Source organism: Camellia sinensis, chromosome 7, assembly GCF_055761805.1.
Source record: "Camellia sinensis isolate YWXY chromosome 7, ASM5576180v1, whole genome shotgun sequence".
Lineage (NCBI taxonomy): Eukaryota > Viridiplantae > Streptophyta > Magnoliopsida > Ericales > Theaceae > Camellia > Camellia sinensis.
Window position 1 is genome coordinate 29,907,854 of NC_138967.1, and position 72,089 is coordinate 29,979,942.

Here is a 72,089-nt window from a genome sequence, read left to right on the forward strand (position 1 = left end):
CTTGTCACTCATTATCCTCTTATTTACTCGGCTCCATAGTTTAGTATCTATCCGGCCTATCTATTATATTCGGCGTTATTGTGCAGGGTAGAGCCATGTAATATCTGTCTTCTATAGTACGCTTCTGATTATTCCAATTATCCGGCTCCCACAATTAACCCCCAAACACCTCGCTAGCATCAGTTAGTCGGCATGTTTGGCTAGAAAGCAAAAATTCGGCGGTTAATCCTCTTCCCGATGTGTGTCAGAAGGCATACGTGTTTTTTGGTCATTGTGACGCTTTCCCGCCTCATTCGTGCTTCTCTCGCATTTATTATGATTTGAAACTTAAGTCCCTTCGAAAACATATTTTTTCAAATATTTGAACCTCCTGGACTGCCAGTCGGTGTCTCTTCTTCGACGCGTTTTCTGCAACTCCTATCCGTTCTCTCCTTGTCTCCTTTGCCTTTCGTAAGTTTTCTTCTCTTCTCCTTGCAATCTTATTTTCTGCTTTTATTTTTGATTTAGAATATCCGTGAGTCCTTACTAGAATGGCTAAGCATTTGAAAGACCTCCTTTCCGAGGGTCGAATTTCTGGGTTCCGAAGACATTTTTCTATCCCTGAGGATGCCCATCTTTCACTGGTAACGGACAATACCCTTGATATAGAGAGGAACGACCAAAATACAATCGTCTTCCCTCTCTTGTCTATTGCGGAGGGCGGAGTTCGCTTTCCCCTACACCTATTTCTCAGGGCCGTCCTCCACTATTGGAGTTTGATTCCTTCGTAACCCAATGTGAATTTTTTCCAAATCGTAATGGGAATCGTAGAGTTGAACCGGCGTCTCAGGATCAACCTTGGCATTCCGGCGATTCGGCATTGCTATGCTTTAGCCAAATCCTCCGGTCAGCTGGGGCGCTACTTTCTCAGGGCCAAGGACACCGACCATGACTTGGTAACGATGCTTGCCAGCTCTGGCAAACGAGTTGACGATGTAATGGTCAATGTCCGAGGCAACTGGGAGTTCGGCGAAGGCGAAGATCGCCTAGACCCTATTCCCAGACGGAGGGGTGAACCAGGTTGCCATGTAACTCCTTGTTTGTTGATCTTTCTTTTATGCGGCTTTTTCTCCAAACCTTACCCTTTGTTTTTGCAGGCAATAAGTTGAAGAGAATTTTGACCTCGGCTGACGACGCAGACCTTGTGGAAATTAAGACTGCACTAAAGTACTTTGGCCATCCAAATGTACAGAAGCAAGGGAGGGCTGCCCATATTCTCCTGCAGTACGAGGCTACCTACACTACGTTCTCGGCCGCGGACGACATCCCAATCCCAACTGGCGAGCAACACCTTACGGCTCTTGTCTTCCCCAGTTTCAAGATCCTTAGGCAAATTGGTCTCGAAGTTTCTGATTCGGAGCAAGGCTTAGAGCCGGTTGTCGAGGTAGATGCCGAATTAACGAGGGAGTTTTCCGCCGAGGCTGAAGAGGTCGATGAAGCTCTGAAATCAGCGTTTGAGGCAGCCGGCCTTAACTAGCCTAACTCACCATCCACTTCGAGTCGGGCGGAGTTTTCCTTCGGAGATATTTTTACAAACTTGGGAGACCTTCCCGGCACTTTTTCAGAAGGCATGGCTGGGGAGAATCTCACGCAGATGGCGAGAAAGAGAAATGCCGAGTGAATGGCCGCTCGAAAGAAAGCCGAGGCCGCTCGTTCTGAGCCTGCCCCGATTGAAACTTTATAACCAGTTACTGGAGAAGAAACGACGCAAGTTGTTGTGGCCGAGACGGAGGGGGCTGAACAGCAGGTTACGGAAGAACGGCTGGTTTCAGAAGAGCGGGGTGAAAAATGTTCCGCCGAGGGAAAGGCCGGCTCAGAGGATAGCGCTGCTCACAAACGGCCTCGCTTAGAGGAGTCCGACGTGGTTGTCCCCTTCGTTGTTCAACCAAAGATTAAAGACGCGCCAATCTCCTCTAACGCATCTGTCATGAAGGATCCAGCCGTGGCGTTGAGCTTGGCCGCCTCGGTTTCGCTATCGGTTGACAAGGCCACCTTTCGAGAAGAGCCAGATTTGGTAGCTATAGCGTTCGCTGCCCAGTCAGCCTTTCTGGTATGTATACGATACTTTTCTTTTTTGCTCGTTTGGTTTGGTTTGCATACGATGTTGCTTGATTTGGTGATCCAAACTTGTTTTGCATACGGTTAGAAGGATAGCCGAACTAGGCCGCCGGCAATGTGATGCCATTAAAAGAATTGGCCGCTTAAAGTTTGAAGCTGAAGGTGAAAGAAGCAAGGCCAAGTTCGAGGCAATGAGGGCCGCAATGGGAAGTGCTCGAGCTGAAGCTGAAAAGGAGAGGGCTCGGACTGCTGACAAGCACAGATCCAAAGCTGAGGATAGGGCGAACGCGAGCGAGGAGTCGCTCAAGTTAGCCCAGGAGGCGCTTTCCAAGGCAGTGGCCGAGTTAGAAGAATTGAAGGCGGCCAAGGAAAAAGCCGAATCTGTAGCTTCTACAGCGCTAAAAGCTGGGAAGAGCGCCACCTTGAAGGAATACGTAGATGAGGTCCCCAAATTCGAGAATCGGGGATTCAAACATGGGTGCCTCAAAGGCCTTGCTACCGCTGGAGTTACATTGGCCTTGCCAATTCCATACAAGCAAGTGGACGTTGAGTCACTTGAGTCTAATCCCGAGGATTGATCTGGGAGACATTCTAGTTTTATTAGGTATCTTTAATTTCAATGTACATTTTTGTTTAGTGGATTCAAGGTAATTTTCATGTATAAATTAGTTACTATCTGTACTCAATTTATTAACGAAAATTTCCTTCCCGTTTCACTGTTACTTGTACGCAATTTTTGATATTAATGAAGGGTTTTGCCTTCCACTACTTTGGATAACAGTGTAATCTTGGCCATTATATTAGTTTAATTTCAATTTATCCGAACAAGTAAATTGACTCTTAGTGCCGAATAGGACTAGTAAATCGATTCATGAAGCGGCTCTCAAGCCGAATAAACTGATGAATCTGCCCTTGCCCCAGCTGGTTCATGAACATTAAACGCCGAATCACACAATATTGACGAGTCGATTCATGAAGCGGCTACGGCACTCAAGCTGAATAGATTGATGAATCTGCCCTTGCCCCAACTGGTTCATGAATTTCAAACGCCGAATCACACAATATTGATGAGTCGATTCATGAAGCGACTGCAGCACTCAAGCCGAATAGATTGATGAATCTGCCCTTGCCCCAGCTGGTTCATGAATTTTAAACGCCGAATCAGACAATATTGATGAGTCGATTCATGAAGCGGCTGCGGCACTCAAGCCGAATAGATTGATGAATCTGCCCTTGCCCCAGTTGGTTCATGAATTTGAAATGCCGAATAGTACAATATTGATGAGTGTATTCGTGAAGCAGCTGCGGCACTCAAGCCGAATAGATTGATGAATCTGCCCTTGCCCTAGCTGCTTCATGAATTTGCCCTTGTGAAAGTTAATACTGCCTAAATCAGCATTTGATGGGGGCACGACTCGGTCGGCTTCAGGCTATTGAGGTTTCGATATTAAAGAGATTGCCTTGGAGGCACTGCCCTCGTAGGGAATCAATGAATGAAGGTCCTATTTAAGTGCTCAGTGAGCAACTCAGTCCAGGTCTTTGACGAAGGATAAACAAGCGCGAATGTCGAATAGACTCTTCTTTAACAGCAAAGGGGAAGCGAGGACGCTAGCTGAGCTTGGAGGACACATGAATCGAAGTGGCGAACCTTCGCGCTCGGGAGGTAGGATTTCGAGGGATTGGGAGAGACGTCAATCTCCTCATCGTCGAAGTAGGTCGCCCAGGAGGGACAAGGAGCCACAGGGCAAATCCCCGCAACCCCGTTCTGGAAGGGAGCCCGGTGAGATCCCACGCCCATTGAGTTTTGCAGTCTTCGTGGGGAATAAGCCCATGACAAATGTGAACTCGATCATTTGAGATTCAAGTGTGGCAGTCGAATTTGCTTGACAGGTTTTTCCTCCCAAGGTCCAGTAGTCGATGGTAGGTCGATAGGACTTCGAAGTGTTTCGTGAAGGCATTCACGGTATGGTGAAGGGCCTCTATACCACCTACGAAATCGGCATGCATCCCCGTGCTTACCGCCGAAAAATAGAGAAGAGGGATGAACGCCTCCGAAGTTTGGAGGCTCGCGCGGAAGCGGCTGAACATGAGCTAAGGAAGGTCAAGGCCGTTCAGGCACAACCCGTCAGACAGGCTAACCCAATCTTGGAAGAAAGGGTCACCCAGCGGCTTATCAGTACCGCACTCGCCAATCGTGATATGGCAAGCATGTTCGCGATGGAATCCGCTAAGGGGAGGGCCTATGAAAAAGGCTTCCACGATGGTTGGAAAGTAGGGATACAAAAGACCAAGGAAAAGCTCGCCGAAGAAGTTTGTCGATGCGAAAATCGTGGATTTAAGCATGGTTAGATTAAGGCGCTTCAGGCCGACGAAGCTCTCCGAGCAGCGGGGGTCGATTCGGCATTGCCACTGTACCAACGTAACCATTTTCCGTTTTCCGCCTTTGAAGTCGAGCAGAGTGAGGATGAGGGCGACGCCGTATAAAAATATTCAATGTAACGTTCGAACGCAGATCGCGTTCATAACTATGTAATTATTGCCTGATTGAATAAAACGTTCTATCTTAAATGTTTCATTGTAATTTTCATTCGGCACACACGTGTTTGCATGCGTTTCATTGTATAAACATTGACCGGCTCGAATCGACTAGGCGTTTTAATTCCGAACGGTTATATGCCGGCTTGTCATGAGCATTCTTCACTAAATATATTTTTGGCGTGTCACGCAAGGTCAATTGCACCGATGAGGTTCCGGATTCGGAGGCTTAACCAACCCAAAGGTGTCTTGCACCAGGGGCTCCGAATCCGAAGACAGTCAGCCCATCTATAATTGATGTTTATATAATTAGGCCATTTTAGCTAAAGATTAATACATGGAGTGGTTGTGGCCAATACCGCTCGGCGTCCGTCTTTTGGAGTTCAATGTTAATGAAATCGCCTCAGGGCCACTGCAAGGATTTTAGAAATAAATCACCTCGGACTTTTCGCTCCAGTGACTTCGCTTACTGTGTTCAGACTCGATTTAAAATGATTTTGTTGCGTGGGGTTAGATAAGTCTGAATGTCGAATGAAGTTTTTCTTCAGCAGCAGAGAAGAAGCTCGGACTCTGGCTGAGCTTGACATTGCAATGAATCGTAACAGAGAACCCCCTCGCGCGGGAGGTAGGACGTTCAAAAAACGGGAAAAACGTCAGCCTCTAAGTCGTCAAAGCAGATCACCTCGAAGGGAGAAACAGCAATGGCGAAGTTCTCCGCAATCGCGACCGAAAAATGAGGCCGACGTAGCGCCGCGATCGTTGAGCATTACTGTTTTCATGGGGAATTCCTTTCTTGTCTTGGATCTTGGCCTTGACGTTGTCTATGGCGTCAAGGGTCCCTGCCTCAAAGGTGATTATATCGTCGTTGTGAATCGTGGATTCAAGCGCAGTCAGATCAAAGCATTTCAAGTTGCGGGTGCTCTCTGATCAGCGAGCGTTGATTCGGGGCTGCCGCTTGTACCAACGCGACGCCGTATGAGAATAGACATTGTAATGCTTTGAACGCAGATTGTGTTTTTTGTAATTACTGTTTGATAGAATAAAATGTTTTCATTCTAAAAGTTTATCTCATTCTGAATTTTTGTATGCTGAATTAAGCATCTTATTTTGAATGCTGGAACATTTTGTTTTGTTCATGCGGTTGTACTGGTTCAACCTACATATCCCTGCTTCGATGTGTAAATGTTTTCATTCTGGAGGGCGCTCCGAATTCGGAATATTACTCGGCCCTTGAGCGTCGCTCGATGGTACTATTTGGTCAGCCGAATTTGGAGGCTTTATCGGCCTGAAGACGTCATGCACCGATGGGTCTCTGAATCCGGAGTCTTTTTGGACCCAAAGGCGCCATGCGCCGATGGGGCTCCGAATCCGGAGACTTTATTTGGCCAATCGTGAGATCCGTGAAGGGCACTCCGAATCCGGAGGCTTTATTAGCCCAAAGACGCCATACACTGATGGGGCTCTGAATCCAGAGACTTTTTTTGGCCAATCGTGACATCCACGAAGGGCGCTCCGAATCCGGAGGCTTTATCGGCCCAAAGACGTCATGCGCCGATGGGGCTCCGAATTCGGAGACTATTTGGCCAATCGTGACATCCACGAAGGGCGCTCTGAATCCGGAGGCTTTATCGGCCCAAAGACGTCACGCGCTGATGGGGCTCTGAATTCGGAGACTATTTGGCCAATCGTGACATCCACGAAGGGCGCTCCAAATTCGGAGGCTTTGTCGGCCCAAAGACGTCATGCGCCGATGGGGCTCCGAACCCGAAGACTTTATTTGGCTAATCGTGACATCCGCGAAGGGCGCTCCCAATCCAGAGGCTTTATCAGCCCAAAGACGTCATACGCCGATGGGGCTCCGAATCCGGAGACTATTTGGCCAATCGTGACATCCACGAAGGGCGATCCAAATCCGGAGGCTTTATCGGCCCAAAGACGTCATGCGCCGATGGGGCTCCGAATCCGGAGACTTTATTTGGCCAATCGTGACATCCACGAAGGGCGCTCCGAATCCGGAGGCTTTATTGGCCCAAAGACGTCATGCGCTGATGGGGCTCCGAATCCGGAGACTATTTGGCCAATCGTGACGTCCACGAAGGGCGCTCCGAATCCGGAGATTTTATCGGCCCAAAGACATCATGCGCCGATGGGGCTCCGAATCTAGAGACTTTTTTGGCCAATCGTGACATCCACGAAGGGCACTCCGAATCCGGAGGCTTTATCGGCCCAAAGACGTCATGCGTCGATGGGGCTCCGAATCCGGAGACTTTATTTGGAATTTGAACTGGATTGCATAGCGAGTGAACAAGAATCTTTGCATTACAAAAGTGGAAAGTGTACACGGTGAGCCATTCAGAACCAAAATCATTCCCTACAGGTCGGGTTTAATGATAGAATTTGCGCAAGTGCGTTAGGAGCAAGGGTGCGTGCCTAATTTTCCATCAACTGGCCTTCTATCATCCGAGAATACCTTCAGGAGCAACTTTCCCGGCGTGTAGCGGCGCAGCTGGACGCATTGAGCATACATCTTGGGAAGCTGCTGTTGGTATCGCCTAGAGCTTCCGTGGCTTTTCGTCAGGGAGTCATTCGACATCGTCGAGACTGCCTCGATTCGACACTTCAGTGGAGTTGACTTGTGTCTCCGTCGGTGTCTTTCCAGAAAGGAGATAGCATGCTTGTGCGGATTGCCGGGAACCACAGATTTGCTCAACGCCGTGTTCGGTCGGGAAGTGTAACAGCTGATGATAGGTGCTTGGTACGGCCTGAATAGTATGCAACCAAGTTCGCCCCATAATGAGGTTATACGGCGAAGAGAACTTGACGACCAAGAATTCCACATCCACTGTTTTGGAGCCCGCCCAAACAGGTAACGTGATTTTTCCCAACGGGTACTCTGGATTTGCGTTGAAGCCGAATAATGGATGAGGAGCCGGAGACAGGCCTGATTCGTTGAAGCCGAGTTTGATGAAGGTCTCGTAATACATGACCTTCGAAGTGCTCCCTTGGTCTATGAGGATGCGTTCAACGGTAAATCGGTTCACGTGTAGTTCAATGACCAATGGATCAATATGGGGGAGCATTATGCCGATAAGATCAGAATCGTCGAAGGTAATGCTCGGAGCTTCGTGGGGCTGTTTTGTTTATGTGCGTTGCTTCTGGGGGGCTGAATGAATTGCGTGTATGATACGTGGCGTTGGAAGGCTGTATATCATATGTATAACGCCAAGGGGAGGTGACTCCTGCCTAAGGACGACAGTTTTGATTATGCTCTTCCGGACGTGTTGTTGGAGCCGACCATCTTGCACCAATTCCTCAAGGTGGTCTTTCAAGGCATAGCAATTGTCCGTATCATGACCGTGATCTTTGTGATATTCACAATGCCTGTCCCGCCTTCTCATGTCAGGAGGTCCCACCATCTTGGACGGCCATTTGAAGAACGAAAGATGTTGGATTTTGGACATAATCGAGCTGATTGGCTTTAACAGCTCCGTATATTTCTTGTCAACGCGCTTTGTGCACCTGCTATCGACCTGCAATTGCTCATTTTCTTGGTGTAAGCATTGATCGCTGGATCGGCGAGAATCCTGTCTCTTGTCTCGTTTAGCCCGCTATCATGGTTTAGGGCTTTGAGGTGGTGCAAAACTTATCGGCTGAGCGATTTCGAGAGGGGCCGTTTTGTTGGCCACGTGTCCGGCTTTAACCCGCAAGGCGTCATCTTCCACTTTGCAGTATTCCTCTACTTTCTTCATCAACCCCCAAACTGTTTTAGGGGGTATTCTAGTCAAGGAACTGCGGGAGGCACTATCTGGGTGTAATCCCATTTTGAAGGCGGTGATGGCCATGGAGTCGTTGCAAGCGTCATGAACAAGATTAAATCATTCCCAATATCGTGCCGAATATGCTCTTAGTGTTTCTCTTGGTAGGATTTGCATTGCTCAGAAAGAGTCGGCTTGCTTCGGCTGGACTTCGTTGGTGATGAATCTGGCCCTAAAGGATTTCTGTAGTTGATGGAACGTTTTGATCGAAGCCGACTCCAGTTTATAATACCACTTGACCGCCAATGGTCCCAAACTACTAGGAAATATTCGGCATATGAGGGCCTCGTCGTCTGCATGCAATGTCATGGCTTGCTTGCCGTGGCGGATGTGGTCGGTGGGGTCTGATTTACCGTCGTACAAGGTGAACGACGGTAGCGCAGCCTTTGCAATCCGTCGTACGAAGGGATCGTGTTGGTCTTCATCCGAACTGTTCTTTCTTCTCTTGTGCATTGTACGGGGACTTTCTTTGGAAGAATTGGTGGTTTCATGTCGTCCCTTCTTCCCGGGCTCTGGGGATAATGAGTCGGAGTCGCTATTAGTGTCTTGTCATGCTCGAGGTTGTCGACCACCTGCCTTCGGAGATCGTTCCAGATTTAGGCGTGCATCTTGCTTGGACTTCACCATTTCCAAGGCCAAATCTTCACAAAGACGTTCGTTTTCAGCGATCATGTTCTCCAACCTCTGTTCATTTTGCTTTGCTTGTTCCATGATCGCCTGCATTGTCTCGTGCTCCGAAGTCAAGGGTGAGGCGATAGTCTCTGTTCCAAGCAAATTTGTTAGAGTGGTTTGGTCTTGCGGTATAGGGTCGACAGTGACTGTCGGAGGATCTTCTGTCGCGCTCGCCATGGATGTGCTTGAGTATTCCCACAGACGGCGCTAATTGTGGAGATGTGGTTTGGAAATACTCTTCTGATCTTGGGGAACGCTCGAGATCCTCTGATAATCACCTGAAAATGAATAAACACTCCGGTCGGGGGTGCCAGAATTAGCACTCCGACGGACAAGTCAGTCCCTACACTCAAGAATGCTTGTATTCTAAGTTAAGGACAATAATTCTCACTTACCTTTCTTAATCTGTTGTTCCTTTAGTTATACTTGTTTCCTGGACCTCGTAGCCAGGCCCACGTGTCACTCATTATTCTCTTATTTACTCGGCTCCATAGTTCAGTATCTATTCGGCCTATCTATTATATTCGGCATCCTTATCGTGTAGGGTCGAGCCGTGTAATATCTGTCTTCTATAGTACGCTTCTGATTATTCCAATTATCCGGCTCCCACAGTGTACTTTTTTCAAATGTGACAACGTGATAGGTATGATGTGACACTTCAAAAAGAATAAAAATTTCTTAGTATACTTTTCTCAAACGTGACAACACAAAGGGTATAATGTGATACTCTAAAAAAAAATTATAAACTCCTTAGTGAGTTTTTCCCAAACGTGACATGTGACACTCCAACGTGGCGGATATGATGTGACACTCTAAAAAAATTAAAAACTCTTTAATTTAGTTTTCTCAAATGTGACTCTCTAACGTGGCAGGTATGATGTGACACTAAAAACACTTTACTGTTCTTTTTTCAAATGTGACACTCTAATGCCACCAAAAGTGACACTGGGCCTCGGGCGAGCCAAGCTTTGAGTGGACCTTGAGCTACCCACGGGCCAAAAAATTAGGCCTAGGCCCAGAGGGTATTCGAGGCCTTGGGTGCGCCAACGAGTCAGGCCTCGGGTCGGGTTGGGTCGATGGGTTTAAGCCTAGGCTCAGGCTTGGGCTGGGCTTGGGCAGAGCTTGAACATTTTTTTCCATTCCTTTCATCAAAAATTTATTTTTTTCCACCAAAAATGACAATGGGCCTCAGAACGGGCCCGGCCTCGGGCCGAGCTTTGAGTGGATTATGAGCGAGTCGGCCTAAGCGGGCTGGGCCGGGTTTCAAAATGATGGCCCCGGTCCAGGGTCGTGGGCTAGGCTTGAACACGGGCGTAATCGGGCCAGGCCTACCCCAAGCCGCAGGCCATTTTTACACTCCTACTTAGCACCACATGATCTATAAAATGTTTTTTATCTTTTAATTATTTTTTTACTTTTACAATTGTAAAATTTTGAAGTTGAAACCATCATATAATTTAATTTACACTTAGTGATATCCTTATGCAATACAACCTCTATTATTATATCACCACTCAAACGCCTCTTTTAAACTTTTATAGCCTCTGAAATCAAATTAAACACAAAAGGGCACTTGGTTATTAAATTTAGGTGTGAGCATGGTCCAGATTGGTTCGAATTGGAGTAAAACCAGGACCAATTCGATATCTACGGTTCCTAAAAAATTGAAACCAATACAATTCGTTTAAATCATGGAACCAATCCGAACCAATCTATTTAAACACGGATTGGATCGATTTAGGACCACGGATTCACATAATTAAATAACAAAATATATATATATATATAGAACATTTTAATTTCATAAAAACATAAACATGGCATCATATTAGTTCCACAATAACAACATATCTTTCCATAATAGCAACATACTATTCTAGAATTTAAACAACCATAAGAAAACTAGTTCCACAATAAGTATTTAGATCATTACAAATTAAAACTAAAAACCAACAGACAAAAGCAATAAAAGAAGAAACTAACTAAGCGGATTTAGGTTTGGGTTTAGGTTTTATATGGAATAAGAGAAGATACTATGTAGGAGGATGTATAATATAAATATAGGCTATTTGCATACGGTCCGGATCGATTCCAATCCGAAACTGTGGGGTTCAATCTGGAACTGATCCGTGGACTACGGATTTTTAGTTTTTCAATTCGAAACCGAACTACAGATTCAAAAAATTTAATCCAAACCTACAGGATTGGACTGGACCGGATCAGATTACGGATTCCACGGATTCCTTACTCAGCCCTAATTAGAGTTACCCTTAAGTAGGAAATTCTATTTTCATACATCAATTTTTTTTTTTTTTTGTGAACATCATTTGTCAAGTCACATACTTAATAAATTTGAAATATTATATTTTACTCAGTACACAACCTATCATACCAAAAGTACCTTAATCTTCTTTATCTGTCAAACTTTATCCTAACCCTAACCTTAACCACCACTTGCCTCCACTCGGACCATCGTCGCCACTACGAACCACCGTGAACCCCATGTTACCACCGCAAGCCCCCTTTCGTGAACCCCCCCACCATTGTGAACCACCTCCATCCTGAAATCTCCTCCATTATAGCCCCTTAAAACCACCATTGTCAAGAACCCCTTATTTACAAACCAACCTCCGTCACAAACTGTCGTCATAAACCTCTCATTCACGAACCACCTTCCATCGCAAACCCTTCTTGAAATCCACCACCAATTCCTCTTCCTCTCGATATGGTTCCCTTCTCTCTATATCTTTGATTGTACTTGTCATTGGCGAACATGGTAGAAAAGAGATTGTGTAACGCCCCGAAATAAATGACAATAACCCATATAATACATTAGTTAAACAACAATACATGATGAAATAATTATCTTCCATTAATCCAAATTACTTGTACAAAAAGGTAACGTATGCAGGTATACATTCACAAGTCTAACCCTAAATCTATAACATATGTTACATGATAAGGAAATTGAATGAAAGTTGAGCAAATAAGAAATGCCCTAAAGGCTTACAGTTTTCCAAAACAGTTCTTGGTTACAACAAAATGAATTTAAATCCAATACAGTTAAAGCCTTGAGCTTGCACAAAATAAATACAACAAAACAACCAAAATAAAGCTCCTGCTTCCAAGTCCTCCCAAGCTATTGCCTTGATGGAGGCATATCATCAGTACCTGATTATTTTCCTACATAGGGTGAGCCAAAACCCAGTAGAAATAATCCAACACAGTATATGAATATTAACAAAGATATAAAGTGATATGCATATGTAATGCTCGTGCCAAAATATTTATATATCACTTTCCCAAAACCATGCAATGCTAGTATTTTCACAATTCATAAATCACTTTTCTTACAATAGAAAACAGGGCAGTGAATCACGCTTAGGGAATCTCAAAACAATTCCAACCTTTTATGGAAATTTCGTCCGCGGGAAACCGTAAACCGAAAACCGGCACCCATGTAAACATACACTCTATAAGCACTACTATTGCCATTTCACGGAAGTTTTGTTCACGGGATTGACACCCATATATACGAGCGGTTTTTAGGATTTTCACCATGGAAACTCAGGCCAACTTCTTTAACGAGACAACACATACTTCCCAGATTCACTCATTTTCTCAAAACGATAAACATTTCCAATGTATAAATATGAAATAATGCTCAATGCAAATGGATGAGACAACAGTTCCAATTCTCCTAATTCTTATGTGATTTCTACAACAATCATAGCTATCCTCCACCGATAATACAAAACATATATTTCTAAACAGATAAACAATTTTCAATAAAGATAAACTTTCCAAATTTCAAGATGTGAGTGATAATTCATATCCAACTCGACCATCCTCATCAATATCAACCCAATTGCACATTTCCAACATCAATTTCATTTATCTTTTCAAAATCAACATTTGATACATTTAGGGTAAAATTTCTTTATAAACCAATTTCAAATGTAAAAATCCACTAATTCATCATAACTCAACAATAAATACATTCTCTTAATCATTTCCAACAAAGAATTTAAAAACTCCTCTTTTGAAATCAAGCCAAACCCCAGGTTTGTCAAAAATTCCTTCAAATCACAATGTTGTTTTATAAAGGCAAATATCTAAGTTAAAATCATAAGAGAGTGTGGAGAATGAATCCCTACCTCAAGCTTAGAAGATAAGAGAAAAAGTGAAGGAACTTCAACAACACATAAACCCAACTTTGTTCGGATCAAAAGGAAGCCCACGGCGTGCTCTACCTTTTTAACAAAGGTTTTTAACAAAGGACACGAGTAAAGAACTCGATGGATCTAGGTGTATTTGTAGAAAAATAATTGAGTTTTAGAGAGAGAGGGTGTATATCTAGGGTTTTTAGAATGCTTAGAGATATATATATATATATATATGAAAAAGTGACCTAAAAAGTGACTTTTACAGACTGATATAAGCGTAGACTGTTTGAGCGCAAGAAGTGTCACTCGGGCGACCAAACACAATAAGTGTGACCGCTCGAGCACACAAAGTGACCGTTAGAGCGAAGAATACAAACTCCCAGAAGTTTTACAAACAGAGAACCATCGCTCGAGCTCAAGAATGACCGCTTGAGCCAACACCTCTCGAGCTCAAGAACAACCGCTTGAGCGAAGAATGCCAACTCCCAGTAGTTTTGCAGGCCAGCAAAAGTACTGAGAGTTCTCAAAGACCGCTTGAGCGCAAGAAGTGTCACTGAAGCGAAGAAGCAAAATTCTGGACATGAACCATTTTGAAAAACTAACTCCCGACTTCTTCCAAACACAACCAAGACACTCTAATAGCCAAACTAAATGAGGAATAAAAAGAAATAAGACATGAAAAATCGTATAAGACAATAAAACTTAGATCCAGAATATCAAACGGGTCGGGTCTAAACTAAAATCACTATGGATTAAGATTGTTGTGGATGGTGGAGGGGCTGTAGCAGTTGGTGAAGATATAGGAGGGGATGATAACAGAAGGCGAGTGTGTGAGAATGGTTAGGGTGGTCGTGGAAGAAGGTCGACAATGGCAATGATGACGGCGGCCAGAGGTTAAGGGATTAGGATTTTGGAAGAGAAAATTGATGAAGAGTTAACATTGAATCAGTCTAGATTACAGCCTAGTGAGCTACAACTAGTGCAACTGTAGGCGTAGTGTAGTGAGATCAAGATTGTGGCATAACAAATAGAGCAAGTGCAGTCTCACTTCAAGAAAGCTGAACAAATGCAGACTTAGATGAAGGTGCATTCCAAGTCATGTAGCTAAGCAAAGTTAGCAAACCATTGCAGTCTTCTGTACAGTTACTTTGTTAAATAATTAGTTAGACTGTTAGATGATTGCTTAGTTTGTTAGAATAGAGAAGACTTAGTTATTAATGTATATCTAAGTAAGACAATGTAATTGCTTACAAAATAAATCAATTGAATTCATTTTTTCTTCAAAACGGTATTTTGGTAGTTCTATTTTACAACAAAATTGTAATGAAAGAAAAATTCATTAAGTGTCTGCAAAAAGAAGAAATATTGTGTGGAAATAGAAGTTTCCCACCAATGTAGACTCTAGGGTTAGGGTCTTACACTCACATACACACATATATCCAGTAACTAAAGCCTGGAATTTAGGGGGAGGGAAAGAGGGAGTCGGATAAGGTTTCTTAGAGAGGAAGTGGTCGGTGGCTAGGATGTGTTGGTGAATTGTACGGCTTTTACGACAAGCTTTCTTTCCTTGTCTTGTTTCTTTATTTTTCAAGAAATAATGCATGTATATAAGCTTTGAAATCATTATCGAATGTGTGTATAAATCTGTCCATATTTGTTTTGCTACTATTTTGATGGTCAATTGGCCTTGTTTTTTATTTATTGAAAATCAACTATGGTGTTTTGTTTATGCCTAGGGGCGTGCTATGATAGTTGTTTGATAGGTGATTTGAGTGAGTGGGTAACAACAGGTAGTTAGGAAAATTTGTTTTGTACACCTTTCTTTTTTGTGAACCTGTTGCTGAAAAAACCCTGGTGGTTTATATTAAGCTCTTTCCTATTTTTACTTGGTGTTTCAAAATGGAATTTTAAAGGATGCAAATGGATAAGTATACTCTATATAGAATTTTGTGATTTAAACACTTTGAAGATTTTCCCATAGGATGACCTTTCATGTTTCTACAACAATTATGCAAAATTTCATAAATTTGGGTTTTCTATTCTTCTTAACAAATTTTTAACTGAGCAGCTATCTAAACCAATTTTGGCTTTTTGCATATATATATATATATATATATATATATATTTATATATATATTTTTTTTATTGCCTTCGACTATTTAAATATGTAACTAGTGGTCATTATATTGGTTGAAAGAATAGTTAATACTTAATATCCTTAATAATACTTGTACTTCAATTAGTTCAAACCATTTTTAAATTGCTGCCTTTTCTTTATTTATTTATTATTATTTTTTTTTTTTGGGGGGGGGGGGGGTTGGTTATGCTCATATTCTTGGGACGAAGTGAACCAAGAATAACTATGGCCTATTAGGATAGTTTCTTTTGTTTCTTTCAGGGAAAAGATTCACTGTGGCCAATGGCCATCAATAAATTGGATATTATTAATATAAGAAAAGTTCCACGTATATTTATAATAAGATTATTCACCCTCAATCAGTGCCGAATCAAAATTTAAAATAATCTGATTTTTTGTCTCAGAATGATGTATATTTTTTCTGAGGATAAAAGATATTGAAGTAATGGATTTGACAAAGCTTGGCCAAACCAGCAACTACCTTCATTATTAGTGTGATCATTTCCATTACATTAGTTGAGCAACAAAGGCAATTTGTTTATATCACAAAATCCCAATGACAAAAGATTTTCATTTTGAAATGCTGATTAGATGATGTCAGAGCATCTAATGACAAATCTACAAACTGACATTTCATATAAGCATTTATATTCACTTCTCAATTATTCTTTATATCCATTTTATTAAAATGTACTAGCTAACTTACGTAGGGTAACTCCCCATTCTTCTGTTTCTTACTCCACCTCTTTCATGTTGATGTTTGTTACATTCTTAAATATTTGTAACAATTGTCCCTAAAAATTCTAAAACTAATACTTTTGTTGATTTTTGTAGGTGAAATTTTGGGATAAGTTTTGAAGATCACAGTTACCTCACAAGGGCGTCATTCCTGAAGATTTTGAAGGTATTTTATTGAGTTTGATGAAACAGGCTGGGAGTTCTATTTGTGTGGAACACTTTGTTTTGTTGTGTTCGAAACTTTGAGTGGTGTTTTGATTATGATTGTAATGTGAAACAAGTTCAAACCATTGGTTTTGTTGAAATATATGATATTTTGCATCTTTTATTTATTTATTTATTGTCTTGGGCTATTTAATTTTAGATATGTGAAACTTGTGGTCAATCGCTTGCTTAAAAGTATTGTCAAAAGTTAATAGTAAGTTCCGTACATTGTCCAGATAATCCAGTTGCCATATAGTCGGCAGTCTTTCTTGTATAACTCTTAGGTCTAGTTCATTTGATATTGTTTTGTAACAAGCACCAACACTGAAGAAAGTAGAGAGAGAGAGAGGGAGAGAGAGAGAGAGAGAGAAACTCCAAAGAATATTATTCATTATGTTGAATCTAATTACATCACTCAACCAGTTCACTTTATATACACATATGTATTGTTACGCTCTAACTAAGTTTGTTATAGAGTTTGTTATTAGAAGTTACAAGAATTTGTTACGAGCAAATGATCTCATATAACTAGACTACAGGCTTGTAATGTTCCCTTAGCATCAATACCAATATCGGACCTGCATAGCAGCTTTAGTAGGTCTTATTGCATTAGTTAGCTGAAAATTTAAAAATTTTTTAGATGTTGATTTGTGATTTATGTATCAATTTTAAGCAGTGTATAACAATCTCAATCAAACAATCAAGACAAATCGACACAACGATTTTACGTGAAAAAATCACAATTAGGCACCTCCAATTGTGATAAAAAAAAACCACGGGCAAAAGTCTGTAGACGTTCCCGAACGTCCGGGGAGGAAATCTCCCGTTCTGTTCGTTTGGACTCACTACAGTTCAGGACTCAATGTCACGGTCCTGTATCTAATCTCGCAGAGTGCAATGCAAGACCGATGAAATCATCAAAGAGTCCAAATCCGGCAAATCGTTTTTGAAAACAGATTTTTTTGAAAGAATTGTCAAACATGGACTGCTTTGCCAGATACAGAGTCGCCACCTAAATATTTATTTTGGAGGAATTTAGGAAACCCTGACTCATTGCCTAAGGCCACGTATCCGTCATTACCAAAGTTGCCTCGGCTCGGAAACTTGGGTACGATTGGGGAAGGTCACTTCGTGAGCACCCCCGCTCGCCCGATCAAAGATCGGCCTCTACTAACCATGATATCTAGTTTTCAAAACATTATGCATTCTTATTCTGGTTATTAGCCTAGATTTACTATTTGATGCACACAGCATACAAGTATAGATTGGATCGCCTGAATTGGAACAAAACATCTCATGTTTGTTTATTTGAAAATGGTTTGATGGTGCTACTCGTAAGTAGGCCAAGACGTGGATTTGCCACCCTCGGGTGGGCTTAGAAAAAATGATTTTGCTACTCTCAAGTGGGCTTAAAACTCGCATTTAATGAATTGTTCCAATCCAAATAACCCAACCTTCACCCACAGGCATTCAGGCAGTTATATCACATAAGCAATTAGTCTCATGGTAAGCATGCTATCATGGCAATCACTCACACACACATGCAAGGATGCTAAAGCATAAACACTTACCGAGTACTCCAAGCCAAAACAGAAGCTATGTTAGAAATTCATGCATGATCCTAACTATACAGAAATGCCTAATGTAATACATGCAAAAATGCAACTACAATAGGTTCGGCTATTCTAAACATGGCATATGATGATGCTACAGCTAACACGTATTCAATTTGGAATTGAAATACAAATGCAGTTAGTATGATGCGCCGAGCCCGGTGCATGCAATACAGATGAATGAATGCAAACATGCGAACATAAGTATGCTAATTGAAACATGCCCTAATCTAACCATCATAAGCTGGTAAATAAAAGGGAAAAAGAAGTGGGGTTGGAAGACATACATCACACACACGCACACTTATTACAACATTGCCCTCGCTCAAAGGGTCCGAAAGAATAATACCGTCCGAATAAATAATTAAATATTAAACCCTAATTAATTAACAAATTAACTCGGAAAGCGGATAAACTAGCATGCAAGCTTATGGACCGCCTCAATTCTGGTTCGAATGATGAAAGATGCATGCTTGAGTTGCCTGGTGTGGAAATCCATCGCGATGCCCCGATTCGCCTTTGTTTGTAATTAATCCCGGAATGCTATGCAAGGCTCTGGAAGGCTGTTGATTTCTGATTTGTTGTAACAGAGTGCAAGAAAGGGGCACAACAAAGTATTTTCACATATGTATGCATGACTACTCTTTAGGGAGTGTAGTCCTCGATCCTCGTGCCACCAATCATGCATCTCGATGCTTGATGGCCGAGGAGTCTAATTGCACGACTCGATATGAAATGAATGCACATGAAAACGCAACAAGACCTAAACTCCATCATAGGTAATCCGGAGTGTCGGCGACCGGGAATTGAAACACGTTTCGTCACTCAGAGTACGAAATGTCTCTCGTTTCCCGTGGTTGGGCTAACTCCTATCCCAAACACAATGCAAATGAGATGGCATACACAATGCGACTAACATACAACCTAGCATACGCAATGCTATGAAATGGCATACACAATGCTCTAACATGCGACCTAGCATACGCAATGCTACGGACTGAAATGACATACACAATGCACGATGGACTTACACCAACATGAGTGGACCTCAGCCACACTCACATCAGTGGCCATGTGATGAAAATGAGAGAATCGAAATGCATGCACACATGCACGAATGCCAAGGACCGAACCTGAGGCATGAAATACCACTCTACCAAAGCATGGCAGGGGATGAAAGATGGCATACAAACATGCAATTTACAGCTCTGAAATATAATGCTCAACAGTCCCGAATCATGTAAACATGGCACACAATACAAGCTAGGGGGTCTGGATACCGAAACTAGTGAAGTGCGTTACACTAGAGGTACCCAAAGGAATGCACCAAAGGCAAAACCAACCCCAAATAGACCCTAGGCAGGTCTGAAACAGTGGAAAATTGGCCTAAAATGATGGCTCAACAAGCATGAAAATGAAGCTCATTCAATGGTCGGTAAACAAGGCATTCAAGCCCGACTCTCAAGCACACTTAAAGAGATGAAAACATGGCAATATGGCATTCATATAGGCTCTGAAATGTGATGTAAAATGGCCTCAAAACATGAACACACCTCAATATATTCATGGAATGGACCTCAAAACTCAAAGTTAAGCATGGACCTTGAACTACAAGCATGCAAAACTAACATCATTCAACCACAAGACTGAAAAATAGAGCTAAGGCAGTCCAAAATAAGCACATTATCAGTTTAAGGCATGGCCCAAATACGCTAGAATCAATGGCCTATAAAGCATGCAAAGAAAGCTAGTGAACCATGAGTTGTTCTACAACTATATGAAACATATGAGGGCTCACCCAACCAGCCAAAAATAAAAGTATTTCATGCCAAAATATGCCCAAATAACCACTAAAACTCAGTCAACACATGCAAGAATGATGAGCCCCTTTGGAAAGCCATGCAAGGGGTTGTTCTTCACATACATGATAGACAAACAAAAGGGAAAAACCACATCTAGAAGTGAGTTATGACAGCCCTAAAACCCACCAAAAAGAGCCTGAAATTGGTCTAGGAAGCATGTAATGAAAGGTCCCATTGAAAGGCCTTGAATGGGATTGTTCTACACATGCATCAAAGACATAAAATATGGCCAAAGGGGCTCCGGACAGAGTCAAGGAAGACCTTAAAACTCACAAAATAGGGCCTAAAATGTGACTTCACAACATGCAAGATGGAGCCCCTTTGGAAGGCCAACAATGCTAGTAAAGAGAACAAGGGGTGAGAGGGTCGCCCCTCTCCGATTTTGAAGCTCAAAAATACATCTAAGCCACTGAAAATTCAATGAATTTCAGTGGCTAAAAGGCTAAACCAAGGCCAATGCAAATGCTCAAATGCAAGGCTCAAAACATAAGGAAATGAAGCATGGAAGGGGGAAGATGACCCCAAACAGAAAAGTATCCTAAACAAACATGTTTAGAAGATCAAAACAAGACTTTTTCTAGTTTATTTCGAAGTCTAAAAATGCTTGCAAATAAGGGTAAACTATGGAGCAAAATAATACAAAAATAGGGGAAATAGAGGCTTACCCTTGTAGAGCCGTCCCTCAGCAACTTCTGGACCAAGAATGTGACTCCTCAAGCTCTGCAAATGACCTCCAAGATGCTTGAATGGATGGTGGAGGTGGTGGGCTATGAGGTGTAGTGCAAATGGTGCAAGAATATTAGGGTTTGGAGCTTGGAATGGAGAGTTATGGAGAAGGGTGTATATATGCCTTAACCAAATGATTCAACCCTTGCAATGGAAGCTCAGCCCCTCCTTTATAGAGGAGAGGCTCTAAAGCTTCTTAAGGAAGCTAAAAACCAAGCTTAAACATCCTCCATACACGTGTATGGAGGATGCATTCTGAGGCTTCCAGCTGGAACAGTTGGCTTCAACTCAAAGAGACCAAAAAGCAAGAAGCAGGCCGACCAGTTAAGGTGGTCGGCCGGCCACTCCCCCTGGTCGGCCGACCAGGGGTCAAAAAGGTCAAGGAGAAATGCTGGCCGGCCACCCCAGAAAGGTGGCCTCCCAGATGAGTGCAACACAACTGCATAGTGAAAAACTAGAAAATGTGACCCAAGAGAGAGAAAAACCATCTTTTTAGCAAGGTTCAAAAGGGTCAAGAAGAATTACTGGTCGGCCTACCCATATTGGTGGCCTCCCAAATGAGCACAACACAATGGTGGTATGAAAAACCAGAAATTATGGCTCAAAAGTGAGAAAAACCAGCTTTTTGTCAGAAAAACTGGCTTTAGGAGAGAGAAAAAGAGAAAACTGGTTTCCAAGGGGAAAAGGTGGCCTCCCACCATACTACCACCTCCCTAACAATGAAAATAGGGTCCCTACCAAAAATAGACCAAGATGGATGCAAAACGAGGGTTCGAGGGCCAAAACGTGCAGTCCGAGGCCCCGAAAATAGGCTGCTAGGCACCAGAAGTGGCGTATGACCACGAAGGTGGTCTCCCGGGCCACAGTGTTCCTTTAAAGGGAGGAAATAAGGTGTGTGCCAAAAACCTGAGCAAACGGAAGTAATTAAGCGGTCCCGAACCGAGGCACACGGTCTACGGCTCCGAAAATCGAAAACTGGCCTCCAAACGGGAAAAATGGCCTACAACCACGAAACGTAGCCTATGGCTGCTAAGAGATAGTCTACGAGACCTCTCCCTTCCTTCGAGAAGAGAAACAGAAAAAACAGGACCTGGTTCGCAAACCGAGGCAAAGCATAAAAGAGTCCCAAAGTCCGGAGGCAAGGCTCGCAGCCGAGACTCTGAAACCTCAGAACGAGCACAATATGCATCATCACCGAGCGCTTAATCGGTGACGTTTGAGTCTTAAGGTCGGTCAAAAATGGGGTGTCTACAAAGTCACAAAACAATCCACTAAAAAGACATAAAGGAATTACACAGGTATACTCTCAATAACCTAGCGAATTCACGCCCGAATTGAACCAACCCATATGTGCCTCTTCCAACCACGTCTTCACCTCGGAATTGTCTTGACGATGAGCCACTCTAGAATTCACCAAAGCTTCAGGCTCGAATTCTTCAAAATCCATCAAAGAACAACTCTATCTTTTGTGTAGAACAAACAAATAATCCTTTGATGTATACTCTTCAAACCATGAGTTGAATACTCAATTAAAACACCAAAAAAAACTAGCAAAATATCCCCAGATATAAACCCTAGAACCCAAGAAGAAGATCTGGAGAAGTAATTCTAGATTTGAAGCAACTTGCGAATTTATAGAATCTGAAATCGCGAGATCCGCTCGAGCGTGAGAATTAACACTCGAGCGGGGACTCTATATGACATGTTCCGCACTAGGGTGTACGCTCGAGCGGGGATTTCGACGCTCGAGCATGAAAACACGGATCACAGTATTTTTGTAGACGCACCAAACTTCTGAAACTCACCATTCTCTGCTCGAGCGGGGAAATGTCCGCTCGAGCGAACAGGCAACTTTGAATGCATTTTTGCATTTTGCTTCGGGGGCGCTGCCCCTTGACCCCGCTTAGGCGCTGCCCCGGACCCCCCAAAGGGCGCTGCCCCCTGGACCCCCGCGAGCTGACCGGGCAACTCGATCCCCGTCATAATCATTGAAGTGGTAATCTTGAAAGAATTAACATCACAAAGCTTCTCTGCAAGGTACAATTCGGGTTGGATTCGCATCTACAAACTCATAGCCTCACTGAAATAAAAAGTGCAAAAATAAGTACAACTGAAAGGAGTTTTGTCAAACGGGATTACCAAGAATAAAAACCTAACATTAGCAACTCTATTTGCACCTGTAGGGGACCTCAATACCTTAGATTTGCTGGCATCTATTGGATCATGACTTATACCAGAGGTAGCTGTAGGATCACACTTATCAGCCCTCCTTAAGCTGAAAGGTGGAGACCAACTAAAAGCTTGGACTGTAGAAAAAGAAATCTGGAAACAAGAAGGGATTTGGTAAAGATGTCAGCCACTTGGTCGAAAGAAGCCAAATGACAAATAAGAAGTTGCTTAGCCGAGACTTTTTCAACCACAAAGTGATAATCAATTTTGATATGCTTGGTACGAGAGTGAAACACAGGGTTGGCAGCAAGAGAAAGAGTAGACAAATGATCACACCAAGGGACAGGAATTGAAGAAGGAACAATATGCATATCTTTAAGGAGCATTTGAAGACAAGCAACTTCAGCACTAGCTTGGGCCATAACCCTGTATTCAGTTTCATTAGAAAACCGAGCAACAGTAGGTTGCTTTTCAGCAGCCCATGGCACCAAGTTGGGACAAGATGCAAAAACCCAAGGTAGAACGTCTGTCACAAAGACTACCAGCCCAGTCAGCATTGGAGAAAACATAGAGATCAAATGCACCAGATGAAAAGGTCAAACCATATTGTAAAGAACCTTTAACAAACCGTAAAAGCCTCTTAACCATAGCAAAGTGAGCTTGAGTAAAACTGTGCATATATTGACAGGTTTGGTTGATGGCGAAAGCCAAATCAGGACATGTAATAGTCAAGTATTGAAGGCGGCCAACAAGACTTCTATAGAGAGTAGGATTCGAGAAAGGGGCAGAAGAAGAAGAAAATGGAGAAGCTTTAGCAGAAAGAGGAGAAGAAGGGAGCTTGCAATCAGTCATGGTAGCTCGCTTGAGAAAAGTAGAGGCATATTGAGCTTGAGACAAAAAGTTACCAGAGAAGTAGAAGTGACAGAAATGCCAAGGAAATATGAGAGATTGCCCAATTCCTTAAGGGAAAAAACTAAATGTAACTAAGAAATTAAGTGTTGCTAATGATAAAGAGAATTCCCAATAACAAGAATATCACCCACATAAACCAAAAGATAGGTTAATAAAGAAGATGAGGCTTGAACAAATAGAGAATTGTCACAATGACTATTGGCAAACCCAAGAGAAAGCAAGAAATTAGAGAAAGTTGAAAACCATGCTCTTGGAACTTATTTCAAACCATAGAGAGACTTGAAAATAGCCAAATATCCTTTATCTGATTTTGATAGTTTTGCACTTCATCTCCATACATTTTACATATAAATGTGTATGGTGTGAAATTAAATCAGCTGTGAGCGAATGAATGCTTCTAGCGACTATTACATGAGTTTATTTCTAATATTTGATTTTGGTTTAAGATGGAATACACAAATTACATATTTGTTGCTTTCTATATATATATATAGATAAAATCTGGGTGCAAGTTGACATAAGAGATTGAAATAATTCCTTGTTAATTGCTTATTTTTTTACAATGCAATTGATTCTCGTGTAATGTTCATGTTTGGGTTTGTGGTACGTAGTGTGTGTAAAGTGTGTGCAGAGACAGAGCGAGTAAAGGAGGGACGGGAAGAGGAAAGAAAAGAAGACTAGGTGGTTTACATAGTTCTAAATCGTGGTATCGGGTAATGTAATGGTATCGATCGCGGAGTATCGGTATGGGGAGTATCGACCGGTACGTATCGCGTATCGGGCGTCGCGGCTATGAAATTTTAAAAATCATTAGCAATCCCTTTAAAACTTAATTTTATGCATTATTTGACTCTTTTAGTCTTAATTTATCACATTTTAATCAAAATTTTGATATGTAGAGGCACTTTTGACTCATTTCAACTAAATGATATGTATTTATTTTAGTCTCAAGCTTTTATTTGGCATATATGTTAAACTTTAATATAAAATTGATGTGGAAATTAATATAAACTTTAATATAGATTTGACAAATTCAAAAATTTGACAGATTCAAACAAACACACTATAGGGAAATAATTATTCTAATCAACTCATTGTCATGGCTTCTAAGTTTTTCATGGATCACTAATTCTTTATGACTCAAATAAAGCACGAGAGCCTGAAATGATATCAAATTGGGTTTGGGATCATCTATATTAATTAATTTTTTTATTTATTTTATTCATCTCTTTTAATGCACTTTCAATCAATAATCAGGTGACTCTAGTCTCATCCCCCATCAAGCAAACAAAAGCTTTTAAATTTTTTTTATTTGTATTATTAATATTTTATTATATATAGTTTGGTTATTTAAAAAAATCAAGGATCCCATCAAATAAAAAAAATATTCAACACAATAATAATACTATCTAGATACACTTAAAAAGTAAAATATTTGTGAATATTTTTTTATAAAAAATTACTAATTTTTCACAAATATTTTAGGGCTTGTTTGGTCTGTATTTGAGAAACATGTTTTGAGATAAAAAATACGAAAATTTGTTTGGTTTGGTTTTTTGTCAAAAGATGTTTTGAAAAATTATTTTGAGAGAGAGTTTTAAAAAAAGTAATTGATTTGATGTGTATGAGAGAGAGATTTGTTTGAAAAACTTGTAAACTAAACAAGTTTTGAAAAAAAAATTTGGAAAAATTTGTTTTGTTTGACTACTTTTGAAAACTTATTTGTAAAGAATTTTTCGTAAAATTTTTTGAGAAACACAAACCAAACAAGGCTTTTATTTTTTAGGTACTAATACAATACAATACTAAGTTATATAAATGCTCCTAATATATATATATATATATATAAATATTTGAAGAATTATAAATACATATTAAAATATATCTCATTCCCATCCCATACCATAATATAAATTAAAAAATAACCACAGAAAAAAAAAAAAAACAAATTTTAAACAAACCAAACACAACTTACCAAGCAAAACCATCCCATACCATAATATAAATAAAAAAAAATAACCAAAGAAAAAAGAAAAAAAGAAGAAAGAAGAAAAATATATATATATATTATAAACAAACCGAACACCAAGCAAAACCAAAAACAGAGCATGAAACAAATATGTGTGAGTATATGAAACAGAGCATGAAACCAAAACCAAAAACAGACTTACTTCTTCAGCCAAAACAAAAAATAGAGCATGAAACAAATACAAACAGAGCATGAGAGAAAAACCTTCAACGAAGAAGTTTGATATTGGTGAGGGGTTTGCTCATTATTTTTTGCTTTTCCAGGTGATTTTGTTTTGCTCAATTATTTTTGCAGATGCTTTGCTCGTTTTCAGCCGAATCGGACAGTATCGGAACTATATCGCTCACGTATCGAATTCAAGCCGATACGTGTCGGGAATCGGCCGCTACGGACGCAAAATTCATTCTCACCGGTATACCGGTGAGTATCCGACTCGGCACTCCCATTTTCCGTTACGAACCGGCCGGTACCGTACCGGCCGATATTTAGAACCTTGGTGGTTTGTATATGATGTCAAAAAGGTAAGAGAGGTTTGTGTAATTTTATAAACCAAGGAAGTCTATGTAACTATCCCTTACATTTATGAAAATGGTTTTGGCTTTTATTAGTGATCTTTTTAAAATTTTGTAGTAGTTTGCCTCATTATTTCTGTTTCTTTTTCTATGTTATCACGGATAACTTGTCTTCTTGTCCTCTTTTTTATTATTTTTTCTGTTTTAATTTGTTTGGGATTTGGTTAATGTGTTATATTATTATTTTTGTTTGGAAGCTTGAAAGAATAGGTTTAGATGATATTGAATCCCCTCTAGTTTTCTTATGTTTTAGTAACAAACAAGACCAATGTCTTCGAAGGATGTCGTCCAACGAAAAGACCCAATGGGGTTATTGTTCTGGACAAGCCACCCATTGTTACACTCCCACTTCTAGAAGGGATGAAACTATTTAACATTTCAAAATTCATATATGTTAGAGTTCTAGGTCAGAGGTGGGATTGTCTACTGTGTCAAACACGTGCCAACCGGTGAGTTATATGCATTGAAAAAAATGGTATTTTTAGATAACGAAGCCGAATATTCTAGGATAATATCATAAATGACTTTAGCATCCAAAATGAAACGTGAAAACATCATTCATTTCTTAGGAATATGGTGGGGACCAGGAAAGGTTCGTATGCTGTTGGATCTCATGTATGCTAATTTATCAGGTGTTCATGAGAGTATGAAAGAGCAATTGAGAGGAATGGAATATCTTTCGTCAAACATGGTTGTCCCGGAATATAAAGCCGCCTAATCTTCTAGTGAGTTCAGATGGCGTATACAGGATTGCAGATATCAGTGTTGGAAAATGCTTGATGGACACTATTTTTGGTTCATTGATGCTTATGACTCTTGATATCATGGCATACATGAGCCCAAAAAGAATTAAGTCTCAACTCCATGTTGAGAACTTTGATACGAATGACATTTGGAGTTTCAGAATTTGCATGTTGGAGATATATTTGGGACACTTCCCTATGCAGTTTGATCGACATGATGTGATTACAATAGGAGAGCATATTACCCTTTGAATTCAAGACTGGGTTTAGTGCAAGGACTTAAGACGGCTAAAATGGGTTAAAGTAAAATTGTGTTTAGAGAGATAGAAACACACATCCAAGTTAACTCCTGCGTCTTCTTTGGCTCTCTTACTTGTGTAGGGTTGGGCAACTTTATTAATTTCCTCACCATCGACAAAAAAGTCCATCATTGGTGCCTCTAAAATGGTCGTGGTTGTTGTTGTCTTCTTACTTCGTCGCTTGTAACTTTCTTCAAATTTAACTGGATAATTTCTATGAACTAAGATGAAAAGGCAAATGATTATGGAGAGTTCGAACTCAGACATAAAGGACTTGCATGAATTTAGGATTGGGATGACATAGATAAAGAGATTGGGCAGGTAAAGAAAAAAATAAGAGAATCGAGGTCAGACATAAAGGACAAGCGCAAAAAAGTCAAACGCAATACATTTGCGCAGAGCCACCAATTTGTTACGTGGCATTGTTGCCACCCTTTATAAATAATACTCTTTTGATGTATGAAAATTAAAATTGCATGCTATAGTGACGATCACTCTAGTGAATGTATTGGGTGTGATATTTTTCTTTTTAATTATTATTATCTATTTAATAATACACACATATATATATATATATATATATATTTATATTTAAGTGTTATCTATAGGATTGCTTCTTACGAGTAGTATAAAACTCATGTTATTGAAAAGGGATTGCTTTTTGTTTGAATTATGCATGTGTTTTGACGGATTAGACACAAATTTGGCCAATGACATATTTTGTACTCAAATGTCTTATTTCAATGCTCAATCACATATGTTACCACCGGCTGCGAGTCTTCATTTGTGGCTAAGGACACGGAGCTTGATGGCAGCCCTACCACTGGCGGTGAGTCTTCATCTTTGGCTAAGGACACAGGACTTGATAGTAGCCCCCCCAGCCACCATGAGTGTCTTGCATTGCATGCATTAGTGCGAATTTGTTTGGCAAAATCTCTAGCTCTTGTTTTGTTACCTCTCTTGTCTACATGCTGAAGTGGTTGTTGCACTTCTTGATTTTGGTTAAATAGGTTGCATGTTAACTATTCAATGTTCTTTATTTTCATCCTAATGACTTAAATGTTGTTTTGCAGTTAGGTGAAATGGAAAGTAGTAAGTAGTTTTCAGAGACTTGGATCTATTGGGTGCCAGAATCTATCACTCTATTATGACAAAAGTTCTTATATTTTTTGTTAAAAAAGAAGGGGGGGGGGGGGGGAAATAAATGCTACCCTTCTTCGTGTTATATGAGAAATTCTATTTCTACACGCATACTTAGCTCAGTACAAATCATTTCTTGTTGGAACAATTCATCTTGAATTCTTCAGTTGGTGGTCTTCGAGTCTTCAAAACTTGGCGATGATCTTGTCTACGTAGAACATAAATTTGGTGTTTCAAGTCACGTTACTTAGTAACTTTCCTAGAGACAATATTTGCACCCACCAAAAGGTGCACAGGGGGTTACAACAAATTTGGCTCCAAGATACAATGAAATTTAATCTAAAGATCAAGTCTACTGCCGTCTGCATTGACGACAGTAGATTAGAATACTCTTAATATAATCAAAAAAGTCAAGACACTGATGATCAAGTCTGTATAATTTGATTACTAGTAAGAAAAGCAGAAACTTGCTTAAAACTCTTGATCGAAAACTCTGAATCAAGAAGGAGAGAGAGAGATAGAGAGAATTATAGGCATACTTTCTAGATTTTTGGATCGATTGATATGGCTGATTTCGCAGCCTATTTATAGGCCTTGATGCATCCAATCGAATGGTTATGTCCCTTAATCGTATCCGATCAGATCTGACTGTTGGATCAACGATCTATGATACAAATCATTCTCATACCGAATAGATACCTCGACTGATCATACTTGATCACGATCGGGTGCCATCTCAACCATATGATCGTGCACATCTCCAATCAACGACCATGATCAAACCGATCTAGATTGGACACGCAACTGTTCGATCAATTAGTTGACTCATCGCCAATGAACGCCACATCATTGCCACGTGGAGCTGACTGTATTCTACATCACCCATGCCACGTTGAATCCACATCATCGCTCTAACTTGTCTGATGCAAATAGAATAACGCTATCATGTCGCCTTGCGCTGATGCGTCCATGCTAAATGCAAAGTGCGCCATCAAATGCTACGTAACCCACTGTCATACCACGTGCGAGTGTGTGCGCGGATGGTGCTAGTGCATGCACACTAGTATCCATTCCACAATTTTATATTCAAAGGAATATTCTGTGTAGCACTTTATTAAGTGCTCTATATTTCCTCTCTTTCCAATGTGAGACAAAGTCTCCAAGGTTATTTCAAGCTTTCCAAAGAAAAACAATGAAGGTTTTGAAAACACCCAAAAGCTAAACAATAAATTTTGAAAACCTATTTTGAAAATTCTCTAACATTTCTCAATGCACACATTTATTAATTTAGTTTTTTATTATCCTTCTCATTCCACACACTTGATGTTTTAATTATACCCTAACTCATATCATTGTACACATACCATCTAAACCCTTATTTCACACACCTTTACCCCATTTACCCATTTCAATTTTCTCTTTCCACACACCTAGTGTATCAAAATAACCCATGAAGAAACAATGAACAAACAATGAAGAAACATTGAAAAAATAATGAAGACACAATGAAGACCCATTGACAACTCCATTAAAGACCCATTAAAATCTATCTCCATTGAAGACCTAAATAATAATCGGACAAAATTCTTCCAAGATTAAAAGGAGAAGATCCTTTCATTCTCTGAAAAGTTGGCTTGGAAGATGATAACGTGAAATCAAGGGTTGACTAAAGGTTTCTGCAGTGAAATTGGGGTTGGTAAAGGTGTTTCGAAGGTTTGGATGCACAATAACAAGAACAGTTTTGGGGAAAAAAAAAAACACCACCACCACCACAATTAACCACAACAGTCAGAATAATGCCAGTAGAGTAGTTAAGTTTGAGAACAACAACGGCGATCGTCATTATCATCATCATCATCATCAAAGTGAGAATAACAATGGAGTTCATCATCTTCATGTCTCTTTTACTAATCGGTGTCCTTCTTCAGCTCAGGCTCAGCTTGATTCAAAGAAAGAGACACTATAAGAATTTACACATTTGTCGACCACTTTTGTCAACCAAAAAAATTTTGGTCGCAAAAAAATGACATTTGTCGACCAAAAGTAAATTTCGTAGCTAAAAATTGATACTATTACCGACTAAAAATTTTGGTTGCAAATAAGTAATTTTTTGCGACCAAATTACACTAATTGTCACCAAAAATATGGGCGGGAGAATGAAATTAAAAAGGGAGCTGTGTATGCTATTTTAGCGACTAATATAATTTGGTCGCTGATACCAAAACGACGTCGTTTTGGTATGTAAATTCATTAGCCGACCATCAGTTTGGTAGGGGATAACTTTACTAATTCAAACACATATAAAAAATTCTTACACGTCTCTTTCACACCTTAGTCGAATTCGATCATAGCTCAGTCGCGCCAATCACCTCACCTTACCATCAACCTTGTCGTCCGCCGTCATTGCCTCTCCACCATCTGCGCCTCTGCCCCTCTTCGCCATTTCTGTTTCGTCTTCTCCATTTTTTATTTATCTAGGTATTTTTTTCAACTTATAATAGTTTCTCTCTGTTTATATCTTTGTGTCTCACTTTTTCTCTTTGATTTCTCATACCCGTCTTGTTCTACAATGTCTCACCCACCAAGGCCCTCACTATCGCAATTTTTCGGAGCATCTTCAACTCTCCCTAAAAATAATTTCCGGTATAAATCCTCTGTATCACTCTATGAACTCAGTCTCTGCCTGTTTCTCCCTCTCACTGTCAATGTTTGTGTTGATGTTTGCTACTGGGATATGTCGATTATAAGATTTCGTTATGTTGTTTGTGAAGTCCCCCAATCTGTGATGTTCTTGTAGTGTTTTTTTGCTCTTATTTCTTTAAGTATCCCTTTTTATATTGGGAAATATACTTAATGAGAATAAAAAAATTTTGGGTGCTTTTGTAAGTTATTTGTAATTTGATTTCTGAACAAATTAGTTGGTTAATAGGATTTATTCCTGAGATTTTTTAAGTACCCTTAAATGAGCCACAAGCTGTACAAGGACTTACCTTATATACCATCCTGTAGAAGTTGGAGTTGAATTTTTAAGAAGAGACTTAAAAATTAAAAAATAAATGAAAAAAGAGAGTGAATCTATGTACACAGAATAATTATGGGTTATATACAGGGTAGCACATCTTCCATTAATCACAAATAGCCATTTATGTTGCCTCTCAAATACCATAATAAATATGAAAGATGTCTATTAATCCCTAAACCAATTACAATATCCCAAACCAATTAAAATATAATAAATAAAATAAGTTAACACCATGACAATATCCTTTTAGGTATGCAATTATTGTTCATCTCTATGCTATTTACGTAAGGTAAACAAAAGATATATCAAATTCTTTTCTATAAGAATTGAACCTGCAAACTTCACATTATCAAGTGGTACCATACAACCACTAGACTAAAAGCCCTAATTATGCTATAGACCTTACATAAGTGGGATTCATGTGGGGTTAAGGAAAAAAAAAATAAAGTAGTAGAATTTTTAATCCAAGTTTATATGCTAGGAGAGCATCTCTCCTAATTTTTTTTTTTTTTTTTTTTTTGGATCAGTAAAGAAAATTTTTATTGATGAAGAAATCATATATTACATATGAGTTTACATCAATAAGGATGAAAAGGAAAAAAAAGAGGGAGAGGGGGGGGAACAAAGCATGATGTTGGTGATAAACCAACTCTAGCTTAAGCCAACACTTGGGGCCACCCAAAGACTAGTTTTACAATTGCTTATAACCCACAAGAGCACTTAACTTTGAATCCTCCACACTTACCACACTATTGCCAACAGAAGAGTTTTACACAATCTTGTCCTATTCTCTTGTCTCAAATTCTATATCGTACCGCACAATAAATATTTTTAACATGATTGTGTAGTGGAGAGTTAATCTAGTATAAAGACGAAGAGATGATTTGGACATAGGATTGCCATTTGTTTATTCAGCAAATCAGATGGGAAAATTTATGAAGTGTTATTTTATTCATTTATCAATTGATGCTTTTATGTAAACTTATGAAACACCAACAAAAAAAATTAATAAATCTTACTATTTTAACAAATAAATATTTAATTGAACCACCACATAAATTTGTTCAATAACTTTTCAGCACTCAAAGGTGTTAACTTCTATAGAGTTGATTAATTACTTTAGAGTTTAGGGCACCAAACCGAATAGAGATTCGGTTGTTTGTCCGTAAGGTGCACAATAGCAGACAGAGGTATGTGGAAAGAAACCTTAGTTTTTTATTTTTTGACTCAAAGGAAAGAAACCTTAGTGGCCAAGTATAAGACAAGAAGAAGAAGCAAATGAGAAGAATCCAATGAAAAGCTCTAAAATGACTAAACACCCCTCTCTTGTTATAAAGGCCCTTTCTCCATTAAGATGCAAGGAATACTCATAAGCCCTCCCCAAATGAACTTGTCTAAAACCACAAGCAATTAACCTATGTTAATAGTTTTTTAATTAACCTAATTTTAAAATAATAGATCTTTTTGTTCGCCATATTTTAATATTTTATTTTACAAAGTATATGTGTCACACATGTTTATGGATGCTTGTGGCCAGGTATTGGTCTCTTCTTTTTATTATTGTTTTTATTAGGAGTTTTGTTTTAACGAAAAGATTTATGTACCTTTAATGTGAAGTTGGGTCGAATACATGTGTGCAAGGATGGACTTGTGGAATAAATTTTTTGAGCAATAAATCAAATATTGTAGAGTAGCTCCTTTATCTTTTGGATCATCTAGTTCGTTTATTTTGCTTTTAGTTCAAATATATAGTGTTTATCTGTAAGGATGTTACCAAGTTCTAAAATTCCAAATTTTTACTTAGTGTCTTATGGATATCAAAGATCTGAATTAGCTCCAACACTTTTTATTCATTCGGTTGTCATGTACCAGTTGATTGTTTTACAAAATTTTCAATCATGAGAAGTTGATCATTTCACAATCTCTCCTTTTACACTACTGTGTGCATTTTTCCATATACGGTAGCAACTTTGATGGTGGTTTTTTTGTTTTTTTTTTTTCAATTGGCAGGTGATTATTTATATTTATGAAGATAATTATATTAAATTGAACAATCATAATTTATATATAATAGAGCAAAAATAATCTATCTTTGTCTTTGGCATAAATTGACTCCCTAACCTTGTAATTAGAAGTATGTAAAAATTGTCAACTAAGCTAGTCCACTTGATTAACTGTCATAGTGACTTAAACATGTTACTAGTCACAAGGGCATATTAGTTATTTTGAGGAAAGCAATGCCAATGGTCCATTTGGGCACACCAGGAAAAGAAGAGGTTGTGAAAGCAAATAAAGCTCAAACACTTGTGTAAAAAGAGATTGGTATCGTCATAGACTCATTTTCCAAAGGCACAACAAAGAAAATGTGTTGTTCCAAAGAAATAATTGATAGTTTGTTCTACAATGTTTCCAGCTCCTCCTTCCTCATTTTCCTCTTCTTCTACTTCACCTCCATTTTTCTTGCCAAACTCTTCCACTATTGTGGCAGTCCAATCTTCCACTATTCTGTTCTGCTGATCTGTTTTCCTTGTTGTAGTGTTCCTCTGCTATGTTGATCCAAAAAAGAAAAGAAAAAAAAACTCAAATTATTGCTGCGACTGCTACTCTGTTAAAAAGAGGGTCTGAGGGTTGAAGCTGTTAGTCCTGCTAATAGTGTTGCTGATCTGTTAGTCTGCTAATATTCTTGGAATTAGTCTTCTATTGAGTGTAGCTGGCTGCTTTTGTTGGGCTACTTGAACTAAAGACCTCCAAACATTAAAGGAGTATAGTCTAATTATATGAAATTGATGAGATATGTTGTATGTTTTCCAATTAATAGTGTAATTTATTTATTTAAAACTCAAATGTTGTTCATGTATGTAAAATCAGCTCTTTTACTCTGCTGATTTTCAACTCTTGGCTGCTTTTGTTGGTCTGATTGTGCTCAGCAGTGGCTATTGGCTGTTTTGTTTATTGGTTTTGTTGCTTCACTTTGTTTGTTGGTTTCTCACCAACTGAAGCTTGGAGCTTGTGCTAGCTCCAGGCTCCTCTTTATTGAAGGATCTTTTCATACTTTGGTTGTATTCATCAATAAAGTTTTCTGTTGCTGATCACGTAGCTAAAAAATATTTGTTACGGTATCCATGTCAGCATTGTTCTTTTGATTGCTTTGTTTCATAAGTGAAACATAAATTGTTTCATTTGGTGTGGCATTGTAGAACCCTATTTGAACAATTCTTAATGTAGCAAGCATTGCATGCTTGTAGGTTGCTTAATTTAGTTTATTTTATTTTCATTTTTATGAATCTCTCATTCCCGTTACTGCTAGGAAATTTCATTTTGTAGTTTCTAACACTTTCTATAATATTATGTAGATTAATTACTGTAATGGTTGTCTTTAACCTTTCAGATGGCCCAAATAGACAAGGGTTGGATGACAATAAAAAATAGATTAAGTAGTAGGGAGTATCAAGAAGGGGTGAATTCATTTATTGAATTTGCGATGAGAAATGTAGGCTTGGAGGATAAGCTTCGGTGTCCATGTATTGATTGCTTGAACGACAAAAAACATACAATCCACGTTGTTAGGATTCATTTGATTCAAAGAGGGATATCTTTTTCTTACAAGACCTGGGGGCACCATGGGGAACTTGTTCCCGTGGTTGAACCTCTCATACCGAATGAAGGTCACCATGACATATATAGTGAAATTGTAGGGGAAGATCAGGATGACGGGGATTATTTGCCTACTATGTTAGAAGAGGTTTGTAGGGGTTTTGCAATGGATGATGAAGGGGATGAATTACCTACTATTTTGAGAGTGTGGATGGGCGAAACTTTGATAAGTTATTTGAAGATGCTCAACGTAAACTATACCCGGAATGCACAAGGTTCACTGTGTTGTCATTTATTATTAAGATGCTTCACATTAAGGTGTACAACAAGTGAAGCAATAAGTCATTTGATTTGGTTATGAAAGTTTTCAAGGACACTCTACCTGAGTGTGATGAGACTGTTCCATGGACCAAATATGCTGCGAAAAGATTCTTACGTGACTTGGGTTTGGGCTACGTTCCCATTCATGCTTGTAGGTATAATTGTGCACTATTTTGGAAGGAGCATGCAAATCTTGATAATTGCCCCAAGTGTGAAGAGCCTAGATACAAGTTGGACAACGGAAAGGGTAAGAAGATCCCTTACAAGATATTGAGGTACTTTCCATTGACACCAAGATTGAAGAGATTGTATATGTCCAAGAAAACCACTACAGATGTGAGATGGCACAAAGAGAAACGTGTGGATGATGAAATCTTGAGACATCCAGCTGATGCTGAGGCATGGAAAGACTTTGATCGGCAACATCCTATGTTCGCCATGGATCCACGAAATGTAAGGCTAGGGCTCGCCACCGATGGTTTCAATCCATTCAGAAATATGAGCACATCATACAGTATGTGGCCTGTTATCCTAATGCCTTACAACCTCCCACCATGGAAGTGTATGAAAGAGCCTTTCTCCATGATGTCATTGCTTATTCCTAGACGATCGGCTCCTGGAAGAGATATCGATGTTTACTTACGGCCATTGACTGAGGAGTTGAAGAAGTTATGGGGGGATGGGGTGCGAACTTATGATGCGAAAAACGAAGAGTCATTTAGAATGCATGTTGCACTGATGTGGACCATCAACGACTTCCCTGCATATGGTAACATGTCCGGGTGGACTACTAAAGGTTATTTGGCTTGTCCCACTTGTAATGAGGACGCATCATCACAAAGGTTAACAAGTAAGATAGGGTACATGGGTGCTCGTCGTTAATTGCCCGAGAACCACAGATGGCGAAAGAGCAAGTTGTTTAACGGACAAAGTGAGGTTAGGTGCAGACCGTTGGAGTTATCAGGGGAGCAAATATTAGAGAAAATTTAGACTGGGACATATAAATTGTTTGGTAACATCCAAATAACAGGAAAAGACAAAGGAACGAAAATCCAGTGTTGAATTGGGCAAAGAGAAGCATTATGTTTGAATTGCCTTACTAGAAGACGCTTAAGCTTCAACACAACCTTGATGTCATGGACATAGAGAAGAACATTTGTGACAATTTGATGGGGACATTATTAAATGTGGATGGGAAGAATAAGGACACAGAAAAAGCACAGATTGATTTAGCAAATTTAAAAATTCAGAAGAAGTTACACCTACAGAGTCGTGGTGATGGGTCATTTGTGAAGCCTCCAGCTATGTACACGTTATCCACGAAAGAAAGACAAGGCTTTGGTGCTTTTTTGAAATCAATCAAGTATCCCGATGGTTATGCAGCAAACATCTCCAATTGCGTGAATACTGACAGTGGCAAAATCTCAGGCCTCAAAAGTCATGATTGTCATGTACTTGTACACCGATTACTTCCGGTTGGGATGCGGGGGTATCTTAACAATGAAATTGGTACGACTTTGTTTGAGTTAGGAAATTTCTTCCAACAACTGTGTTCAAAGATGTTGAAGGTGACAGATTTACAGAAGCTAGAGGATCAAATCATACTTGTACTTTGCAAGCTTAAGAAGATTTTTCCTCCGGCTTTCTTTGATGTCATGGTTCACTTGGTTGTTCATTTGCCGCGCGAGGCAATACTTGGAGGGCCAGTGCAATATCGATGGATGTACCCAATTGAACGGTAATTATTTATGCTCTTACCATATCACTGTCATCAACCTTTAATGGTAGTCTATATATTGGCAATGTAGTATGAACATAGTAAAAAAAATTTCTCTTGTAGGCTACTTGGAATGCTAAAAGGATTTGTTGCCAATAAAGCTCATCCTGAAGGATCAATTGCAGAGGCGTACATTTCCAAAGAGTGTACAACTTTCTGCTCGATGTATCTTGATGGATTTGAAATAGTGTTTAATCGAGAAGAAAGGAATGATGACGGTGGTGATCACGGCTTGGGGTTAGCCATCTTCTCTCAAAAAGTTCGTCCATTTGGTCTAATTAGTAGGGCACCAAATGTGCCTATACACGAACTAGAGATGGCTCAGTGGTTTGTCTTATACAATAGCTTTGACGTGGAACAATATCTAGAGTATGTTTTCAGGCCTCAAAAAAGTTAAATTCGCCATTTATGTTTTGTCTGATTATTCGTAATCATATGTCTTACTTATTTACTATTCCTTTAGGGAACACAAGAACATTTTGCAAAATAGAAGTACATGTGACACCACAGAGAGGCAACGGGATGAATTTCCTAAGTGGTTCAAAGAACGTGTAAGACATACATATCTATCCAACATTTGAGCACATTATGCTATAACCAACTTGAACAAAGTAACATAACACGTATTGCTTATGTAGATAAATCAGTTGCGGAATAAAGGGTCGTCGGAAGCAACGGATGAATTGTGGTCGTTGGCCAACGGTCCTAGTGCAATAGTCAACACATATTCGGGATGCATTTCTAATGGTGTTCGATTTCATACCATCGACCATGATAACCGTCGTAAAACTCAAAATAGTGGGCTAGTTGTAGAAGGGGAGCATGAGGGTCATTCAATGCATTTCTACGGTTACTTGAGGAAAGTGTGGGAAATGACATATTTGTTTAGACATCGAGTTGTTTTGTACCAATGTGAATGGTATAACACCGGTAGCAACAAGACTTGTCTCACGGATACACATGTCACAAGTGTCGATGTAAAAAGTCGATGGTATGAACATGACCCCTTTGTATTCCCAGCTCAAGTAGAGCAAGTATTCTACGTTAATGATACCAAATTAGGTGGGAATTGGAAAGTTGTAGAACGATTCCACCATCGAGGAATATGGAATGTGCCAGAGATGGATGGTTTACCTGATGATGCTCTAAATAGTGTGTTCCAACAAAATGAAACCACCGAGGTCGTACCAATTGTGGACGAAAACGGTATGCAAGTTGAAGGCGGTGGCGATCAAGGGGTTTGTGTAGAGATGATATTGAAGGTGAAATTATTCCAAATATAATGGTTTCACAATCTCATAGTCAAACACAAGTCGAGGGTGTTGCCGATGCTTTCATTTGTGATACCGACGAAGATGACTTCATTGAGGATGATGATGAGCAAGAAGAAGATGAATTTGACATTGTTTAACTATAAAAATCATGACATAGAACCTTGATGTATTTAATACACACTGTTTGAGGACATACTACAACACTTTTTGTTATATATGTTGCTGCTGTGATATTGTGATGTCCGTTTAGTTGGAGAGTTTGGTCTAATATTAACCTGTGAACTGCTGCTATAGTTGTTGTTCTGTTCTGGTGCATTTGATTTAGAGTGTGTTCTGTGCTGTGTGTCTGCTGCAGTGCATGTTTTGTCTGTCTGTTGTAGTGTAGATACCTGAAGGGCTGGCTGTCTGCTGTAGTGCATGTTCTGTTTTTGCTGATGTGTTGATCTGTGGTGCCTGATTTGTTTTGCTTTGCTCATTGCTGTGTATCTGTTTTGTTGCTGTGTTAGCTTAAACAATCTTGGTGCTTCGAGTGGATGTAGGGCTGCTGTAGTTCAAGGCAGTGTGTTTGGTATGATTGATGGGCTGTAGTATTTCATGGCAGTTCTGTTCTGTTTTGGATTCTCTGCCTAAAGGGCTGGTTGTCTTCTCTGCCTGTTCTGGTTTGGTGATCTGTTTTGGTGCTTGGAAGGGCTGCTATAGTGCCTCATCTGGTTTTTATTCATGGCAGTGCTGTAGTGCCTAATCTTTCTGGATTTTCTGGCTTTATTTGCTTTGTTTTCTTTGTGTGTTGGTCTCTCACCAACTAGGAGGTTGGAGCTTGTTATAGCTCTAAGCTCCTCTTTATTGATGTACGTATTCATATATTTCATCAATAAAGTCTTCTTTTTGCCGATCAAAAAAAAAATTAATATGTCATCAATATCACTTGCAAATTTATGTAGATGGATTAATATATATGTATGAAATTAAGATTTTCATGGATGTTCATTTCTTAGTTATTTTATTTGTTAATTATTACTGTTGACGTATATGTATGTGTTCACATTAAAAATTTGTACTTATCCATGTGCTCATTGTGCACTTTTCGTTTGATTATGTTAAAATGTAACAGAATGGCTCCTGCAAAGAAGATGCGCCGTTTACCACCACCGAAGAGGGCATTACTTGAACCCTACTCACCCTCGACCGATACAGGTACACTTTATCCTGAAGGTCTTGCAGCACATGGATTTGAGCCTATTGGACCATCTCTGTCTCAAATTAATGTGTTGTCAGGATCTGAGACTATTGCACCATCTCCGTCTCAAACTAATGCACCACATGGATTTGAGATTTGTGAAGCATCTCTGTCTGAAACACATGCACCATCTCCTCAAAGTCAAACAAGTGGCGCAGGTAATTAAATATGTTTCATCTACCTTCAATTTATCTATTGTTTATATTTTTACATTAGTAAATACACTAATAACATTATCAAATATGTAGGTGCATCTTCATCAAGGCGAGTGCAGGGACCAACAGTTGGAAAAGCAACAGCAAAAAGAGTTGCCAACAATAATGGAAACAAGCTCCACATTTCAATCACTGAGACATTCAATGCATTCGAAGGTGTACTAGCGACCCCAGGAGCTAATGAGATTGGCATTCAGATTAGAAGGATGTGCCCCATTCAAGGCGTTAAAAGTTGGACTGTTGCTGATCCTGCGACAAAAGGGGCTGTTGTACAAGCTATCCGGGTATGATTTAATTTCTTTCATAGTATGTGTGGATTATGGAAGAAGTGCACTTTTCATGTGCATGTAGGATGGGAATTTGTTTTCTTTGTTGGTTATGAAAGCTTGTCATACATAGTAAAACTCTGCATATCTCGTTTCACAACAGTTTTACCTATTAGATTGCTATTCTGACCCTTTGATTCATAATGGTAATCATGGTACCACCTCAAGAATCGTAGGGCAGAGAAACAACTGAATTATAGGGTGTAAAGGAATTATGAGCACTGTATTGAGTTAGTCAAAAAGTATTCCCATTTTTTGTGTTAAGGAATTATGATCTGGTGTTCCCAAAAAAATAGGAATACTTTAGAGAGCAATTTACCCAAAAATTCTGGTACGTGCAGAACATCTGAACAAGGCACTTCTGGTACGTACAATCTGATATTTTTAAATTTCACCCATTGGTTTTTGTTTTGTGTTTTTCTATATGTTTTGCATATTTGAGTAGAAGTAGTGAAGTGCTAGCTTGTGAGGTCCACTTATTGACTATAAAATAGATAGCTTGTCTTTCTGCATATGGCACTTGGCGATTATTGTCACTCAAACATCAAACCTGAATAAGTGTGGGTTATTGTTCTGTATGGTTGAAAATCCTTCCTTGCCACAGGATTAGTTATTGATTGAGTTGCTTCTAGGACAATAATGCATTTGGTAATGAAGGTTGCTTGTATCTCTGTTAGGGGAAAACCAGCTCAAAAAAAAAAAAAAACTTCGTCCAGAGAGAGAGATTACATCTTTGCGTGGGGGATCAAGCAAGTTTGATCCTGTGAGACATTTAATTGTCAAGCTTTGCCTTATGATGAGAAGTGCAAGAATCAATTTTGATTTTCTAGCGCCGGATGAGAAATATAATTCTCTCAAGTATATTTTGTTATGACAAGATCAACCTTAATCTCCTATGAATTTGTTACTCCTAATTTTAGTTTTAAGTTATGTTACTAAAATGTTTTTGCCAAGATAGTTTGGGACATGAGAGAGTAGTTCTGTTTCCTGTACATAATGAGATGGAGTTGAGGCTATTGGAAGGAGTAAACCAGGTTGACTTTTTGACTAACCTATTCGCGAGTGGGTTATTATCTTCAGGTGGGCACATTTTTTTTGGGTAAATTACTCTCTAAAGTAATCCCATTTTTTTGTGTTAAGGAATTATGATCTAGTGTTCTGTGGCTGGTTAGTCTTGTTTGAACTATCTTTTAGTCCATTTGGCTTGTTGATCTGTTCGTCTGCTATCAGTCCTTGTGTTGGTCTTGGTGCTAGTCTGGTAGGTTATGGTGATTATTAAGAGGGTGTGATTGCTGAACTAATCTATTGGTAGTCTGCTATTAGTGGCTAAAAAGCTGAACTAATCTGATAGTTGCGGATCTAATTTGTGGGTAGCTTGCTGATCTAGAGGAAACTGTTAATGTTGTTTTTGCTAAGCTCATCAGTGGCTGCATGTAGTGGTTGTGTTGTTGGTTGCTTTTCTTGTTTTTTATTTTTTTTGTTGGTCTCTCACCAACTGGAGCCTGGAGCCTGGAGCCTGGAGCTTTCTCCAAGCTCATCTTTATTGATGTACTTTATTACACTTTGTATATTTTAATCAATAAAAATTTCTTTTGCCGATCAAAAAAAAAAAAAAACAGATAAGTACAAGATTTAGATTCTGGACTATAAAATTGTCCAGAATTTTAAATTAATGGCGGACATTGAAGTTTCTTGTGGGCCACAAACCATGAATCAATTTAGACCATTGATTGCAAATTGTTGAGCAATTTTTTCTAGGTTTGCAGACTTGCTACCCCTAATATGATATAGGACATGGGTAAGGCAGTACAACCCAATTAGTCCGCCAGCCCGCCCCTAAACACAAATATTAGTACATTAGTTTTTCAAAATATGAACTCACATATCTGCTTCATGTTATCTGTGCTCTTTAATCGATGATTGAGTATCGAATTAGCACAATAGTTCTAAAATTATAAATTATACTCTATCCAACAAAAGCCTTAAAATGAATCACAACAATATTTTTAGTATTTAATATTTTAATAAATATTATTAACTTTTCTCGTGCAAATTTCCTATTTGTGCCAAGAAAGCATTAGTGAATCAACCAATAATCTTTCCATCATACGAATGGCTAGAGTTTATCCATCTATTTTCTCAAAAACCAAACAAACCAGTAGTTTTAATATTATAAGATATTAACACTTTCTATATTGATGATTGTTTAATAGTACTTACAAAAATTAAAGTTAAAATAATGTTGTCCAACCAATCAGAGACTACTAGTCCCTTCCAGATTGACCCCATATACCTAATTAGGAGGTAAACATGTCAATTTCAATGAACATAAAAATACAAAATCAATACAAAAGTAAATGATTAATATATAGTGAAAAGAAAACTAGATTTTAATATTGATCATGTGGCTTGGAAGAGACATGATTATTAGGGTTTCTTATAAAAAAAACCCAAAAGGAAGAAAATTAGACATTCATGTTTGAGAAAATTATGATCAAGAATGACTTCCAGCCTGTTATAACATGAACAACATATCCAGAGAAAACAATATACTGAGCATATATTATGTGTACCTATGTGCATATATACATCTATGATTAAATGCATAGTGTATGCAAAGCTACTTAACTAATGCATTTTCTTCTTTCTTCCTCTTCTTCTTCTTTTTCTTTTTTTTTTATTTATTTATTTTTTATAATCTTTTCCTGTCATCAAAATGAACTAGTGCATATTTAGTATGTTAATTTTGTAGGCAAGTGAAACTGATAGTCATCTCTCAACCACTCTCTCTCTGCTATCCATTCAGTATGCATATTTAGTATCCATTTTTTTTTAAATTTTAATTTAATTTTTTTTATAGATTTTTTACACAGGTATTGTGTTCTTTGTTTATCATGTTGTGACTATCATTCATAGATAAACTACCTGTCTTGCAATTTTTCCTTTACGTTATCGTATTTTTCAGGAAATATTATGAAATCTGAGATTTCTATTACTTATGGGGTCTTCATGTTTACTTTTCTCGTCTTCATGGTCAAGTTCATAGTCCATCAAAACTCATGCACTAAAAAAAAATAAAAATAAAAAATAAGTTCACAGTTATTCACACTTATTTTAAATCCTTCATACTGAAGTTGTACAAAGATACTAAAAAAAATTCTTTTCTTTGTTCCCTTTCAGATTCCCAATAAAACTATAGTAACAAACTCTCCTATACTTTTGTAAAATTTGACCTTAAAGTTCCTTCATTTGAAATCCATCTATCCAAAAAGAGTCTAAATTTGTTGTCATTGAAATGATGCCGATTTTTACCCTTTCATTGTGAAGACAGATTTGATTTCTTATGAAGAATTGAACCAACAATGTGATATGAGATCCACTAAAACTATTACCAAGCTGTTGATTAAAGACTGAAAAAGATCAAAAATATGTCTTTAGTTATTGAGTAGGAAAATTAACATGGAAAGTGTTTGTTACATTAGCAGAAGTTTGTAGCTTTCTAAAAGGTGTCAATTCTCTCTACAATGTTTTATACTGCATCTCCTCTAGATTTAGAGATGGAAGTACAACAATGACATGTAGTGCCAACATTTATACATTTAGATGTAGGCATATAGACTGACCCAACATAAATGAACAAAAAGTACACACACAGACACACACATTTTTTGTGACAAAGCAATTTCCCTTCTAACGAACCTAGAGGACTGGGAAGCCAGGTCCTAAAGTCTATATGTCCTTGCTACTGCATTTTATGGTAAAGGGAGGAAGGCTAGGGCATCCATTTCGTAGGTTCTTTGACACGCCCCTTGTCTCTTATTCGTGCTGCTCTTTACATGACCTGTTCTGGCTCTATGTTTGGTCTCATCCAGTTTCTTGCTCTTGAAGGTAACAACTAGATGCTTGCGGTCTTATTACAGAAAGAAAGGATGCTTAACACTATACTTGGTTTTTTCTTCAAGCGGTTCCAAAATACCTTGAAAGAAGATCTACTCCCAACACCACACACACAGAGCAACGGATATATGAGCTGAATAGTTCCAAATCAAGAACAAAGAAACCAAATTTGATAACACTTTTCTATGATCAATATACAAAAATATTACTCCAAAAAAAAAAAAAAAAAACAAAAAGAAGGATCATAACCAAATCTCAAACTGAGATAGGAAGAGGATCAAATATATAAATGAGATTACTTTAAAAAATAACATCATCAGAAGGACCATAATTGAAAGCTTGCGCATTGACTGCTCCATTGATCTCTTGTGTGTGTGTGTGTGTGTGTGTGTGTGTGTGAGAGAGAGAGAGAGAGAGAGAGATTGGAATTGGCAAATACAAGGGAGATGGGATGGGGATATATAAGGTTTGTTGCGAGGGGAATTCAGCAACAGATGTGTGTCAGTTTTAAGAATGGGATAAAAAAGGTAAAGAGCTATGCATCAGTGCTCTGCTTTTTTGCATGAGTGAGACACCTAAGAAAATGAAGGTTTTAGGAGTAATGGTGGCATTCAATTTGACAAGTGGCATCAGAATCATATTGTCATTTAAGGGGAAAAACATAAAAAAATTAAAAACTTATAGAACTTGAAAAGAGAAAAATCAAATCTTACATCTAATTTCAAGAAGCAAATCAAGACAATTTGATTATTCATTCAACTCCCTGAAGCATTTCTTTGTTTATTATGCCCTTCTCCGGCTGTGGGTCTAAATATTCACTATAAATCTTTCGTCGTTTTAACCGTGAGAACATCGTTTGCAAAAGTATCTTCTTAAATTTAGAATTGTTGAGTACACAATTATCGCTCTCTATGACTGCTTTAATAAAAAATTTGCAAAGGTGATATCAAATGCCACAAAAGAAGTTAATAAAATTCTCTCCAAATCTAATTAATTTTAGATAAGATTGTAACACTCAATTGGACACAAGCGTCGAAAGAGTGTATGGTATAATGCACTTAAAAATTTTAGCGATACTGATTCATAGGTTCTACTACTTTTGAATCGTAATAAAGATCACATTAGTTCATAATAAAAACACACAAAATCCTCATAACCAAAGTCAGAAAACTATGGTTCACATAACTAGATTGTCAAAAAAAGTCTCATTAATTAACAAGAACTGCCAAGGATTTCCTTTTAACTGTAATTTAAAACAATGAGAAGAGAAGCAGAGCAGACCATCCAGAGGTTTAAGAAAACAAAAAAGGGTTAAAAAAACAAAAGATTGGTATATAGATGTTTTTTGTTATAATTGAAAAAACAGAAAAGGGTAAGCTAGAAAACTATTCTTGTGGCTGTGTTATGGTTTATTTAGAAACAGAGGTATGGCAGCATCTGTAATGGCACACAACCAGATCTGGTGGAGCTGTGTGAGGACATCTAACTTAGGGTTGCTGCTCTGAATTAGCTCACTCTGTATTGGTTCTTCATGAGGATCCCAGTTCTGATGTTGTGGCCTACTGCTGTATAGAGTTAGAAATGTTGCCTACTGTTGTTCTGTTGCCTGCTGCTGTGTGTCACAGGGGAGTTTTGAAATGCCTGCTGCTGTATTGTTTTGGGGGACTGCAGCAGAGGGGTTTCTTGCTGAATTGTGTTGGTTCGGTCTTGTTTTCCTGTTGTGGATATTTTAATAGTGCAAGGGGTGATTGTTGCCATTGCTTGATCCTTAGGAATGTGTTTTGTTGTGGATGTGGGTTTTTGCAGTCCTTGGGAGGACTTGTTTAGAGATTGGTTTTTTTCTTGCCCAGGAGTTGATAAATTTTGCACCTAAGGTTTATGAAGTGATGTTCTTTCTTTTTCATTAAATTTTGCACCTAAGATTTATGAAGTGATTTTCATTTATTAAATGTGTTCTTTCTTTTATGAAGTGATGTTCTTTTTCATTAAATTTTGCACCTCGTTGTAATTAAATGTCACTGTAACTACATATTTTCAGCATTCACATTACATAATTGCAAGTTTCTTATTTGGTTTGCATTGATTATAAGATAAATTTGAAATATGGGATAATTATGAGGACAATGCACTATCCCAGCAAGTTGTGGAAAAGAAGTGTAACATGTTACATAAAGATTGGAAGTGCAGAATGAAGAAGAAATGGGAGAAGCTTATGGATGCGGGAACTAATCCCTATGCTCATCCATACAAAGGAATCAAATTAGATGATTGGAAGTATTTGATTGACGAAGTATGGTTATGTAGACGTCCCCGAACGCCCCGGGAGGGTGAGCTCCCGTTCTGTTCATTTGGGGTTCACTACAGTTCAGGACTCTAAAATTTGTCACGGTTCTAAGTCTGAACCAAAGAGTCCAAATCCGGCAAATCGTTTTGAGAAAACAGATTTTTGAAAGAAGTGCCAAACATGGACTGCTTTTCCAGATACAGAGTCGCCACCTAAATATTTTATTTTGGGAAATTTAGGAAACCCTGACTCGTTGCCTAAGGCCACGTGTCCGTCATCACCAAAGTTGCCTCGGCTCGGGAGCTTGGGTACAATTGGGGAAGGTCACTTCGTGAGCACCCCCGCTCGCCCGATCAAAGATCGGCCTCTACTAACCATGATATCAAGTTTTGAAAACATTGTGTGTTCTTATTCCGGTTATTAGCCTAGATTACTATGTGATGCGCATAGCATACAAGTATAGACTGGATCGCCTGAATTGGAACAAAACATTTCATGTTTGTTTTTGAAAGATGGTTTGCTACTCGCAAGTAGGCTTAAAATGCAGATTTTGCCACCCTCAGGTGGGCTTAGAAAAGATGGTTTTGCCACTATCTAGTGGGCTTAAAACAAACATTTGATAAATTGTCCCAATCCAACTAACCCAACCTTCACCCACAGGCATTCAGGCAGTTATATTACATAAGCACATAGCCTCATGGTAAGCATGCTATTCCTGGCAGCCACTCACACACATGCAAGGATGCTAAAGCATAAAACTCACCGAGTACTCCAAGCCAAAACAGAAACTCATTAGAAATCATGCATGATCCTAAAGTATGCAGAAATGCCTAATGCAACACATGCAAAAATGCAAACTATAGCGGGCTCGGTTATTCTAAACATGGCATATGGAATGCTACAGCTAACATGTATTCAACTTGGAATTGAAATACAAATGCAGTTAGTATGATGCGCCGAGCCCAGTGCATGCAAAACAGATGAATGAATGCAAACATGCTATCATACTGTATGCTAATTGAAATATGCCCTAATCTAACCATCATAAGCGGATAAATAAAAGGGAGAAAGACGTGGGGTTGGAAGACATACAACACACACACGCACACTTATTACAATTATACCCTCGCACAGAGGGTCCGAATAAATAATACAGTCCCAAATGAAAGAATAGTACAGTCCAAATAATACAGTCCAAATAATGTATAAATTCCTAATTAATTTACAAATTAACTAAGAAAAATAAACTGGCGTGCAAGCCAGGAACTGCCTTGACTCTGATGGATGATGCATGTCTAGGCTGCCTTGCGCGGAAATCCACTGGGATGCCCCAATTAGCCTCTGTTTTGCGATTATCCTTGGAAAGTGCGCCAAGCTCCGAAAGGTTACTATTTCTTCACTTGCTGCAACAGAGAGCAGGAAAGGGGCATAGCAATGTATTTTCACAGATATATACATGCCTCGGTCCTCGTGCCATCAATCACGCATATCAATGCATGATGGCCGAGGAGTCAAATTGCACAACTCAATATGAAATGAATGCATATGAAAACAAAACAAAAACCTAACTCCAACATGGATAATCCAGAGTGTCGGTGACTGGGGAATTGAGACACGTTCCGTCACTCGGAGTACGGAACGTACCTCGTTTCCCGTGCTCAGGCTAACTCCTACCCCAAGCACGATGCAATATGCATGATATGCATGAAATGCAACTAATATACAACCTAGCATGCACAATGCTATGGAATGGCATACACGCTGCACGAGGTAATACACAACCGAGCATACGCAATGCTATGGATCAAATGGCATACGCAATGCAATAATGGGCTTACACCAACATGAGAGAGCCTCAGCCACACTCACATAGCAGGCCATCAGATGAAAACGAGACAACTCGAAATGCGTGCACGCATGCACGCAAACCGAGGACTGACCCTCAGGCATCGAAATGCCACTCTAATGAGACATGGCAAAGACATGGAATATGATATGAAAACATGCAAAAATCAGTAGCAAAATGAGGGGCAAAACAGCCCCGAAACAAGGCGAAATGACACCCGATGCATGGAATTTCTCCCGAAATGCAAAATTAGGTACATGAAATGGCTTACAGCTATACAAAGCATGCATAATTGGTACATGGAATGAAAATACATAAGCAAGGAAACCCCAAAATAAGCATTTTTATAGTTCAAAGCATGGCCAAACAGTAAGCACAAGTGGGACTAAATTATCATACAAAAATGGCTCCGCAAGGGAGGCAATGAAGCAAGTGGTAGATGCAAAGCCCAAACAGAAAAAGACTCTTCTACAACACTGAATAGGGACCAAAAATATGACTACTTACAGTTTATGGAAACCCCCAAAACAATATACAAGTATGCTCAAAATGCCATGCAAGGTAGGGTCCAAAAGAGGTCAAAACACAAAGTATACAAAACATTCATCAAACAGCCAAAGACCCTTAATGAAACATGACAAGGGAGTCAAAATATGGCCACTTTCAGTTCGGACTAAGGTCCAAAAACAGAGACACAATAGGCTAATAAATCATGCAAAAATGGGGACCAAAGAGGGGTATAACTACAAGTGGCACATGGAGGTCCCAAACAGTAATGAGCCCTTCTTCAATGTTGAAGAAGGGCTCAAAATAAGCTCACTTACAGTTTATAACATGCCCCAAAACAGATTACACATAGGCCAAAAATAACATGCAAGATTAGGGCCTAAAGAAGAGATAAAGAAGGAAGTGCAAGATGGGGACCTAAAATGCCAAAATTCCTTAATGAAACATGAAATAGAGCTCAAATAAAGGGTACTTTCAGTTTTGGTCGGAGCTCAAAACAGTAAGCAAAATAACTAAAAAAAGATACAAAAAAAAGAGCCAAAAAGAGGGGAAAGGGTGCTTACCCTTGTAGACCAGTCTTTAACAACTTCTTGAACCAAATTTGCTGCCTCCTAGCCTCTGAGAAGACCTCCAAGCTGCTGTAAATGGAAGTGGTGGAGTGGTGCTAGGTGATGGTGTGAAAATGGGGTAGGATTTGGGTGTTTTTTTTGTAGGAAATGAGAGAGGGAGAGGGATATAATGCAAGAGGCTCTTAGGGAAATTTTTGTAACCCTTGGACCAATGCTGGAGGCCAGGTATATAGACCAAAGAGGGGGAGAAATAGAGGGAAAAAGTGGGGGGAAAATGGATCAAGTTTCCCCCAAAAGTTGTCCCCCACGGATACAGATTTTTGGGGGGAAAAAAGTATACAGCTGGAATATACACACCCTGAGGAGCAAGGCCGGCCAGTTTTTGGAGCTGCAGGTGGCCGGCCGGCCACCCCCCATGGCCGGCCGGCCAAGGGTCAAAAGGGTCAAAAAGATTTAATGGCCAGCCACCACAAATTGGTGTCCTCCCAGGTGCCCTTAACACAACCCTGTGGTTCAAAATTGTCAACTGTAAAACAGGAGAGAGAATAGGCCATTTTTAGGAAGGGTTCAAAAGGGTCAGGTGGAATTACTGGCCGGCCACCAACTTTTTGTGTCCTCCCATGTGTGTACATCACAAATATGTGGTTAAAAGTTCAAGAAAATGGCCCAAGGGTGTTCAACATTGGCTTGGAAGTGAGAAAAAACGGGCGTCGGAGGGCGACGGAGGAATATAACTGGTTGCTGAAACAATTGCTGGCCTCCCACCCTTCTACGGCCTTCCTGGTGATGAAACAGAGGTACCTGCCAAAAATGAACGACAACCGATGCAAAACGAATGTTCGGGGGCCAGAACGCGCAGTTCGGGGCCCCAAAAACTGCCTGTTAAGCACCGAAAGTGGCATTCGACCACGAAGTGGGTTTCTCAGACCTCAGTGTCCCTCAAAAGGGAGTAAATAAGATGCATGCCAAAAATCGAAGCAAATGGAGGTGGTTAAGCGGTCCCGAACCGAGGCACACGGCCAACGGCTCCGAAAAATCGGAAACCGGACTCCAAACGGGCAAAATGGCCTACGACCACAAAACGTAGCCTACGGCCACTGAGAGATGATCTACGAGACCTCTCCCTCCCTTCGCGAAGAGAAAACAGAGAAAACTGAGGCTGGTTCGCAAACCGAGGCAAAACACAAAAGAGTCCGGAAGTCCGGAGGCAAGGCTCGCAGCCGAGACTCTGAAACTTCTGAACGAGCACAATATGCAACATCACCAAGCGCTCAATCGGTGACGTCTGAGTCTTAAGGTTGGTCAAAAATGGGGTGTCTACAGGTTAGATCCTGCAAACAAGGTATGTTATGATTTAGTTATATAATAATAATGTATTATTAACAAGCTCTGTGAAATCATATAGAATGAAGGATCAAATTATCTACCTATAAATGCAAAATATGTGACCACCTTCACAAGGCTTCTTAGTACTGTTATCATTGTTTAACTATATATGTCACAAACCCTTACAATGTGGATTTTTGTATGTAACCATGAGCCAAAAAAAATGACTTAGTACTTTAACCATATATGTAATAAACCCGTACAATGTGGATTTTTGTAGCGTCGCTACAACGCCGGCAAACATAATAGGAGCAAGCTACCCTACAATCACACAAGTGGGTCACGATCTTTTCCGGCAGCGATGAGTATTGAGGTGAGATGTATTTCGTTGATTTTATTAACTTTATCCACACTTATTTCACAAAATAACCATATTAATGAAGGAGTGTTCTTTTTGGTGTTTGGTATATCACAGGTGAAGGAAAATGGTGGATTGTTGCCAGATCTCTGTAATTTCTACAAGGACACTCATCAAAACAAGAGGACAAAACAATGGATTGATCCTATATGCGGTGATTTACATGTAAGTATTCCAATCATTTGGACACTTATACATGCAACTTTTGTGTTTGTCTTGTACTAACAATATTTATATTTTACAATTATAGGAGCAAATGACAAGGGTGCGGAATGAGTCTATCGAGACTGGAACGCCGATGAGGCAAGGGGATATATCAAGAGTGGTTCTTGGTAAGAAGAAGGGATACTTAAGAGGATTTAGGGTTGGACCAAAGCCTTCTTCTTGTGATTCTGGGTTCTCGGCTGCATCACAAGCACGTGACGAACAATTGAAAAGGCTTACATCCGAGTTGGAGATACTGCGTGCGGAGCAGCAGAGCAACCGTGAGGAGCAACAAAAAAAAAAGAGGAGCAACAAATGAAAAAGGCAGAGAATACAAGACAACGTGAGGAGATGTAGCGGCAGCTTTTTGGACTTCAGAGCATGTCAGCGCAAGTTTTGGAAAATCGCAATTCACCAAATTCTCGACAATAGATAGTCATGGTAATTGGTAAGTGTGTTAAACCACATTTGATTATACTTATGTTCAAAGTAAAGGCAAATAAACGTTTGATGAGAATATCATAGAGAAATGGTTGTATTTAAACTAATTTTAGTTAAAAACTTAAAAGATGGAATTTACAGTTTAGTTTATGTTGACTAGAAAAAAACTTTAATGCATTGTAATGTTCCACTGGTCCAAGGATGAATAGTTAAACCAGAATTTTTGACTGTTCCATGGAAACCAAAATGTGATAAAAAAGGCAAAAACGAGCCGGTTGGGGCAAAAAGGTTGGAAACAGCCTGGAAACAACCCGAGATCGTAGCAGTCACCTCGGCCTAGATCAAACAAACTTGTGAAAGCAAGCAATGCTTCGATAGGACGCATGATTAGTTATGTAGGACATAAAAGTGTGACAAAGTAGGCAAAACCGGGGCGTTTGGGGTCCAAAACTGCTCTGAATTAGCTCCTCTCTATTTCTTCTTTTTCCTTATTTTCTCTTCCTTTGGTGGTCTGCATGGTGAAATATTGCATCAGTCATGAAGGTGGACTGATCTAGATCAATTCTGGTGGTCTGCATCAGATGTTGGTTAGGTGTACTGTATGTTTGATTGGCAATACTTGTTAGGTGAAGTTCAATGCTTGTTTTTCGTGTCTGCTGTGCTTGCTACTATGTCTGTAAGTTTGCCGCTGATAGAAACTCATTGCCTTGGAGCTGTGTATGCTATGTCTTCATCAACAACAGATTGGTGCATTGTGCTCTGTTGCTGTGTAACACTGTGGCAGCAGTGTGGGTCTGCCTCTCTCTATTTCTTCTTGGAATTATTATTTCTTTTCCTTTGGTGGTTTGCATGATCTGTCTGGCTTCAGAAAGATTATCCTGATCTGTCTGGATGGTCTGCATGATCTGTCTGGCTTCAGTGTGTGCTCCCGATCTGTCTGGCTTTTTTCTGATCTGTCAATCATCCTGATCTGCCTGGATGGTCATCCTGATCTGTCTGGATGCCTATTTTTGGAGTAAACTGGTGTTCTATATTGTGAAATTGGAAATTTTCACAAGTTTTGTTCGAAAACATGTCGAATTTTTCGAATTTCTCAAATTGAGAAACTTAAAAAATTACAATGTTTAAGAAACTGCAAAAGTGCACACTTTCTGTATAGAAATTGAGAAACTTCTTGATTTTTAAATATTGTGAAATTTCTAAATTTCTAATGCTACACATTAGAAACTCTCCCAAATATACATTACAAATCATCATCATGGTTTGTAGGCCTTATTCAAGATAATATAGTACTGAGAACACCATACATTCTGTTGTACGAAAATTTTAGTGTTTGTATTTATTTTGATGGAATATGATCTTCAGGTGGTGATGTCAAATGGCATCGTTACAGAAGAAAGAATACAAATTAATAGTCAACTATATATGGTGTTGACTATCAACACCAATTAATAGTTTGTATTTATATTAATCATCGATGTATAAAATTTATTAGAGAGCTGCTATAAATTATTTTTTGTTTTAAACATTTTTTTATATCACTAATCAATACATGCGTGATAAATATAATATAATATATTAGTATTTACTTTTTCTAATACTTATCTCTAAATAAAAACGATTAGAAATAAAACTACCCAATAGTCACAAACTTAACTTTTTTCCAAGTATAAAAAGTTCCGTTTTAAAAGTAGACTGCCTACCTCCCCTTTGAGGAGTGAATTGGTTGGGTTAGTCAATCGAATTATATTCTGGGTAGTCAAGTGCCACACCCCTTATCCGATCTTCCGGCATTGGCATCTCCCTTTGCCTCTGCTCCGATATTGCCATGTAATGAAACATGTTCATCATCCATTCATTCATTATTTATCAATCTAGATATATAGATTAAAAAATATAGATACTTCTTTTTTCTTCTCTCTTTTCCTTTGGTGGTCTGCATGTTGCTATGTAACACTGTGGCAGCAGTGTAACACTCGTTTCATCACAACATGACAGATTAGGAACCATCAGAATCCTTGGCAATACTGGTTTCATCAAAAGGCTTCTGAAAAGCTGTTTTATCACATAGCAGCACACACCGCTGGGGTACTGATTGTGGTTGGTTCTGGATTGAAATTTAATTCACATGAAAGGTTCATTGAGGAAGATAGGAGTTATTGGCAATATGGATCAATTTCAATTGGCATGTTGGTTTCTGCTATGTGGCACTATATTGGATCTGGAATGGTGGCTGATCCAATTTATTCTATAGACATAAGAATGCTATTGTTTTATTTACAATTTGATAATGATAGTAATTTAATTTGCTAATGTGACCTTTGCTTTTCATGGACATTTTTCATTATTTGTCCAATTTTACCTGACATTATTTCTCTTTTTTTTTTTGGTACAGATGGATGAACTCGTGCACAAAACTAAATTGTACAGGACAAATTGGCACTTTTTGCATTTTTGGAAGGATTATATATTTTTGTATAGATGTATATGGAAAATATTAGGGTAGACTTTAGTTATATTTTTGGATACACTACTAGTTATATTTTTGGATGGGTGTGTACAGAAAATATTTGGTAGACTACTAGTTATATTTTTTTGGTTGATGTACATGGATAAAAATTTAAAACATAATAACAAGTACTGGTTATGTTTTAAATTTTTATGCTAGATGAAATATGTAGTTTGGAATTATTTGTGGATGTAAACTTATAATAGTTGCTGACTTTAACTAAATAGGTTCAGAAATGGTTGATATATGTATTTTGTTGAATGTTGATGATTCAATTTATTTGTTGGTTTGAATGATTTTTGCAAATTACAGATTATATTGAATAAATTGAAATTTATTTATTATAAATTACAGGTTTATTTTGTTGGATGTTGGCGATCAAAATTTGGTTTTGTTTTTATAGTTTTGGCGATCAATTGATTAGTCGGGAAAGATAAGTTATACTTTTGCCGACTAAATAAAGTAGTCAGTGTATCACCAAGCACATTTGGCGACTAAATAATTAATCGTCAAAATTATTAATTTTGGCAACCAAAGGATTTGGTCGCGAATAGGTCTATTGCTAACTAAAGTTTTAGTTGCGCAAACATTTCTTTTGGCGACAACATGTTTGGTCGTGGAATGTGACAATTGGCGACTAATTATTTTGGTCGTAGAATGTGACAATTGGTGACCAAACTAAGAGGTCACAGAATGTCACAATTGGCGACTAAAATTTTTGGTCGTGGAATGTGACAATTGGTGACCAAACTAAGAGGTCGCAGAATGTCACAATTGGCGACCAAAATTTTTGGTCGTGAAATGTCACAACTGGCGACCAAACAAAGAGGTCGCAGAATGTCACAATTGGCGACCAAAATTTTTTGTTGTGAAATGTCACAATTGGTGACAAAAAATTTTGGTCGTTGAATGTGATAATTGGCGACCAAATTTGTTGGTCGTGGAATGTGACAATTGGCGACTAAGATATTTGGTCAGCAAAAGATGACTTTTCGCAACCAAAATGATTTTGCGACAAAATGGATTAGTCGCAGTAATGATATATTTTACGACCAAAAATTTAGTCGGCAAATCCAACTTTTTCCGACCAACCAAAATTTTGGTCGCGAATTACTTTTGCCGACCCTCAATTGGCGACCAAAGTAGCGACCAAAAAAATTGAACGCTAATAACTTTTGCCGACTAAAAATAGACTTTTAGCGACCAATTTTTTTATTGCCAAAAGTGTTAATTCTTGTAGTGAGAGTAGGTTTTAGAGAGAGAGAGGGGGGGTATATTATCCTCTTCTTCTTCTTCTTCTTCTTTTTTTGTCTTTCCCCCCTCCCTTGTTTTTGTTTTTATTTTTTATTGTGAAATTATTGTAAATTAATCAATGTTTAATGAAGAAGAAAGAAGAAATCACAAAATAGTAATCTATTTAGCCCTTCAAAAGTACAATACTTTCATCAAGTTTCTATTTATTCGCTAATAAAAAAAAAAGTACAATACTTTTCATCAATTAATTCAACAACACACAACACACATATTTTATTCAACAATATTAATACCATTCTCCTCCGATGGCCATGGACAAAACCCTTAAGACAATGATGATCAATTTAATAAATTCAGTTATGTCCTCTTAGGTTAGGTTTTGTTACATTTAGTCCGTTACATAACTTCTATCATTTAATTCCAATTGGTTCAATTTATAATTCATGTTGTTTTTAAAACTTATCATTCTCATTACATGATTCAGTTCAAAATATTAAAGTTAGGCTCAACAAGTAGTAATTTCATCATGAGTACAATTATTCACTTAATTTAAAAATAAAAATAAAAATAAAAATCGCCAACTCTTCTCACTTTCCATTTTCATTTCTCATTTCACAAAAGTATATAAATCCCTTATTGAATTCAAATTTATTTCCCCTTTCTCAAATTCTTAATACCCACAACAAATCACCAATTTTCTCTTTAGTTATCAAAACCCCAACTAGTCAATTTTTAATCATAATCCAACATCCTTTTTATTTCTCCGAAATCCCGATTTTACAACAATAGTTACAACTCAACAATTATAAATTCATGACGACTTTTTTTTTTCTTCAATATTTTATTTCATACTTATTTTTACATTTTTAATACACAATACTACACATGGTCCAAATAATATCAAATCATCAACTTTCATCTTCTTCTTAACCATTAAACAAACCATTAGGGATTTTTACTCTAAACCATTTAAACGTGTTCATCAACCATACAATCTCATAAATTCAGAGCAAAACACAAGATTTAGCTTTAGCTCATGAAACCCTAACCCTTGATACATGTGTTTTCAAAAAAAAAAAAAAAACAACAACAACAACAACCACAACTCAAGTTTTTAATGCAAATAAAAACTACCACATGTCTATCTATGACAAGGTATTGAAAAAGAATAAAGAAATCCCGACCTCAAAGAGAGAGGAGGAGAAGGCCCCAAAACCAACTTTGCCAGAATTCAATCTCCACTAGTCAAAACGAAGTCTTTGACACACTCGTCGTTTTGGTATAAGGAACTAGTACCAAAAGCTTGATAGATTTGCTTGGATTTGAAGAGGTGCGAGTTTGGTAGAGGTTTTCTAGAGAGAGAGAGAGAGGAGAGAAAAGAGAATAGAAGAGAGTTTAGAGAGAGAGAGTGTGTCAAAAGAAATGAATGGAAAGGGAAAATGGACCAGCCAAATGAGGAGAAAAGGCACAAAAATTGAGATTTCACATGCTTGGTTGCACATGCGAAGTCTCTGGCTACATGTGCGGAGGCCTTTGTCCCACGTGCGGATCTTCTTCACCGCATATACAGATCTCTGCAAAAGAAAAACCCAAATCTACTCCTCCTTGCCACATGTGCGGAATGAATCGCCGCACGTACGGAACCTTCCACCGCATGTGTGGGCTATCCTCACCGCACATGTGGGCCCCTGCCCAGAGATCTCAAACTGACTTGCACCAATCTGCACGTGTGGGCCTGCCAGCCGCATGCACGGGCCCACTTGTCATAGCCCAATCTTCTCGAGGTGATTCCATTTCTCTATTTTTCGTCCTTACGCTAGAAACTCAAAATTTTTAACTCAGTCTTACGTTAAGAAGATTAAACAAGTTTAAATTCTTAAACGTTGGCGCAACACAACCCCTTTAAGGTTCTGAAAAAGAAAGACTGTAAGTTCGAAAGACACGTTCAGGTTAGGTCAGAGATCCAGGGCATCACAGTTAATATGTGCCCTAAGGGCGGATGTTAAAAAAACATTAAATGAGTACATTTACTCCTATTTGTATAGAAAATAACACAACATTAAGATTTTTTATATTTATAATGAGGCCAAAATACCCTTTTTGCTTTGCACCATTTTCCTTCTTTATTTTTGATTGAATTTTTTAATATGTTTTTTTTCTAAAAAAATTGAAATTTAGTTTGGTGAAAAATAAATTTTTTTTAAATCAAACACTCATTTTCATATGATTTGTTTTGGAACATAAAATAATATTTAAAAATTCAAATATATATTTATATTTAGTTTTGTCAAAAAAATTTAAACTTTTTTAAATACAAATTCTTAAAATTTAATCAATTCAATCAAATAAAAATATTTTGTAACTAAAGTTTTTTCAATAGTACATTCATAAATGTTAGTTGGGTTCTCACCATATTAGAACCATTTAAAAAATATATATATTAAAAAAAATATAGAATATTTTTTATTTTTTTTTATTACACGTACATATTAGTTAAAGAATTTTTGTCTTACAAAAACAAAGGGTAGTTAAGTCCATATGAATAAACAATTAACTCTTCAAAAACATCATAATTAATTTTGATTGTACCCTTACATTCCCCTGCAAGTGTAAGAAGTTGAAATTTATTTATTACTTTCTTAACATGTGTTCTTATGACACATGTTAACAAGACCAAGTTTTATTAAGTAAATGAAAAAAAGTTTGATAGCTCAAAATTTGGTGGCTTACAATAAAAGTTTTTTGGAAGTTGGTCAAGCAATGATAGCTTCATGCGGCAGGAAAAGCATTCTATGGGGTGGGAACTATTAAAGGATGGGATAGTGTGGAGAGTTGGGGATGGGCAATCAATTAATCCTTTTGAGGATTCTTGGATTCCAGGGGAATCAATCCAGTGAGGGGTCTGGGGATGTCAAACTTGTTTTCAAATATGTGGGTCGTTCATTTGATTGATCATCAGAATAATTGTTGGAAACAAGATCTGATTAGATGGTTGTTCATTAATTCTAGGTATTCATCTTCCCTTAGCCCCTTGTCTTGATAGATAGTATGGAGTAAAACAAAGGATGGTATGTACTCTGTTAAATAGGTGTATTTGGTGGCGATAAAGCAATAGCCAAGGGTGCTTTTAGGACTCCGAAACTGAATTCCATCTAAATGGGCTTTATTTATTTGGAAATGCCTTCACAACATTGTTCCAGTGTGACGGCAACTAAATAGAAGAGGTATACATCTGTGAAAAATCTAAAATTCTTAATATACATCATATTTCAATTTTGAACGACGAATAATAATCCCAATTAAACAGTCAAAGACAAATCAATATACCGATTTAACATGAAAAAATCACAATTAGAACGTCTCTAATTATGATTAAAAAAAAAATCATAGGCTAAAACTACAAAACAATCCATTAAGAATACAAAAAGAAATTACACGTGTACCCTCAATTACCTAGCGAATTCACGTCCGAATTGAACCTACCCCGATGTGCCTCTTCCACCATTGTCCTCATCTCGGAATTGTCTTATCCAACGTTGAATCCACAACGCTAATGTCGAATCCAAGATGATGAGCCATTCCAGAATCTACCAAAACTTCAGGCTCAAGTTTCTCGAAATCCACTGAAGAATAACTCTCTCTTTTGTAAATAAAAGAAAGCCAACAAACCTCTTGATAATGTTGATATAAAGTTCATGAATCCACTTATCACTTTTAAATCATCAAGAAGGCACTCATAAAGCATCCTCCAATATAAAACGCTTTGTTTTTTCTTCGTCTCTGAAAATCTAGACATCTCAAACCCTAAAATGAGCAAACAATGCAGTTAATAGTAACCTAGATCGCAAAGACCGCTCGAACGCATACTTTTCCGCTCGTGTAGTGTGACCGTTGGAGCGATGTAAGTACAGGCAGTGCAAAACATATAGGCTGGCCGCTTGAGCGCAACATTCACCATTCAAGCGATAAAACTTTCTTCTCAAAAGTTTAGGCGCTCTACACTCATATCCTTACTAAAACAAAAGAGCGAATAATATTGCAATTGAAAAGAGTTTGTCTAATGAGATTACCAATTAAAAAAATCTAACAATCTGGATGTGCAGTGTGAGAGGTGTGGAAAAGCTGAAGAAACTTTAGAACATCTCTTCTTTCAGTGTCCTCTGTCACAAAGAGTGTAGAGAGGTACAATATTGGAGTTGGATTTTACTTATGGTAGGCAAGTTTGTTTTAAAACATGGTGGTCTGAATGGGTCAAGAGTGTGAAAGAGGAAGACATAATTGTCTGTTCGATAGCTATTCTGTGGGCTATATACCGGCAACGAAATAGCGTCGTTTTTCAAAGTGAAGAAATGTCCACAAAGCAAACTTTAGGATTGGCAAGTGATATTCATAGACAATGAACCAACAACAAAGTGATGCATGCAATGATAAGAATAATGTGCCTGAAGGCAATAAGAATAACGTTGAAAATTCTATGTTATATAATTCTTGTCTACTTGTTAATAATCTCACATCATATTCTGTTTTTCAGATGTTTTCTTGTGTAGTAGACGGGTCATGGCAAAGTTGGAAGCAAGGGCATTACTGGAAGCTACTAAATGGGCCGTGAAGATGAAAATAGAGTGTCTATCTATTTTCGTGGATTGTAAGGTTTTGTTGACTAGTTTGGATCGGAAATGTGGTCTGGAGTGGGAAGTGGACGTACTAGTTCATGATATTTATCTTTTGAGTCAATCTTTTGTTTTTGTAAGTACATCTAAATTGGATAGAGATAGGTAGTCGAGCCAGCTCATAGATTGGCGAAATCTGTAAACTCTTTGTTATAATTTCAATATATATAAATATCTATTTCATTGTTCTAAAAAAAAAAAAAAGAACAACAGATATATATGATCTACATATACTTAAAACAGTAAATGAAATGTGAAAAAAAATGAAAAACAAATTTAATAAATACATACAACATTAAAATTGTACAAATGTTTAAACTGGGTCCAATATATATATATATATATATATATTGTTTTTGTATTTCTGGTTATTCAATAATTTTATCCATTTTTTTTTCCATAAATTTGACACTTTTTAATTGTATATAGATTAAGTGGATATAAATCAGAAAAGAAGTGTTAAAATTTTATAAAGTTCATAAGAATAATATACATGGAGTAAAACTCTGCCCTATAAATTATATTAGATGCATTTAGAAAGTACATTTAGATTGGGTAGGTAAAAGAAATAAACAAAATTGACTATAATATTGTTAAAAAATTAACTACAAAACAAAAAAAATAAAAATAAAAATACATGACCCAAAAAAAACTCTTAGTTTTGAAAAGTCATAATCAAACAAGTTTCGAATTTTTAAATTTCTAAAAATTATTTTCAAAATATATAACTCAAAAACTAGTTTGAAAACTCATAATCAAACAAGTTTCAATTTTCAAATCTCCTTTAAAAAACTTATCTTTCAAAATTAAAAGTTTAATTGGACTAGCAACCCTCGCTAAGATTTGTTAGACCACTATAACTGTCGCAATTGAATCTTTAATATTAATTTTATTTATTTATTTATTTATTATTTTGTGAATCTTTTAACTTTAAAATTAAGGCAAATTTATTAGAAAATCATCTTTCAAATACTTGTATCCCACTTAGTCCATAACATATTTTTGTATTCTGATATATCTTATTATTTGGACATTTGATCCATCAGATCCTAATCCTCATATTTAAGATATTTTATAGACAATTTTACCTTTACAAATATTTTTTGAATAAGTGAACATTCATATTTGAACATTCATATTTTAGTAATATGAATATTCATATTTGACAATATGAATGTTTATATTGACGTGTGAATATTCACATTGACTGTATGAATGTGCACATCACAGAACATTCACACAGTCAATGTGAATATTAATACGCGTTTCTGATGACAGATACAGCAAATACAGCCAATCAGGTCATCAATCACCTGCAGCTCAATCACTATCAGATCATCAATCACCTGCAGCTCAATCACTTGCACCTCAAGCTCCACCGTGTGCTAGCCATGCTTCTCATCAATGCAGAGCAGTTGCACCACAGCAGCAGAGCAGTAGTGTGTATAGGTTAAGAGTGTCTGGTGTACATTAGTGTGAGTTAAGTGTATGTTAGTAAATCCTTGTAACTCCTTTTAGTTAGTTTGTTTAGATGGTTATAAGTTTGTTAGCAGTCAGGTGTGTATATATAAGAACAGTTTGGGCATTGCATTAAATGTAATTTTTACTTCTATGAAATAATATCAATTGTTTCTCTGTTCTCCTTCATGGTATCAGAGCCTTAGAGCTCTCACGAGCAACAATGGTGATTCAAGCTGAGAAGCAGTCTTTGCCTACAAATGTTCTGCTTCTTGTTTCCAATCTTAATGCTTTGATCACAGTTAAACTCGAAGCTTCAAACTATTCAATTTGGAGAAGTCAAATCCAAAATTTCTTTGAAGCCACAGAGTTATTTGGTTTTCTTGATGGATCTACTGCCTGTCCAGCTGCTACAATGCTTGATTCTGATCATAATATAGTTTCCAATCCTGAGTTTCTGCAATGGAAGTTGACTGACTCTTGTCTTCTCAGTTGCATCATTGCGAATCTTACTCCTTCCATATTTTCTTCCATTCTTCATCTGAAGAATTGCTGTGCTGTTTGGTCAGCTCTTGAGAAACGATTCACATCACTTTCTCGTTCTCATATTCATCATATCAAGAATCGTTTAAACACTACTACAAAGAAGTCCAAATCTATGGAATCCTATCTTCAAGAAATCAAAGATCTTGTTGAACAACTTGCTTTGGCATCTTCTCCAGTCTGTGATGAAGATCTAATTCTTCTGATCCTCAATGGCTTGCCTGAGGAGTACAATGCTTTCAAAACCACCATTCGAGCCAAATCAGAGGTACTTTCAATGGAAGAACTCTGTTCTCTCTTGTGTTCCGAAGCCATACATGTTGAAAATAGTCACAAGCATAGTACTTCTGATCTCACTGTGGCTTTCTCTGCTACGAATCCTCATTTACTCACAGACAATACTTCCGCTACATCATCTGTATTAGGTGCAGTTCCATCTCCTCATAATCAGCAGTATTATGGTCAATCTTCCTCTCGTAATTTCTCTTTTAAGAACAGAGGAGGTTCTCGATCTCAAGGCCAATATAGAGGTGGTAATAGGTACAGCAGTCAACGAGGCAGAAGAGGAGGAAGACCTCAGAGTTATGGCCTGACCTGTCACGCCCTCAAAATTAATCTATTATATATCATTGACATGCATTATTTAAAGAAGACCTTTTATTAATTCATTCATCAGAGTATTACTAAATAATCAAATAAAATGCCCTACAGGCTTACATCTTTCCAAGCCAACACTTGGTTACAAACATTCGAGCTCTAACTCAATACAAGAAAAGCCCTAGGCTTGAGTTTTTACATGTGCTAACAAATAAAAGCAAATAACAGAAAAATAGTCTTCTTCAATCCAGAAGCCAAACCCTCCCAAGCTAATTCCTTGGAGGTAGTTTATCACCTGAACCTGAAAATGATGTTCCCATAAAGGGTGAGCTACAGCCCAGTAGAAATATACTAAACCACATATAAGCAATGAATAAAGCAATAGCATTCAACAGATGGTTAACCAAGATAATCAATTACTTTATTTTACAGTCTCATGACACTATTGTCTAAGATACATTTTACTTTCCAATTTTATCAACATGGCTCAGAACCTGGCCAAACTTACAACTGTGAATCACATATATCATATTCACATCCTTCCAATATCAACTAACAAATGAGACTCAAGCTCAAATCAAACACTTCATACTTCCAGATTGATACACATTTTAGTGCTGTATCAATAAAACACTTCTATATAAATAAGCACACATAAAAGTGATGCTAATGGAGTCCATCCCCTATCTCCTCCCAAACAAAATCCGGTTTAGAGGTCCATCCCCTATCTTCCCCTAAACCGTGGAGTACATCCCCTATCTCCTCCCACACACAAACAATGTATGCAAATGCAATGCTCAATCAATACACGTATTTTCTGTATCAATGCCACAATCAAAATTAATGACTTAACCCATGTGATTAGTTCCAGTTATTCCTAATCCACATGCAATGTCTACAACAATCATGACTATCCTCCACCGATAGTCCAAAACAGTTATTTCTAAACTGAAAATAACTATGTCCACAATTCAATAGACAAATTATTCAAATTATCCAATTATGCCATTTAATCAATGAATTCCCCAATTCCATGAATTTAACCATCTTTTCCCAATTCCATGAATTACTTATACAAATCAATTTAATAATTCAACTAAGGTTTTTCCCAAAATTTACCAAAGTATTCCCAACATATTAAAATACCAAAACTTAGAACATAACCTATAAAATGGAGTAGGAAATCCCTACCTCAAAGAAAACAACCCAAAAAGGTGAAGAAAGAGATGAGTGCCCAAAATACCAAAGTGCTCCAAATCGTCAAATGCTCAGATTAAATGGTAGCCCTTGCCTCACTCTATCATTTTAATGAAGGATCTAGGGTAGAAACACACCCTAAGTGGATCAAATCTAAGAAAGAAGGTGAATAGGGAGAGAGAGAAGTCGAACCTGGGGTTTTGAATCAAAAGAATATGAAAAAGACTGATCAAATCCCGCTGCTGTGTATATAAACTGGACAGGCTCGCTCGAGCGAAGACTTGGTCGCTCGAGCGACCAGACACAGAGAAACTACGCTCGAGCCAAGGAAGCCTTGCTCGAGCCAACAACTCAAATGCTCGCTCGAGCGAAAGAAAGCTCGGTCGAGCGAAGAACTCAAACCCTCAGGTCTGAACCCAGACACACGCTCGAGCGAAGGAACTATAGCTCGAGCGAAGGATGAACTAACTCACTCGAGCGAAGAAAAGCTCGCTCGAGCCAAGAATGCACAGCTACAGGTCCAAATCAAACACTACCTCTCGCTCGAGCGAACAACTCCTCGCTCGAGCGAAGAACCAAAAACCTGGACAGCAACTCTTGGTTTCTAAACCCAACCAACCTGAAACAAACCTGCCCAACACATCCTATAATTCCAAAAGAGAAAATAAGGAATAACAACAACAACCATTATACAATGACAGAATCTACGGAACAGTCCGGATACAATAATTAAATGGGAAAAGACCGGGGTCGCTATATGACCTGTCAAATTTGTGGGAAAGGAAATCACTCTGCTTTAGAATGTAGACATCGACTGAATACTTCTTTTCAACCTGTGTTTCCTTCCTACACCATGGGACCTTCACAAATGCCTACTTTTACTCCTAGAGCTTTTTCTGCACAAACTCCTTTTCCTGCTGTGTCCACCTCTATGCAGTCTACTTCAGCTCCTTGGTATGTTGATTCTGCTGCAACTTCTCATCTCACCAATGATCTGAACAATCTGCATTTTTATCAACCCTACCAAGGCAATGATCAAGTCATGATTGGTGATGGAAATACTCTTCCCATTCATAACTCTGGAACTGGTATATTGTCCTCTCCTTCTTTTCAATTTAGGCTTACCAATCTTCTTCATGTTCCACAAATCTCATCAAATTTGCTCTCTGTTCATCAACTTACTTCTGATAACAATTGTAGTATTACTTTTGACAATGAGTCCTTTGTGATTCAGGACAAGCTCACCAACAAGGTGCTCTGTAGAGGACATCATCAAAATGGCCTCTACCAGTTTCCTTCTTCAATTTCTCATAAAGCTTTTTCTGGTACTAGTTCTCTTGCTACTGTTTGGCATAAGAGACTAGGGCATCCTTCTTCTGCTGTATTTCATACTGTTGCAAATAAAAGTGGCTTGTCATTTAGTCATAAAGATTGTAACACTTTTTGTCATTCTTGCTGTGTGTCAAAGAGTCATCGACTCCCTTTTGTTCTTTCCACTAATAAAACTCATGCTCCTTTCACTCTGATTCACTCAGATGTTTGGGGTCCTTTTACTCAAGTGCAGTCTTCTTTTACTTACTATGTTGTTTTCATTGATGATTTTAGTAATTTTACCTGGATTTACCCTCTGTCTTATAAAAGTGAAGTATATTCTAAGTTCTTAGAATTTAAAACCTATGCTGAAAACCAATTTTCAACTTCTCTTAAAATTTTCCGAACTGATGGAGGGGGAGAATATACTAGTCATCAATTTGAAACACTTCTTAAATCTTCTGGTATTGTCCATCAGCTTAGTTGTCCTCATACTCCATCTCAAAATGGAGTTGCTGAGCGAAAGCACCGACATATCATTGAGACAACCATCACTCTACTTGATCAATCCTCTGTACCTCTGAAATTCTAGTTTGAGGCTCTTGCAACTGCTGTTTATCTGATCAATCGAATGCCTTCTTCTACATTAGGCAATCTCAGTCCCTATGAGGTGTTGTTTCAGATGCTTCCAGATTATAATTTTCTTAAAGTATTTGGCTGCAGATGTTATCCATGGTTGAGACCTTATACTTGTCACAAATTGGAACCAAGATCTACAGCTTGTGTCTTTATTGGTTATCATCCAAGTTACAAAGGATACCGATGCTTGGATCCTCTTTCTGGTAGAATTTACATCTCTAGGCATGTTGTGTTTGATGAATGTTCTTTTCCTTTTGCTTCTACTGATTCTTCTTCACCTCCTCTTCTTTCTTCAAAATCTGCTCTTAAAACATTCTTTTGGGGAACTACTTCTTCTGTGTCTTCTCCTCAGGTTCCTACTCCGTTTAATTCTGTTTCAACATCATCACCCAATTCATCCTCTCCTTCCACACATGTTTCTGCTTCTCCTCTTGTCTCACCTAATCCTGGTTTTATCTCTTCCCCTTTATCTTCATCTCCACCTGGTATTAATCTGACTATTCCCATTATTCCTCGTCCTTCTTCTGACTCTCTCAACTCACATCCTATGCTCACCCGAAGTAAGACAGCAAAATCTGCCAAGTCTTGTTTAGTTGCTACTCTTCTTGACACTGAGCCTCACACTTATAAAGAAGCTTTGCAGTGTCCTCACTGGCATAAATCTATGCTTGATGAATTTCAAGCCCTTCAGACTCAACAGACTTGGTCTCTTGTTCCTTCTTCTGCACATCAAAATGTTGTTGGTTGTAAATGGGTTTTTCGAATCAAAAAGAATTCAGATGGCTCTATTGCTCGGTATAAATCTCGCCTTGTTGCCAAAGGTTATCTTCAAGAATCTGGTGTTGATTTCTTGGATACATTCAGCCCCGTCGCCAAGCAACCCACTATCCGGGTCTTACTTTGTGCTGCTCTTCATTTCAATTGGTCTATTAAACAGTTGGATGTGTCTAATGCCTTTCTTCATGGCAAGCTTGAAGAAGTGGTCTTTATGACTCAACCACCTGGTTTTGAGAATTCTCAGTTTCCTACTCATGTGTGTAAATTGAACAAAGCTCTTTATGGTCTTAAACAAGCTCCTAGAGCTTGGTTTTCCACTTTTTCCTCTTTTCTACTTTCTCTTGGTTTTGTTCCTAGTCATTGTGATAATTCCTTGTTTGTTCAATCTACCTCTACCACTCTTACTTATCTCTTGGTCTATGTTGATGACATTCTTGTTACTGGTACCTCTTCTTCTCATATTCAGTTCTTGATTTCTCAACTTCACTCTACATTTTCTCTCAAAGATCTCGGTTCTCTTTCTTTCTTTTTGGATATATCTGTTACTACTTCTTCTTCTGGTTCTTTCTTATCTCAATCTCATTATGCTTCTAAGTTGCTTCAACAAGCTGGCATGTCTGATTGCAAGCCTGCCCCTTCACCTCTTAGTCCTTCCTCTTCCTCTTCACTGTCTTCAGCTTCTTCCTCTGCATTTTCCAATCCTTCTCTCTACCGAAGCCTTGTTGATGGTTTACAATATTTGACTATTACTCGTCCAGATTTGACCTTTGCCGTGAATCAGGTTTGTCAACATATGCAATCCCCTTCTCAAGATGATTTTGCTACGGTTAAGCGTCTCCTCCGATATGTTCATGGCACCCTGCATCATGGTTTACATTTTTCTTCCAGTTCATTTGATATTCATGCCTTCTCTGATGCTGACTGGGCTGGTAATCCTTGTGATCGACGATCTACTTCTGGTTTCTGTCTTTATCTGGGTTCCAATTTGGTTTCTTGGACAGCAAAGAAGCAGTCCACTGTGGCTCGCTCTTCTACTGAAGCAGAATATCGGTTCATGGCTCAGGCTGCAGCTGAGGTGTCTTGGCTTCAAATGTTGTTGCATGATATGCATCTTTCTTCCTCTGTTCCTGTTCTTTGGTGTGATAATATGTCTGCCTTATCCTTGGCCTCTAATCCTGTTTTTCATGCCCGGACTAAACATATCGAAATTGATTATCATTTTGTTCGTGAAAAGGTGTCTGCCAAACAGCTTCTTATTCGCCATGTTGCTTCTTCTGATCAGATTGCTGATGTGTTCACTAAAGCTCTCCCTGTTGGCCGTTTCCTGTTTCTCAAATCCAAGCTTCTTGTTGATCTTCCCACTTTCAGCTTGACGGGGGATGATGACAGATACAACAAATACAGCCAATCAGGTCATCAATCACCTGCAGCTCAATCACTATCAGATCATCAATCACCTGCAGCTCAATCACTTGCACCTCAAGCTCCACCGTGTGCTAGCCATGCTTCTCATCAATGCAGAGCAGTTGCACCACAGCAGCAGAGCAGTAGTGTGTATAGGTTAAGAGTGTCTGGTGTACATTAGTGTGAGTTAAGTGTATGTTAGTAAATCCTTGTAACTCCTTTTAGTTAGTCTGTTTAGATGGTTATAAGTTTGTTAGCAGTCAGGTGTGTATATATAAGAACAGTTTGGGCATTGCATTAAATGTAATTTTTACTTCTATGAAATAATATCAATTGTTTCTCTGTTCTCCTTCAGCTATTATTATTAGGAATATTCTAATAACTATGTCACTTATAAAACTTATTAGAATATAAGAAAATAATTTGAATTTTAAAATAATTATATTTAAAACATTAAGATTAACTTCGTGAATTTGAAGACGTTTAAGGATGGTAAAAAAATTAATTAAGCATATTCTAGTATCTGAGACTAAAATACCATTTTGTTTTTCTTTCGTTTTTTTTTATATTTTTTTTTAGAATTTGGTTAAAGAACCCTCATAATAAAATTTTAATGCATTAAAGACAAAAACAAAGTTTTTCTTGAAAAATTCAGCATACCACTATTACAAAAATTTCTTTAGTAACTGATTTAATATTTTAAATTTTAAAATGATATAACTTTTGATTTATATGTCGTTTTTTAATAAAATTAGTATTTTTAAAATCTTCTCATCAAAATCTATCAAACAATAGGTTGACTATGAAATTCTTTATAAATAAAAAAAAAACATTACCATCAAAATTGACTTAAACAATAAAAGTTTACTCTGTTTTACAGCAAAAATTTAATCTCATTCACAATAAAATCTTACTGTCAATCAATTAGGAAACATGCTTTCACTACGAGTTCACAAAATAAATCACACAATGACACATTAGTAAAATTTTACTATCATTCTATGAACAAGGTAAAAAAAATAAATAAATAAATAAATAATAAAAATAAATAAATAGTACATCTTACAACGAGCATTGACAACAAGCCGAGATGAAATTTTTTTACTTTCATATTTCCAAATTAGTAAACAAACATCATTGTGAATCTCGCGCACACACATACACACAAAAAAGGAAAAAGTCAAAAATTCAACATATATAATCAAACTCGAACAACAATCAAACAATGATTAAATGAAGTTTCAACTCTAACGCAAACATTGTTCGAACGAAGTGGTCTAATGAACTTATCTAACTCGAACAATAATGGAATGAAATTCTGCAATCTAAATCAAACTCTCATGAAGAACAATGTTCAAACTCACAAACACGAAGCATATGGACGACGATTGATAAAGAAAGGTGAGCTATGTTAGGGAATGGATAAGACTTTCAACATCAATCGATGTAATAGATTTGATTCAAATATCCAAGATATATAAGTCTGTAATCTTGCCTAATAGATTTGATTCAAAGATCCGACGATTCAAATATCCGAGATATATATTCATGGCAAGATTATTCAACAAAATAAATAAATAAATTCAAATTGAGAGAGAAAAATAAGTCTGTCCTTAGTGAAGAAATGCCTCCTGCTCAGGGGTTTATGAAGTAAAACATTTTGGACTGTTCTTTACACACTAACATGAATTTTGGCTAAATTTTTGTTTTTTGTTTTTTTTCTTTTTTTGGCTTTGTTTTGTTTTGTTTTGTGGGCCAAACAATGAATTTCACATGGGCTGCACCTAAACAGATTGCATACTTGGGCCTTTAAATTATTTTCTGATCCTTTGTACAGAAAACTGTTGGGCCATCAAATTTTTATTGAATCTTTTCATGGTCTTGGAAAGCAAACTGTGGGGCAAGCAATGAATTTTACATGGGTTCACTAAAACAGATTGCATATTCGGGCCTTTAAATTATTTTCTGATCCTTCGTACAGCAAACTGTTGGGCCATTGAATTTTTATTGAATCTTTTTATGGTCTTGAAAAGCAAACTTATATGGTTTAATTTGGTCACCTTAAAAAGATTTGAATTGAGTCTATCATACCTCATCAATTAATAAAATTAAATTTTGAAACTAATTTTAATTTTAATTTCCTATTTAAAGTGCATGAATTTGGCCATTTGTGGGCTACAAAATTAGATACTGAGAAACATTTTCTTGGGCCACTTGGGACTTACAAAAGGCCACAAGGAGATGTTTATATTTATCTTTGTCGCGGATGAAACATCTATCATAGTGAACCGTCTAATGGTTTTTGTCATGACTAAATCGATATTCAATATCTAAATATTTTAAGGCTACTAGGGATTATAAAATTTTAAGATGACCAAAACTTGAAAGTGATTCAAATTAGATTTTTTCTATCAGTCCATGACTTAAAAAGTATTCTAGAATCAACTTTACTTGGTATTCTATTTAAGATAAAATATACATGGCAATCAAAAGAGTTCAACTTAAAAGGATTCAAGTAATTTTGACATATTGATTGTACATGTCACCATTTGGTTTAGAGTGTGATTATGAAGTTTAGCTGTACCATTTTGTTCAAAAGTCGCAAGCATAATATATTGTACATTGATTCCATAATTTTGTAAATGTTTAGCAAAATGTCTCATACATTGACCAACGTCACCATATTAACTATAGTACTTACCTCCATGGTCAGATCTAACAATTTTAATCAATTTACTAGTTTGTCTTTCAACTTTAATTTTATAAATTTTAAATTTTGAAATGGTTTCAAATTTATTATAAAAGAGGCAAATTAATCTATAATGTGAGTGGTTATCTACGAAAGTAACGAAGTATTCCCCCCACACAAAGTAGAAGACCATGGTTCAAAAATGTTAGTGTGTATGATTTCCAAAAGTTTTTGATTACGTGTTGTTTTGTTGTTTTTTTATGATTTTCCTTCTTACATAATTCACACACACCTCACAGTCATAAAAATTAAGATTAGGAAGTATTATTGTTTTAATCAATCTCTCAATTCTTTCTTTAAACATGTGTGCTAGCCTCTTATTCCACAATAAAAAATATTACTTTTCTTTAATTAAGCAACTATTAGTTCCATTGCTTTCAACATTCATGAAAGATTTGTTTTCAAGTCAAGCTTTCTATACCTATCTCTTTTTAGGTTAGCATAATAATAAAGAAAGAGGATGCCAAGAAACTACACATACCTATCACTTTTGGAAGATTTACCGTTGTCAGGAAGCCTTTAAATGTAAAAAAGCATGATTAAGGTGCTCGTGATCCAAAATAATAAAATTATCAATAAGAATAATGTAAACATGAGATCTTTTAATAGTACTGAAAAGTTAGATGGCCGCAACGATAGAATCTTGGACACTCAAACTAAATTTTATTGCACAAACAGTATAAAATAACATTCTCTAAAATAATATTAATATCAAACTATAAAAACTAATATAACATTACCCGATAATGATGTTTCAAGAGGAGGATGTGACGGAGACATTGCTACCATTTAACAATAAAATTGCCCATATTTAAAAATAAAATAAAAATAATAAATTTCTTAAAAATATATTAAAAGGTTTGTGAAATATTCTAGAAGACCATAGAGTACTTAAGAGATCTAAGATATTTATATAAACCATTCTAAAGTACGATTTAGATATTCTTGTAAAGATGTGAGAAACTTTTGGGATATATTTTAAAGTTCTCTCTTTCCATAGATGGTTAACATTTGATACAATTTCAATATTTTATAATATTTTGAGGCGTCAATATAAAGGAGCTGGGATCACTGCAGTGACCCCACTGTTGTGCCCCTACTGTGTCCTTAAACGGCACAATTTCACTCTTCCTGTTTTTTTTTTTTTTTTTTTTTCGTTTTCTTTTTCTTTGGGACATGTACTCACTTTGTTTGTTTGCATGTTAGAGTAGTGTTTCAAAATAATGTGTAACGCTTTTGTGTTTATTATTTTAGAGTTAAATTATTTTAAAAAGGAGAAAATTATAAATAAATA

At 37.9% G+C, this 72,089-nt stretch overlaps 1 protein-coding gene across 1 annotated transcript; it reads left to right on the forward strand.

The window, feature by feature from the left end:
- The first annotated feature begins 24,367 nt into the window (after nt 1-24,367).
- LOC145795699 (uncharacterized) lies at nt 24,368-36,248 on the forward strand. The gene is made up of 4 exons (XM_082880567.1): nt 24,368-24,409; nt 25,970-26,095; nt 34,840-35,320; nt 35,410-36,248. Exons 1-4 carry the CDS (start codon nt 24,368-24,370, stop codon nt 36,246-36,248), a joined length of 1,488 nt encoding a protein of 495 aa, XP_082736693.1.
- Nucleotides 36,249-72,089: the final 35,841 nt, after the last annotated feature.

What these genes read in the sequence shown, in the direction of transcription:
- LOC145795699 (XM_082880567.1), top strand. Translation starts at nt 24,368, where the DNA reads ATGGTATCGATCGCGGAGTATCGGTATGGGGAGTATCGACCG. An exon ending in GGTATGGGGAGTATCGACCG is followed by an intron (nt 24,410 to 25,969) that starts GTACGTATCGCG and finishes TTATTTTTGCAG; the next exon opens with ATGCTTTGCTCGTTTTCAGC. An exon ending in CTATACCCGGAATGCACAAG is followed by an intron (nt 35,321 to 35,409) that starts GTTCACTGTGTT and finishes TGGTTATGAAAG; the next exon opens with TTTTCAAGGACACTCTACCT.